Source organism: Oratosquilla oratoria, chromosome 9 (assembly GCF_046742065.1).
Source record: "Oratosquilla oratoria isolate Oo_2021 chromosome 9, ASM4674206v1, whole genome shotgun sequence".
In the NCBI taxonomy this organism is placed as follows: Eukaryota; Metazoa; Arthropoda; class Malacostraca; order Stomatopoda; family Squillidae; genus Oratosquilla; species Oratosquilla oratoria.
This window is the reverse complement of record NC_134785.1, coordinates 59,474,252-59,536,907: the sequence shown is the minus strand read 5'-3', so window position 1 is coordinate 59,536,907 and position 62,656 is coordinate 59,474,252. Positions and strand designations below refer to the sequence as shown.

The 62,656-nt window shown below is 39.2% G+C and overlaps 4 protein-coding genes across 5 annotated transcripts; 2 read left to right on the top strand and 2 right to left on the bottom strand.

Moving 5' to 3' along the window:
• Nucleotides 1–1,943: 1,943 nt before the first annotated feature.
• LOC143028475 (integrin beta-PS-like) lies at nt 1,944–40,586 on the bottom strand. The gene is made up of 18 exons (XM_076190629.1): nt 40,220–40,586; nt 35,340–35,460; nt 34,831–34,917; nt 33,142–33,370; nt 31,407–31,491; nt 31,126–31,293; nt 29,552–29,650; nt 20,240–20,404; nt 19,589–19,753; nt 17,338–17,457; nt 16,018–16,145; nt 13,774–13,879; nt 13,446–13,614; nt 6,176–6,282; nt 5,904–6,033; nt 4,929–5,081; nt 4,561–4,700; nt 1,944–2,374 (listed from the first exon to the last, which is right to left on the bottom strand). The coding sequence occupies exons 1-18, from the start codon at nt 40,451–40,453 to the stop codon at nt 2,312–2,314; spliced, it is 2,469 nt and encodes an 822-aa protein (XP_076046744.1). The 5' UTR covers nt 40,454–40,586; the 3' UTR covers nt 1,944–2,311.
• On the top strand, nt 20,975–25,503 carry LOC143028474 (uncharacterized). 2 transcript variants are annotated; one of them, XM_076190627.1, is made up of 2 exons: nt 20,975–21,319; nt 21,431–25,503. In XM_076190627.1, the coding sequence occupies exon 2, from the start codon at nt 22,200–22,202 to the stop codon at nt 25,350–25,352; it is 3,153 nt and encodes a 1,050-aa protein (XP_076046742.1). In that variant the 5' UTR covers nt 20,975–21,319; nt 21,431–22,199; the 3' UTR covers nt 25,353–25,503. The 2 variants fall into 2 exon arrangements, with proteins under 2 accessions (XP_076046742.1, XP_076046743.1); XM_076190628.1 differs by having other exon boundaries at nt 21,419–25,503.
• A 3,140-nt stretch (nt 40,587–43,726) lies between the features above and the next one.
• Nucleotides 43,727–47,730, bottom strand: LOC143028473 (zinc finger MYM-type protein 1-like). The gene is made up of 3 exons (XM_076190626.1): nt 47,476–47,730; nt 46,537–46,676; nt 43,727–46,408 (listed from the first exon to the last, which is right to left on the bottom strand). The coding sequence occupies exon 3, from the start codon at nt 45,159–45,161 to the stop codon at nt 44,031–44,033; it is 1,131 nt and encodes a 376-aa protein (XP_076046741.1). The 5' UTR covers nt 45,162–46,408; nt 46,537–46,676; nt 47,476–47,730; the 3' UTR covers nt 43,727–44,030.
• A 9,889-nt stretch (nt 47,731–57,619) lies between these two features.
• Nucleotides 57,620–58,300, top strand: LOC143028082 (uncharacterized). The gene has a single exon (XM_076189722.1). The coding sequence runs from the start codon at nt 57,620–57,622 to the stop codon at nt 58,298–58,300; it is 681 nt and encodes a 226-aa protein (XP_076045837.1).
• The last annotated feature ends 4,356 nt before the right edge of the window (nt 58,301–62,656 follow it).

Here is a 62,656-nt window from a genome sequence, read left to right as displayed (position 1 = left end):
TATAATCTCCTCTTAGCATCCATTCCCAAATGTCTATTCCTCATTACACTTTTTGTACTTAAATTACTTAGAAAAAATAAAATCACAAGAACTTGCATGTTAGATCACTTCATCACAGGTGTAGTACATTACTGAAATCTTGTATGATTTGTCTTAATTTGTAGGTACCATGGAAAAAGAAAACAAAAGTGTGTTTGATAATTATATATTTTCATATATTACAAAAGAGGCAGGATATGTTTTGTATGTGGTATAAATAAAGATGCTCTTCGTTTATCTACAGACATAACTGTGAAGTAAAGTACAATGGGTAAATAAAGTGCAATTGTACAAATATTTTCAATATCCTGGTGTATTAATCTAGAGCAAAAACAATTCTCAAAGAATCTTTAAAATAAATTCTATAATCTTTGACTATATTCAGTGGAGTCTTACTCCTCAGTCTTGGGTAAAAATTAATCTAATTTTAAAGTATAATTCAACACAACAATCTAGGGGTTAGGATGAAGGTATTTCTATTAATTGTGAGATAATTTTTACAAGGAATATAATCATTACATGAGGCCAGGAATTTAATGTAGTATGCCCATTCTGTGAACTCAAGACACCAGCAGACTTGAACTACCTCCACTCCTGACCCTGTATCCAAATAGTGATGCTCTAAACTGCTTGGTCAGCAAGCATTCCAAAATGGTGCTCTGTAACAAGGCACTGCCCTAGCCCTTTCTGAGAGGTGGTGGTTGTGACATTACATTAAAGCATAACCATTGCATGAAATAATAGCTGGGGACACAGGACTGAGTTTTCATATTCACATTTTCTCTTGTGATAAAACTTTCATTTTATTTACCCATTTCTTGCATTGTGAAATTGCTCATCATGGGAGAGAATTCCTTATTCTTCTCACACATCTTACTCATCAATTTCGTTTCTCCCTGCTTTAAATGATGAGAAAAATACCACCATATTACCTCCTCTGCAGTCCTGCCATTTCTTTTTTGGTGTACTATTTTAGCATGAAGCCAGGAATGGGAAATGAAGTTTTATACCACATAATGCAAAGTACTGGAAATGGGTAATAGTGGCAAAAGGCCATCCTTAAACTATTCCTTGTGAAGCAAACACATTACAAAAGAAAAAAAAAAAACATGAAATTTCTGTCTTGTATTCATCACCCTGGCCTCAATCCTGTCCATAACAGCAGGCAAATGTAATGCTTTGAACACTGATTCCAGAATAGTTTCTTCCTCCCTTGAAGAGCCTTAGATACCTTATGTCCCCAACTAACACCACTTTTGTGTTTGCATTTAGCTACATTCAGTGTCATTGCTTCTAACCTGGGCAGTGGGCAGGAGACAGCCTTTCATCCATGAGGAGATATGATGAGAAGGAAACAAAGGTGGTAGATGGGAGTGGAATGGATGTGAGCAGGTGGATGCATGCCTTCTGCCTTGGCTACCCCCCTTTACGAGGGGAAAGAAGCCCTTGGTATATGGATAGAAAGACTGTGCCATTTAATTTCTAAACTTATTATATTCCTTTCTGTTCTCTTCTCTCTCACTCCTTTGTTCCTCACTCCACCAGTTTGTTCCTCTCCTTCCATCCCAACCTTTCTCATAGTACATAAATTTTTAGCTATCTCTCGTTGCCACTTTTAATTTCTCCCATTTCTTCTTCTCCATCTCCAATTTTTCTGCCTCTCCCTTCTTTCCATTTCTCCCTCATTTGCCCTTTTGTATTCCCTAGGCAGTTCATTCTTCCTCCCTTTTCCAACACTTATTTGTTTCTCTTCTCTGCATTTATTTGCCACTTTCAGTCCAAAGTTAATGAGTTGATAAAATCTAACCCCTCTCACCATTCTCATATCCAAAATCATTCTCATTGGCTTTTGGTCAATGACATGATTAATGATATATTATACACCTTTGTTGTGCTTCCATGTATATTTGTGTATTATTTTTTTTTACCCAAGTGCTGCCAACAACCATATTTCTTGTGGTAGTCAATACAATTCAATTTAACACTCCATTCTCAAGCAGCCAAGGCACCCCAAAACAGCCAGTCACTCCCTTGATGTGCTCATTACCTGTTCTTTGTTTATATTCCCTAATTCTATGACTTTCTCTTCCATCTTAAAAGTAATGTAAAAAAAAAAAAAACCCAGCAGGAACTCTATTTCAGAAGTTAAAAATAAATGGCTTTCCCTTTCTTGAAGTCATTTCATGACAACTTAACAGTATTATAACTAATTCTTTGTAAAGATAATGAAAATTAACACAAAAATTTACCTCATCACTTAGAAAAAAGCTTCCTAATTTCTGAATGAAGGGTTGGGGAAAGTGCTGGTTGCTGGCTGATAAAGTGGGTTGCTTTGCTGAAATTTAATATTGTAGAAAATTAGTTTTAGTGTAAGTATTCCTAAAAACTTAGGGAAATGGTAAAATTAATATGACTCATCCATCATAAGAATATATATATATATATATATATATATATATATATATATATATATATATATATATATATATATATATATATATATATATATATATGTATTTATATATGCATTTCCCTAGTTGTATTTTACGGGAAGGGGAGCTATGCTTGTGGTGTCCTGTCTTCATATCTCATTTTATCTATACTGTTTTTAAATTCATGTATTGTTTTTGCACACACCACTTTCTCATCTAACTTGCTCCAAATGTCTAATACTCTGTGGAGAAAGCTGTTCTTTTTCAGATCTTTTTATAACTGTCTTTCATGATTTTCTTTCTGTGTCCTCTTGTATTTCTGCTATCCCATTTTATTAGATCCTCTCTATCAATAGTTTCTATGCCTTTCATGATTCTATAAATAGTTATCAAGTCTCCTCTCTCTCTTCTTTGCTCTAATCTCTGTAGCTCAAGTTTTGCTAGTCTCTCTTCATATGCATATGCAAGTCCTTCTTGGACTTGCAGAAGGCTTTTGACAAAGTACCACATAAAAAGTTAATAAAAAAAATTAAATAGTAGGAGGAATACAAGGGAAGCTACTGGAATGGATGAAAGATTTCTTGAGGGGGAGAAAAATGAGAGTGGTACTTAGAGACTAGAACTCAAATCGGGAAGATATGATAAGTGGCATCCCACAGGGCTCTGTATTGGCTCCTTTAATGTTTGCCATATATATAAATGATATGGATGAAGGAGTGAAATGTTATATGAAGTTCTTTGCTGATAATACCAAACTATTTAAGAGAGTAAGCACAGAAGAAGACTGCAGATCGCTACAAGAAGATCTAGACAAAATATGGAAATGGAGTAAGAAGTGTGATGTGAACTTTAACATTAAGAAATGCAGTATAATGGAATTTGGAAAAAGCAAAAATAGATTGTCGGGTCGATATAAAATTGGTACCAAGGAAGTAAAAAAAGTCAACTCAGAAAGGGACCTTGGAGTAATTATCTCAAGTGACTTGACACCTGATAAACATGTCAACAAACTAGCTGGAGAGACCTTTAACTTATTAAGATCAATGAAAGTGGCCTTTGACCACATGGATGAAGAAATGGTAAAGAAAATATTAATTACACTGATAAGACCCAAATTGGAGTATGCTGTGACACTGAGCACCTAGTAAAAAAAACATAAAAGAAATTAGAACGAATTCAAAGAGCAGAGACAAAAATGGCACCTACGCTCTCAAATCTGACATACGAACAAATATTGGATCAATTACATCTATCAATGCTGGAACAGAGAGGAGAAAGAGGTGATTTGCTGACTATTTACAGAATTATGAAAGGGATAGAAGTTCTTCATAGAGATGACTTATTAAAATGGGACAGAAGAGAAATATGAGGGCATGAGAAGAAGATAAAGAAGGACAGTTACAGAAGAGATTTGAAAAAGAAAAGCTTCCCACACAGAGTGATTGATGTCTGGAACAAACTAAATGGGGAAACAGTGAATGCCAAAACTATACAGGATTTTAAAAACAAACTGGATGCGGAGAGATACAAAAGCGGGTCACTATGAGCATAGCTATCGTCCCATAAAATACAACTAGGTAAATACACCAGCCCCCCCCCCCCCAAAAAAAAAAAGAAGAAGAAAGAATTCAACGAGCAGCAACAGAGATGGCACCAACAATCTACAATTTGACATACGAACAAAGATTGGACAAATTAAATTGACCAACCCTAGCACATGTACAAAGAAGAGAAAGGGGTGATTTGATAACCATTTACAGAATTATGAAAGAGATGGAAATTCTTGATAGGGATAACCTAAAATGGGACAAAAGAAATACAAGAGGACACAAGAAGAAACTTAAGAAGGACAGTTACAGGAGAGATCTGAAAAAGAATAGCTTCCCACACAGATTGATAGATATTTGGAACAAATTGAATGAGGAAACAGTGAGTGCTAAAACTATACATGACTTTATGAAAAAACTGGATGCCGAAAGATACAATAGCAGTCCACAATGAGCATAGCTCTCTTCCTGCAAAATACAACTAGGTAAATACACACACATTCAAAGTCTTATGAAGGCTTGCACACTCATTACTGCCTTACCTGATCCCATTTGGCTTTCTTCCTTTCTTCCTCAAACTTGGCATATTCTTTGCGATCTTGAATGCTAGTTACAATTTTCCATATAATCAAGGTCAAAAGTCCAACAGCCACAACAGCTCCGATAATACCAAATACAAGGCCTAGAAAATGTATCAACAAGTGACTCATTAGATTCATTAAAGATATTTTGTTTACAAAAGGCCACCCCTCCTTTGTCACTTGAATATAAAATTGGTTTAAATCTGTATACTAATAAAGAGCATTTTTACTCATTGTCCAAAGATCTCATCAATTAACAATAATGATGATATATGATACCATGATAATAACTGATGGATGTTAATGTGCTTATGTAATGATATACTAACCTAAGACAGCAAATCCTGGTGGACATTCCATGAGGCTTTGAGCTTTGATGCTGTATGTCTCACTGGCTGGCATGTACAAGTACGTGAATTTGAATTCACAGTTGTTTGACTCATCCACAAATGAGCACAACTGAGCACCTTTATCCACTTCACCTGTTTTTATTGAAATAAAAAAAAAATGTATATTACCAGCATTTATTGGCAATGAAATCCAATAACATTGCTCATTACTCTGAAACTTCTGATTCTAAATATGTACATCATCGTGTTCAGAGATAGTGCCCCAAGATTGGAAGAAGGCTTATGTTCATACAGAAAGAAGAAATGTGAAACACCAGAACTACGTCTTCCAATCAGTCTTGCACAGTATTTCCCTTTTCTGCTGCTCCATGATCTTGCTAAAGTTAACCATGTCCTTCTCTTGGCTAAAAAATCAACTTTCTTAAACATCAATCAATTCACCCATCTTTTTCTCATTTGATTTGTTTCTAGCACTGTTTTCCTTTATTATAATAAGAAGTTAATCCTTCTCATCTGCCAGAATGTTGTTTTTACTTTTAAGGTGGAGTGTTTCTTATTTTTCATGTTCAAGCTTGTGCTCAAAATCACAAAGCTCATATGCATTACATGGGTTCTGTCCCATGAAGGCAGATGAACAGATTAATTTCAGTCTGATGACACTTGCCTGCTCACTACCAAGCTGTGTGTTTAGCAATTGTGAGTTTGTTACTGTCACTGGCTATTAGGAGAAGGAGTAGGGTAGGGGTTCCTGGTTGTTTCCTTTCTCTAAACAAATATAACTGATAACCTAAATGTGCATTTAACTAATTGTAGCATACAAGGAAAGAGATATACTCATGAGGCCCTATCTCTAATTCTCTATCATAATTAGCTTTAAATACATGTATGGTTCCAGTTTGGGTTATTTCACTGTTGTTGTTCCCATGGTAACCTTGTGAATATACAAAGGCTTACCTTGAAGAGATTCAATACCCTCAGGAATGATGGTGCACTTGTCACATGCTGATCCTTTCAATTTCCCCATGCCAAAGAGCCTACACTGCACACAGTCCCGATACTTCACACATCTCCCTGTTTGGCATGTCTGTATGGATACCCAAATCATAATGGAGAAGCTGAATTTACTCATTAAAGCGAGTCACAGAAATGTTGGAATGTTTACAATAGAAAAAAATAAATAAATAAATAAATAAAAAATTATACTCAAGTGAATCAGTAATACTTACACGGCACTCTTCACAATATTTGCCAGAATATGAAATGCCATTTTTCTTTTCACAGGTGCATTTTCCACAGTTACATGTGCCATGTCCAGAACAAGCTTCCACCCCTCCTGTTGAAATAATGGGAGAGTTAGAATGAGGAAGAGAGAGAGAGAGAAAAAGAGAGAAAGATGGAAAGAGAAAGACAAAGAGAGTGAAAGAAAAAGGGAAAAAATTTACTGGAGCTTCATGATGTGTATCTATGAACCAATGGCATTACATAATAGAAATATTACTAACACAAGAATGAAATTATAATGCAATCTAAATCATGTAAGGATCTTTGGTGTTCCTCAATTTCATAACTCGTCAATGGTTGAAGAATACATATGTGTCAAATACTGATGATTTTATTTGTTTTCCATCTTCAATCTTTAATATATACAATATAAATCTCAAGTATTGTTGTCATGTAATGTAAGGGGAAGTTCTCATATAACACCGAAGAGAAAAATCAACACTTCCAAGCTTCTGGAGTCCTACGCCCTCCTTCTCTGTGGTGATATACATCCCTGTCCTAGCCCAGCTGCAACGAGAGTCCCAAAACACCCATGTGTAAGCTGTCTAAAAGGAGTCTGTCGCAACAGTAGAGCCATCAGCTGCAAGTCATGTGGGGAATGGACTCATATCAAGTGTTGCGGAATTTCTCTTGAAACCTACAATGCTGCCTTGGTGAATGAGGACATTCTCCACTTCACTTGCAATGGGTGTACACTTAAAGAACTACCAGTACCCCCCATGTCCAATGGTGAGGATGACCCTACACATGTTAACCCCGATCGCTGTGCCTCGCCCCAGTCAACACCTGGGGATGATTTCAACTGCTTCAACAAATGGGGCCTCCACTTCGTGCACTTGAATGCCAGAAGCCTTCTACCTAAGATAGACAAGTTCCGTCTACTAGCGCAGCAGACCAGGGCAGCAGTCATTGGTGTCACTGAAACTTGGCTAGACAGTACCATCTCCGACTCAGAAATTGCAATTTCAGGTTATAGTGTTGTGCGTATTGATAGAAAGAGGACCAGAGGAGGGGTATGTACTTTCATTTGCAATAATTTAGCATTCAACCCCCATACAGACCTTATGAGTAACAAGGGGCTCAAAGCTGTTTGGGTAGAAATATTGTTACCTAAATCGCATCCCATCTTATGCGGGGTCTGTTACACACCACTGAAACAGATGTCCTTCTATAGCGTATTAGAATCTACCTGTTTCAATCGGGTCAATATGCATGACCAAGAAATTATTATCCTAGGTGATTTTAATATGAATCTGGCAAGTACAAATAATAACCTTGTTAAGGCAATGAGAGACTTGCTAAAATCTCATGGCCTGACACAACTGATTGACGAGCCTACTTGAATAGCAGGCACATCCAGGTCCATCATAGATCTTATCCTGGTCTCCAATTGTAATAAGATAACTCAGGCTGGTGCTTGTGATTTTGGTCTTAGTGACCACAAGCTCATATATTGTACTAGCAAAGCTAGGAAGACAATTTTCAACAAGCACAACACAGTGAAGCTTCGTACCATGAAGCATTACTCACAGGAACATTTTGTAGATGAACTGGGTAGGACAGGCTGGTCGCCAATACTAAATTGTACTGATGTTTATGAGGCCTGGTCTAATTTTAAGTACACATTTCTTACTATTATTGACAGAGTAGTGCCTCTCAAAGAGATACGAATAAAACAGAGGATGGAATCATGGATGACAAATGAAGTACTGGGTTTAATTTGTGATAGAGACAGATTTATTGCTAGATTTAGGAAAAGTAGAAAACAGAAGGACTATAATGGCTTTCTGTACTAAAGGAATCAGGTGAAATATTGGAAGGAAAAATCCAAAGCTGATTATTGTACTAACATGGTGAACCAGAACAAACACGATCCAAGGAAGCTTTGGCAAACTCTGAAGACCCTAGAAATTCACACAAAGCCTAGCAACAAAGTAGACAGGATAGGACTCATGATACCATATATACTCGTCTATAGGTCGATCTTGTGTAAAGGTCGACCCACATTTTTGGCCAAAAAATCTGGAATTTTCCATATATCTCATGTACAGGTCGAGTGGCTTGTTTTTGTTTTGGTGCTGTGAGCATTCCAATGTCTTAATGCTTTGAAGTGGCATGGCTTGCCTGGTATAGCAATTGATTATTATGGTTTTTTCACTTCATTAATTCTGATGTATTTTGGTTTATGCTTTTTCAAGTTCACAGATTTTAATATTTAATAAGTATCACTGAAATTGCCATTTCAGCAGAGTGAAAAACTTAAACAGATTACCAAGTAATGTATGGTATACAGAATAAACTGGCTAGGTGTGTTTCATTAAAAACAATTTTAACCAACAATGTCTCAGAGTAGTCTTGTAATCTCAACTGTGCGGACGATCAGGCTAATGATAATGTGGAGGAGGAAGATGATGTTGATGTTCCTGTGGCTGATGAAGTTGATCCGTATGACGATACTCTACACAAAAATGAGTGGGAGGAGCTGTTTGGTGGTGAAGATGACGACAGCAAGGAAAACGATTTTGGTGGATTTTAGTTAAAATATTTAGGATTATACCATGTGTCACTGTAACAGTAACAAGTTGGCAATACTGAACAGTTTGTTTTCGTGATGGTGAGATCCATGCATTGTTTTGGTAATGGTAACAATAATATATACCATATAGAAAGCTAAATTTGGGTAAATTTTTAGTTTCGACCATGGGCGCAATATAGCAATAAAAAATTAATTATTAATTTTGTAAATTATAATGTATCAACGTAATATGCAATTTTGTGAGCGGAAATAAAAAACAAAAAAGGTGCTAAAACAGATTTCGTAAGTAACGAAGTCGTGTCGGACGAATGGTACGCCATGTTTGTTATGATAGATGCCGACGTCGAAGAAATGAAAGGATGATAAATTTGTCTAACCTAAACTAACCTAACCTAACCTGTGTTTAATAAATCATTTGTCATCCGGCTCGTCCTCGTTGTCGTCGTCATGAGAGACGTTGACAGGCTTTTCAACCACTCAGCTTGTTGGGTATACAAAGTTCTTGCAGCTTGAAGGAATGCATGTATCTCCGCTCCATAACATTCCTTCAATAAGTGGTAGCCTATTAGGTTGGACTAGTAATTGGTTGAATGGTCGAAAACAGAGAGTTGTTTTAAATGGAAAAACTTCTGGATGGAAAAGTGTTGCAAGTGGAGTTCCTCAGGGTTCCGTTCTTGGGCCACTTCTATTCATAGTATATATAAATGATATAGACCATGGACTAAAATCTACTGTTTCCAAATTTGCTGATGATACAAAACTGTGCGGAGTGGCAGATGATCACTCAAACCAATTAGATATTCAAGAAGATTTAGATCAATTACAGCAATGGTCTGAAAAGTGGCTAATGAAATATAACACAAGTAAATGCAAGGTAATGCACATAGGTAAAAATAACAGTAAGTACGATTACAAGTTATTTGGAAATTCGTTAACAAAAGTGGATAGTGAAAAAGATCTCAGCGTAATTATCAGTAACGACCTCAAATCATCCAAGCAATGCATTTCAGCCTCTGAGAAAGCAAATAAGATTCTGGGACTGATTGCGCGATCTTTTGATTTCAAAAGTCCATCACTCATTAACAAGCTATATAAATCGTTAGTTCGTCCACATTTGGAATATGCTGTTTCCGTATGGTCACCGAATCTCATTAAAGACATTGACAGAATGGAAAAAGTACAACGGCGAGCCACAAAACTGATTCCAAATATAAAAAATAAATCATACGAAAATCGACTAAAGCACATGAATCTGTTTTCCCTAAAAAAGCATAGACTCAGAGGTGACTTGATACAGGTCTTTAAGATTTTAAAGGGAATTGACATCAAAAGTGACAAAATTTTCACATTGAATGAGAATCAGACAAGAAACAATGGTCTCAAACTGTCCGGAAATAGATTAAATTTGGAAGTAGGTAGAAACAACTTTGCCAACCGTGTAGTTAATGAATGGAATAAACTTCCTGCACAGGTAGTACAATGTAGTTCAGTTCAAAGCTTTAAGAATCATTTAGATAAATACTTAAGTAAGATGCTGTAATGATTATAATTTATCTTATATTATTTGTTTTTGTTTTATCATTTGTCTGTCTGATTTTAATTTATTATTAGTTATATGTTAATTTATTATTTACTATTTACCTGTTTGTTTATCATTTTAACTATACCTATGCATTTATTTATGTATTTTATTTGTTATTTACATTATTATAGTTTTTATTTATTATTTTATTACTAATATGATTTTTTATTTATTTATTTATTTATTTATTTATTTTTTTTTGGCATCCGACCTAGATATGGATCAAAAGGTCTCCTTTCGGCATGCTCCGCCTTTGTAATCCTTTGTAATCCTTTGTAAGAAAATGTACCTGACGAGGTACTGTCGGAAGTACCGAGGCCATCAATTGAAAGACAAGATGGCGTCCCGATCCTATGCTACCGACTTCGTTCATTTGCATATTTGCTTGTAGCAAGGTATTTTTTATTTTCACTTCGCCCACAAAATTGCATATTACGTTGATACATTGTAATTTACAAAATTAATCATTAATTTTCTATTGCTATATTGCTCCCATGGTCGAAACTAAAAAAATACCTAAATTTGAGAATATCACAGCATTTTATTATTTTTTAAACAACTATGGGTCCTATAATAGTATACATGATATAATAAGCTTGCCTGTGCTAAGAATTTTAACAAACAGGTAACACCACAGTGTGGGGTTACCGTATCTAGAAGGAATTTCACATGTTTTGGTATGTACCGTGTACTTTATGTCCTCATTGTTTACTGGTGGTAGTAACTAGTAGGTAAATATTTTGATTTTTGAACCCAAAGAAAAGGTAAGAGTTCTTCCTAGACTTTTTTGTCATGACATGACAAAAAAGGCTAGGTCGACCCCTAGGTTTTGGCCTAAAAAAAATTCCTGAAGATTTTGACCTATAGATGAGTATATACAGTAAACGACAAGGTTAACTCTGATAGGAACACCATAGCCAACCACTTCAACTCCTTTTTCACAACCATAGCCACTAAACTAGTAAAATCCCTTCCAACGGGTTCTGGGAAGTTTGGGCTGGGGTACGTTCAAGAATACTATAAAGATAAGTCCACAAAGAGTTTCCAACTACATAAGACCATTCAAAAAGAAGTGTTTAAATTACTGGCTAGCATAAGTGCCAATAAGGCCACAGGATTAGAAAACATTCCTGCAAGGTTTGTTAAGGATGGAGCCACAATTATAACTCCTCCAATAACCCACATGATAAATTAGTCTATCAGTTCAGGATTTATCCCAAGCGACATGAAAAGGGCTTGGGTAACACCTCTTTATAAGAAAAACGCAAAAACGGAGGCATTCAACGAAAATCGACTAAAACATATGAATTTGTTTTCCCTAAAAAAGCGTAGACTCAGAGGTGACTTGATACAGGTCTTTAAGATTTTAAAGGGAATTAACATCAAAAGTGACAAAATTTTCACATTGAATGAGAATCAGACAAGAAACAATGGTCTCAAACTGTCCGGAAATAGATTCAATTTGGAAGTAGGTAGAAACAACGTTGCCAACCGCATAGTTAATGAATGGAATAAACTTCCTGCACAGGTAGTGCAATGTAGTTCAGTTCGAAGCTTTAAGAATCATTTAGATAAACACCTAAGCAAGATGCTGTAATGATTATAATTCATTTTATATTATTTGTTTTTGTTTTGTTATCATTTGTCTGTCTGATTTTAATTTATTATTAGTTATATGTCAATTTATTATTATTTACTATTTACCTGTTTGTTTATTATTTAACTATACCTATGCATTTATTTATGTATTTTATTTGTTATTTACATTATTATAGTTTTTATTTATTATTTTATTATTATTATGATTTTTTTTCGCATCCGACCTAGATATGTAGCAAAAGGTCTCCTGTCGGCATGCTCCGCCTTTGTAATCCTTTGTAATCCTTTGTAACTACAGGCCTGTTTCAATTCTAGGTATTATTTCCAAGGTTTTGGAATGTATCATATACAATCAGTTAGATACCTACCTCAGGGAACGTAATCTACTATACGCCATGCAATCTCGTTTTAGAACAAATTATTCAACAGACAGACGCTTAATATACCTTTACAATCTGATAAAACAGGAGGAGTGGGGGTGGAGGTAGAATGTAGATTGAGAGAAGCGAGTAAATGCCTTGGTGGATTGATAAGTGTAATGAGAAATAGACATCTGGAAATGGATGCTAAGAGGAGGTTATATGAAGCAGTGATTGTGCCAACAGCATTGTACGGGGCAGAAACATGGAACATGAGAGAAGAAGAGAGAAGGATTTTGAATGTTTTTGAGATGAAATATCTGAGAAGTATGATAGGGGTTACTAGGCTGGATAGAGTGAGAAATGAGGAGGTGAGAAAGAGAACAGGGGTGGAAAGGGAACTGAGAGATATGGTTGATGAAAGAGTATTAGGATGATTTGGACACATGGAAAGAATGAGTGAAGAATGATTAGTAAAAGAAGTGTGGAAGGCAGAGGTGGAAGGAGTGAATATGAGGGGGCATCCTAGGATGAGATGGATGGATGGGGTGAAAGGGGCATTACAAAAGAGAGGAATGTCTGTGGAGGAAGGACGGGAGAGGACAGAAGATAGGGGTGAATGGAGAGGGGTTGTGTATAGATGATGCTGTGATGCATGAGGAGGAGTGGGTGGGGGGTGGGGGGTGAGGAAGTATGTATGAGAAAAAATTTGATGCAGCACAAAGGGATTTCTCCCCATCTTCTCCTTTTCTGCATGAGGGGACGGAGAGGGGGGGTCGCCGAATTTATGAAGCGGCCTTGCTGTGGATGTGCTGTGTCTTGCGACACTGCTTCTGACCCAGGGCAGTGGACAGGATGCAGGGATCACCCGTCATCCAGGAGGTGCCAAGATAAGAGGGAGGGAGGAGGGTGGAGGGGAGTGGAGTATATAGGAAATGGAATTGGTGGGAGTGGTTTCTATGCCTTTTTCTTTTTGGTTACCCCGTGTGTAGGGGAAAAAAGCCTTTTGGTATATGTATGTATTATATTAAGGAGTGCAAAAAGAAAATCATAAAAATAATCATAAAAAATATAGCTTACAAACACATGAATATACCTATACTTGTTCACAAATATCAAGGTTATTTTGAGTTATTTACCTGGTGCTACACAGACCTCATCTGTCTGACATTCACAGAAGGTACCTTGCCAACCTTGGTGACACCTGCATTTGTCACAGTCACATTCACCATTACCTGAACACAAAATTTTATTCTTTGGGTCACGGCAGCCTCCATGGTTACACTCACAGTAAACGCCATTTATATCCTGCATAATCCATATAAGAAAAATCAATATTATGAAATATTTAAAGTAAAATATCTCAAGATTTCTATTATGAATATATGTAGGTATTGATTAAGAATAATGGAGAAAAACAGGAATGCAGTATATGAATACCATACATTTCATGGAAACGTAACTTACATCAAATTTAGAAGGCTGATTGCAAATGCACTGTCCACATTGACATATACCCTGGCCTGAACAAACTTGAGTCTCGTTTCCATATTGACACAAATAATCTTCATTGCTGGTGAGAGAAAAACAATTATAGTTAAAAAAAAAAAAAAATGGATATATTTGTCAATAAATGTGAAAAAAAAATTATGACATGTCTTGAATAGTAAGGAATAAATGCCACACCTCCTCGATACAGAAATATGGCTCTTATAGCTCTTGATGTTAAGAGGCAAAATAGCTTATGCATGATGCCACTATTTTCCCCTTTCTATTCTAGACATCTCATATACAATATAATTTTTTACAGATATTTAATCTTTCCCTTTGAATGGGAGCTATATAACCACCTTCTACTGGTGAATTATCTAGCCCTACATTTGTACGGAGAGTGGGAGATTGGCCAATTGCTGTTTGCTAACAATACTGTGCTTGTGGCAGAGTCAGAGGAAGGATCAAGTGAGATAGTGACAGAGTTTGAGAAGGTATGCAATACAAGAAAGATGAAGGTAAATGTGGGTAAAAGCAAGGTGATGAGATGTACAAGGGTGGAGGATGGCAGTGAGTTGGAAGTAAGCATAAGTATAGAGAGGCTGGAGGAAGTTAATAGTTTTAGTTATTTAGGGTAGCATGTGGCAGGAAAAGGAGGAGTCGAGGTGGAGGTAAATTGTAGATTGAGAGAAGCAAGTAAATGCCTTGAGGGATTAAAAAGTGTTATGAGAAATAGGCGACTGAGAATGGGTGCAATGAGATTGTATGAAAGGGTGATTGTGCTGATGGCATTGTATAGGGCAGAGACTTGGAATTTAAAAGAGACATGTAGGAAAAGTTTAAATGTGTTTGAGATGAAATGTCTGAGAAGTATGATATGGGTTACTAGGTTGGACAGAGTGAGAAACAAAGAGGTGAGGAGGAGAGCAAGAGTGGAAAAGATGACAGATAGGGCTGATGAAAAATTAGTGGGATGGTTTGGACACATGGAAAGAATGAGTGATGACAGATTAGTAAAAGATGTGTGAAAGGCAGAGGTGAAGGGAGTGAAATTGAGAGGACAAGTGAGGATGAGATGGATGGATGGGGTGAAGGGGGTGTTGAGCAAGTGGGGAATGTCTATTGAGCAAGGGAGACAGAAAATAGGGATGAGTGGAAAGTGACTATGTGTTGCCGTGGTCGCCAGAAGAAATGTTGGTTTCATCTTCGGTGGATTACAACATTCTTTAGAAGGAGAGATTTGGTAGCATAGTCTTTCCTTGAGAAGCAAGATTAGATGGGCAGAAGCCGGTTGAGAAAAAGCGGAGATATTTCTTTGCTTTATTGATGTGATTTGTCCAGGCTGTGTACAGTTTTCAAGTCCTTCTACAGGCCTGATGACTGGGTCTTATAAGGGGGAACTCTGCTCAAATATTTTCTATTAAGTACATAATTTTAATCCTAAATATATGTACAATCTATGTCCAAGTGGACATAGAACCATTTGACAAAATAAATTATTAATACTGCTATCTGTGGTATCATGCTTCGACCGTTGGGGTGAAGTGGGCAGTGTGGGCTGGCACGCAATCTGGAGATAATTGTTCTTTGACCCTGCTTGACCTGAGAGATGAGGTCTTGAGCGAGTTTAGAACACCAACTCTCTTCATGCATGTGTGCATCTTTGTGCACTGGTGTTGGCTGGACGATTGCAGATCGTCAATATGCAAATGTGTGCAACATATGTATTGATGATACTGTTATACAAAGAAGGGAGGGGCGGGGGATGGGTGGTTAATGGGTGCTTATGTATGAATGATATTTTGATGCAGCCCAAAGGGATTTCCATCTGTCTTCTCTTTTTCTGCATGAGGGGACACAGGGGCGGGTCATTGATTAAGTAAAGTGGCCTTGCTGTGGATATGCTGTGTCTTACTGCATTGCTTCTGACCCAGGGCAGTGGACAGGATACAGGGATGACCTGTCATCCATGAGGAGCTAAGATGAAAAGGAGGAAAGGGTGGTGGATGGGAATGGGTATATGCCTTTGACTCGGCTACCTCCCTTGTAAGGGAGAAAAAGCTCTTGGTATATAGTTAGATAGACATTAATAGAGAAAGAAACTTTCAGATGACTGTAAACATCATTTATGATATTCGTAAAAAAAAATTGTATGCAAATGTATGAGAATTCAACATGTATGTCAAAAATTGTACAAAATCCCTGGCAAGTGACACCTACACAATATCAGTATCCAGGCTATCTGTGTTGCACTGACACTTTTTACCATATGATCGATCAAGGCAATCACACACTCCACACTGATAGGTTCCAGACTTAGAACACTTCTCTGAGTATGTCATTCTACCCTGCAAGATAAAAATTTATTTTCAGTATTGTTGTTGATAGTCATAATAGACACCAAATAAGGACACTTTATTAAATGTACAAAGTTTTGTTTGTTGAATCTTTTTCAAGTACTTGAAAAATCTTCAACAAGCAAAATATTGTACATTTAATAAAGGTTTCATCCTCACGTGGTGTCTACTCTGACCATTCTGTTGACAATTGCCATTTTAAATCATTGTTGTCGATGTTGAATAGCAACATATGCCCAAACCATCTCGGCACTCTTTGATCTAACCTATGTGCCAGCTGCCATCATTGTCCTCTGCTTCACCTCCACATTTGTCATTCTACCCATCCTCATAATACCTACCATACTTCTCAAACCCTTCATCTCAAGCATGTTTATGGTCTTCCTTTCTGCCTCTTTCAAATTCCAAGTCTCTGCTCCATACAGTACCTTGGGCACAATCACTTCCTTTCACAATCTTCTTTATGTGACCATCCCTAGATACCTATTTCTCATGACACTTTCCTTTTCCCCCCAGACCTTTACTTGCCTCCCTTACTCTACAATTCACCTCCACCTCCATTCCTCCATTCATTGCTTTATGTGACCTAAAAGACTTAAAGTTCTCCACTTTTTTCCAGTCTTTCACCCCTTGAATTAATGATCTTAATGATCTTTCATGTCTTTTAATGGTAGCATGCTTTGTTATTGACTCTATTGAAGATGGGGATAAATTCCTTTTGATGCAGCCCAAAGGGATTTCTCACCACCTTCAATATTTCTGCACAAGGGGATGGAGAATGGGGGTCACTGAGTAAATAAAGCAGCCTTGTTGTGGATGTACTGTGTCTTGCTGCATTGCTCTTGACCCAAGGCAATGGGTGAGATGCAAGGATGACCAGTCATCCATGAGGGGTCAAGATGAGAGGGAGGGAGGGGTGGTGGATGGGAGTGGAATGGGTGGGGATGAAATAGGTGATAGTGGAATTATGCTTTTGACTCTGGCTACCTCTCTGGTATGGAGGAAACAGCCCTTGGTATATTTATGTAAGCTTTGTTATTGTTAAATGCTATTCTCCACTAATGTAAATTATTGAGGCAATTTTGCATCCAACTGTAACAAATCAAAGTTGGAATGATTGTATACTGTGAGTACATCAACTTCCTATAAGAATGAAAAGAATTATAATGATACCACCACTTACTGGAGCGCCTGGCTTTTCACAATCACACTCACAGTGTACATCAATATCAATGTGAACATTTTCTAAATTGGTTGTGATATCAATCCACATTTTTTCCTCATTTTCTGGACATCCTGCAGCCTGAAATAAAAAGCACTGATGAAACTTCTAAACAGTGGATAGGAGACAGGGATGACCTTTCATCCTAAAGGAGCTAAAATGAGAGGGAAACAAAGGGTGGTGGATGGGAGTGGGGTGTGTGCCTTGACTGTATACTTCCTTTACAAGGAGGATGAAGCCATTGGCATATAGATACATAGGTACAATAATTTGTACTTTTCACCTAGCACCATTCCACTTCTGTGATGGGAACTGACATTTATCCTTTATGAGAAAAAGGAGTATGGAATAAATGTCTTTATCAGCAATACTATTTTTTTAATGAAAAACTAAGCAGGCAGAGTCCATGAATGACAAGGTATAATTATATAACTTCATCACAACTGTAAACATCTGGCACAAATAGTTTTAATAATAATAATAATATTTTGGTGTTTTATATTACTGAGCACCAGTTCTTCAGTTGAATTCAGGAGCGCTCACATTGCAATAAGAATGAATATTGGATCATGCTAAAAAATATCATATTCTATATACCTCATTTAAAACCTTTCATGTGGTATCATATGCTTGAGAAAATAAAAAACTTTTAAGGTGGGCCTTAAAACTAGCAAGTGTTGACTGCTGCCTTACTCTAACTGACAGCTTGTTGTAAAGGCAAGGAGCAGCATAGGCAAAAGATCTATCTACAAAAGCTCCTATTTACTGCCCTTGGTTCATAAACTCTGTAAGTGTCTTCACTGCTCCACAGAGGCATCTGTGTTTCAGTCTCAGGTCTGGATATTATCTCAACAATATACTTAGGTTGCCTGAACACTATGGCCTTATAAACTAACAAGCAGACTTTAAACTCTATGTGAGCCATTTCAGGGAGCCAGTGCAACTTGATCAGGTAATGTTTGGTTGGAGTTCTTGGAGGAAGTGAAAAATCAGTCTGGCATACTTATTTGGAATGGTCTGGATTTTCTTCAGTGAATAGTTGGGCAGTCTCAAAAATAAAGAATAGTCAGCATGGGACATAATAAGAGAATGCACAAGTCCAATGAGAGTATCTTTATTTAGACACCTCACAGCATAAAGATTCCTTATATGGTAATTACAAGTTTTAACTAGATTATTTATGTGATGTTTAAAATTCAGGCTGGAACCAAATGTTATCCCCAGGATTTTACTGATGGACTGGGATACAATCGTAGGTCTCCAGGATCCAGGACACCAAACTCAGTCTCAATGTCAACTCTTAAGACCACCTTTGACAAGAAGAATGTCTGTCTTGCTCTCCTTTAGCTTGAGGTTTCACACAAGAATCCAGGCTTTTATATCATGCAGAAGGGCTACTATTTTTTCCTTAATGTTAGCTACATCAGTGATCTCAATGTATATCTGTATGTCACCTGCATAGAAGTGACACTGCACACTATGAGCATCTAACAGGTCTGCCAAACTGCTTGTATATAAGATTAAAAGTAATGGACTGAGAATAGACCCCTGGGGTGCATATATTTATAGAGGAACAATGCAGAAATACTGCAATATATCTATGAATGCATAAAGACAATAGGAATTATGGATTATTCTGCAAACTGCCTCACATCTTTGCTCTGGTTCACAGAGATGAAAAACGTTCCTTTCAACCAAGTTGCTTATTATTCATATTTTAGTTTGGTTAGTGCAAGATGATTTTATTTATATGAAAGGCAGTTTCCCTTATTGAGAGTCACGATATTGATATCTTTTACATACCACTTCTCACTATTCGGCAATAACACAACCAGTGTCTTCCACTTACTTTGAAAACTGAAAGACAATACATTGCTGCATGCCAGACCCCATGATATCCATCCCTCTGAATCCTCTCTCCTGTAAAAGGACAGAGTCCACCTGGCCAGACTGCAGTGCAGTCACCATCCAGCCCTTCTAAACCACCAGAAGAGCCTTGATGACCACATTGCAGATAACTGTCCAGGATGTAACACTTCACCCCATACTATACAACACATTATGGAGCACTACATAGTACACAATCATACATGCCAACAACACAATATACACTCTATAAGGGATATGTGGGAAAACTCTGTTCCAGTCATGGCATTCCTCAGGGAGGCAGGACTGCTTGGCCAAACAGTCAAGGGAAACAACAACAACTTACTGTGATTTCCACCAGAAACTCCACTTCATCTCCTTCTTTGATTCCAGTACATGAACTAGTTTGCTCAACAGGCATGTCCTTATTCTTGCAGGAGGTGAAATAACGAACAGAGAGATGTTCTGGACCATGTATCAGATGCGTGAGGTTGAGGGAGGAGCTGATTGTCTGGTGTATGGGAACACAAAATAATAAACATATATATATACATATAATAAGTAATATACCATATCCTGTACATTTCAACTTTGCTTAATTTCTACTTGCAATATAATAACTGTTGTCTCAATTTTCATCAAATGGAAACCTAGAAAGAGCATAAGACAAAAAAAGTATACTGGTGTCAATTCATTGATTCATATATCCCACACTCTACTCTGGGTGGAAGTGCAGATCATCCAAGCCCATAACAGACAGAAATTTACTAACTTGAGGTGCAAAAAGAAACAATGTCTTGTACATGCAAAATGTGCTATATGACCAACTGGACTGTGAAAAAAAAAACTACACAATAAGAGCTGGGTGCAACAATTATTATGAAAATCTCAGATGATTGCTCTTGTGTGGGTTCTTCTTACAACTTACAGATCAATTCTGAACCCAAAAAGGAAAAGAAAAAAGTTATATACACTTACTACAACACTTCAAACTCACCTCGTATTGTTCTTTGACCATTTCCACAACATTCAAAGAGTTTTTATCCAGCACACCACATGAAGAATAGTCAACCATCTTTGACAATTCTTGATAGAGACGCTCTACCTCATCTTTCACAGCAAATATGATATTGACTTGATATTTCTTGGCCATTGCATTGATCTTGACACACAAGGAGGATACATACATTAATGCATTTGAAAATATTTAATAACTGACATATTTGAGTTTTATGAATATGATTTAAAAATATAGGCAATTCACTCAAAGAATCTCAGTTTATCCTGCATTTTCGGTTGGCAACCCTGCTCACCCTTCACTACAATGCAGCTCACGAACTTTTTCATATCTACATATTTCAATTTTCGATCTGAGTGTCACTCTTCCAACCATATATATTCATACAACTGTATTCAAAGACTCAAGAAGATAATGAATATGAGATGCAAAACACAATGAACAGTATGTACTAAAGTCATGTTCAATTTTGACTCATGAGATTGATTGGAGTGGAGGGAGGGAGTGAGAGAGGGAATTTGCAAGACGCTGTGCTTCCTGCCACCTGTCCATAATCAAAAGATAATCATATAAACTTTTCATTTTCTCTTTTGTGTCACTTTATGGAATATGTGAAAGCACATTCATATTCATGACTATCTTATATCACAGATGACATATTAAAATTTACAACCAGCCTCATAATAACTGGACACAGAGATAATAAGTAATGTGCCGTTACGAGAGGTAACGGGGCTTTTTTATATGTCCGTGTATCCCCATGTTTACATATCTTTTTGTCGTAAGGCTCGTTTCCCCTCGGAAGAGGTTTCCAAGTTTGTTTTTCGTCATGTTTAATTTAAGTATGCTGCGAGCAGAAGCTTCGTCTGCTTAAGAATACTATCATTGTAAGTTGTCTGCAAGCTGTGCTGCAAGATAGCATCTCATTATTTGTACGATGTTCACTTAAAGAATTAGACTTAAGAAGGTGTGTAAGAACCGGTTACTGTGGGTCACCTCTAGGCGCCAGTCTTGGTCCGATCTAGAAAGATGTACACACCCCACGCCTAGCCAAACCATGTAAGTCTTAAAACTCTTTGTATTTGAGGTTTAGAGTATTCTAGTGCATAGTTTGTAATACCCTCTTCTAGTGTAGCCTTTAGCCTATAGTAATTATAGTACTTTTTACAGTTTTTCATCAAAACCAACGTATTATCGAACGATGGATCAGATCTGCATTAAATACGCATCAAATATCCCCGTGATTCTATAACCTTCAGTCCCAAGTCTGTCTACGTCACGGACGCTATGATGTTGAATACCTATTTCATCTCCGGAGTCCCAGTCGATTCCGGCATAATGAAAAAATGGTTCGATAGAAACGAACAGATGAAGAAAGCATAGGAATGAGGTGTCGGCCAGACCACGCCCTGCACGCCGTTGCCACGTCTAGATTCCCCTCGTCGTCACCACATGAACTTGATGTGTCGCCTTCCTGGCATAAGTGCATGTGTGTGCTTGGGTGTAGTGTAGCGCAAGCCAAAGTGTAGTGATCGTATCGGCGCGCGAGTGTGATGTGGCAGTCTTAGTGATCGTATCGGCGCGCGAGTGTGATGTGGCAGTCTTAGTGATCGTATCGGCGCGCGAGTGTGATGTGGCAACAACGTATGGTTGCCAAGCCCCAACAGTGTTTACATAACACCTCGTCGCAGAGCATGTGTTTTTCCTTTGAAGGCAAGCTACCTTGCCTAAATCCTGTCATATGTTAATATAAGCATGCGACTAATGTGCATTTTTAGATTGAACCAAATGTAGGGTTTAATCTGTTGTTGTCTACCTCAATAGTCGTATAGTTAGGAGTGTGGTAACGTACTCCGTGGTTTTCGATTAAGTTCGAGTTTTCCTTGTCTTCTTTATCATATTACTGTCTTGTCTCTCACTGTTTCTCTCACTTGGCAATATGTCTTCCAACCACAGTATAGATGAAGGACCCGTCTCTGGTAGGGTCAGAGTCCTCACGGCTGAAGGGCAAGAGGCCTTTCAGAGAGCGTCTGATCAGCATGAAGAGAGGGTAAAGGCGAGTAGAGAAGGAGTACAAGCCTTATTGGAAGAACCGAATCATGGTCCTTGGTTGTATGAGGCCCACGCTGTGTACCAGGATACTGTAAAAAGGTACCTGGAATTCTTAATGCGTGAACGTACTCCAGAAAGTCTGGCTCGTGCTGAATCAGTGAAGCACGAAGACAGGGATTTTCAGGCATCTTTTCGTCAGGTAATCAGTAACTATGCTTCCTCTTCCTCAGTTGAAGTCACGGAAGAGGAACACCACACTGAACCGTTTTTACAAGATGACCCGAAGTCCAGTCAAGTTCCTTTATCCCTCGTCGACCACTCTGAGCGTTGTGTGCCCCCTTCCATGAAGGGCAGTTCAAGAAGGTCGGTTAGGTCAGGTCGTTCCAGTAGCACCAGTGTTAGTGTTGCAAGGAAGCAACGAGCCAAGGTGGAGACCGCTCGTATCAGAGTTAAGTTTGCCGAACAGGAGGGTCAGCTTATGAAAGAGCAGGCTGAAATGCAGGCCAAGTTCAAACTTATGACACAGCAAAAGGAGTTGGAAGAAGCCGAAGCCGAACTTAGGCACTTAGGACCCGACGATGATTGGGAAACATGCAGTGACTGGGACCAATTAAAAGGTACAGTCGCTACCCGCACCCAACTATATGTGGAGCAACAGGGTGGTATAGTCGATGTTTCCGCTAGTCAGAAGGATCTGGTAGGCTTGAATCCTGAAAGCCCTGTTTTCAAGCCCTGTTCTGATTTCAGAGTTAACTCACAGCCTGCTAACAATGTTCCATTCAGTTTTGAACCTCGTATCGAAAAGGTAAAGGTGAGGTCTCTGCAACCTGCGCAGCAACCTGTTGCTAACCATGTTTCTTATGTGTCACCACCTGTAGTAAAACCTCCTCGTAGTGCATCTCCTAGATTGGGGACAACCTCCAATTCTGCCGATTTGAGCAAGTTCTTCTTGCGGAAGGATTTACTTCTTAGCAGGCTGTCTACGTTTGATGATACTGCGGAAGACTATGCTGTTTGGAAAGAGAGTTTCAAGGAAGTCGTGCAAGAGTTAGGCACCTCATGTAAGGAGGAAATAGACCTGTTAGTTAAGTACCTAGGTCCTGAGTCTAAAGAATGGGCCCGTACAACCAGAAACTCAAATGCCAAGAATCCAAACCTGGCGTGCAGTAGAATTTGGGAGCGCTTGGATGACAGGTTTGCTGCCCCTTCGATCATTGAGACTTCAATTAAAAAGAAGCTCGCCAACTTCTCTAGGATTTCACCTAGAGACACCTTAAGGTTATACGACCTGTGTGACATTCTGTATCAGATAGAAGCCTTGAAGGCTAACCCTGTATACAGTACACTGTTTGCATATTATGACGCCTCGTCAGGCATCAATCCCATTGTCGCAAAACTTCCACCCTGTATACAGAAAGCGTGGACTGGCAGAGCCATGAACTACAAGACTGCTCACGGTGTGCCGTACCCACCTTTCTCCTTCTTCATTGAGTTTGTGAAGGAGATGGCAAGGGTCGAGAATGATCCATGTTTCTCTTATCAAAGCCTTGGAGCCGATGGTTTTGTGAAACCAGAGAAGCCACCTCCCTCTAAGTTTCCTCAAGTACGTGTGAAGAAGACTGACACCATGTTGTCCAGTGGCAGTAAGTCGACCATGGGCGCTGACAGGTCTGTTGGCGCCGCTAGTCCTACCGAGCAAAGAAAGGCAGAAAAGGGAGATTTTTGCGTCTACCATGATGCCTACGTACACCATTTGGATTTCTGCAGGGCTTTTCGCACCATGTCAGTGAGCGAGAGGAAGGTTTTCTTAAACGATAAAGGAGTGTGCAACAGATGTTGCAAAGGTAACCATCCTCCTTCCAGCTGCAAAGAGAGAACTTTCTGCAAACTCTGTAAGGCCCATACTCATGTGACTGCCTTACATCACGATGAACCCAGGTCGAAGAGGAGTTCGACTCAAGCGGTTACACAGCATGGAAGGGAGGTTGCTCAAGATAAAACACCTCGCTCCCCTGTAGTCAATCAAGTGCCGCTTCCAAATGTTCTTACCCCCATAGTAAAGACTCAGGGAGGGGAGGATGCTGCGGTCAATTCCAAATGTACCTTGATATGCAGTAACCCCACCTCCATGAGTAAGTCCTGCGCCAAGACCTTCTTGGTAAAGGTCTATCCTGAAAGTAAGCCAGAGCTCGGAGTGTGGTGTTATGCCATCCTAGACGATCAGTGCAATTGCTCTTTAGCAAGGTCTGAGTTTTTCGATTTGTTTGACAAGCTGAGCAAACGGGTTTCATATCGTCTAGCTACCTGTGCAGGTGTAACGGGCGCTTCTGGGCGCACCACCAAAAATTACACCATCGTGTCTTGGCATAACTCACAAGAGGTGCATATCCCTCAGTTAGTGGAATGCGACAGCATTCCCAGTGTAAGAGAAGAGATACCCACCCCCGCCATAGCTCGTGGTTATCCCCATCTGTCCGATCTGGCCGAATGTATTCCACCTCTGGTTCCTGAAGCTGAGATTCTACTCATCATTGGTCGAGATGTGCCTTCAGCTCATTACATTTTTGACCAGAGAATTGGACCTGTCAATGCCCCTCTAGCTCAACAGACCAGTCTGGGTTGGGCAATCATTGGGGAAGTGTGTCTCCATGGCACTTGTAGGCCTCCTGTCATTAGCAGTTTCAAAACATCCTTTGTACATGATAGACGTCCCTCTATAGTCGCACCATGTGGTAACCAGATTCATGTTTCTGAAGTAAAGGATGATTTGTTCAAGGTAACCAAAGATGATGACAAGGCCGCCCTGTCGATTGAAGACAGGAAGTTCTTGGATGTTATGAACTCAGAGTTCCGCAAGGATCAAAGTGGTCATTGGGTCGCGCCACTGCCTTTCCGTCCCAATGTTGTAGCCACCAGTAATAATAGAGACTTTGTGTGGCACCGCACACTGTCTCTCCATCGTAGCCTCAGCACAAAGCCGGAAAAAACGTCAGCATATGATGGCCTTCATGCAAAAGATGTTAGATCGTGGGCATGCTGAGGTTGCACCACCATTGAAGTCTGATCAGAAGTGCTGGTATCTTCCATTGTTTGGGGTGTACCACCCTAAGAAACCTGACAAGATCAGGGTTGTGTTCGACTCTTCTGCCAAATCCAGAGAGTTCTCCCTAAATGATATGCTGATGTCAGGTCCTGATATGACAAACAGTATTCTCGGGATTCTTCTACGTTTCCGTCAGGAAGCTGTAGCAGTGGCAGCTGATGTAGAACAGATGTTCTATAATTTCAAAGTGAAGACTGAGCAAAGAGATTATCTCAGATTCTTCTGGTACAAGAATAATGACCCTGATGAAAGGTTGATTGAGTATAGGATGACTGTTCACGTTTTTGGGAACACGCCATCTCCCGCCATTGCCACCTATGGCTTACGTAAGTCTGTAGAAGATGCCTCTCCTGAAGTTCGCTATTTCATAGAGAACAATTTCTACGTGGATGATGGGTTAGCATCTCTGCCAGATGCGGAGACTGCTTACAAGTTAATCCAAGACTCTAAGTCAGCACTTCAAGAAGGAGGACGCCTGCGCTTGCACAAGATCACTTCCAACAGTAAGGAAGTGCTGGAAAAGTTTGCCACCAGTGAGCTGGCTGATAACCTTCAGGAGCTGAACCTAACTTCTGACTCTATGCCTATGCAGTCTAGCCTGGGCCTCTTATGGGACATCCAAAGAGACGTTTTCGTCTATAAGTTCATGGATTCAGACAAGCCTTCGACAAAAAGAGGGATACTGTCTGTTGTAAATAGTCTGTTTGACCCCATGGGATTCTTAGCCCCAGTAATAATAGTGGGAAAACTACTCCTAAGAGAGATAACCAATCTAAAGTGTGGTTGGGATGAACCCATACCAGCTAAGATCCATACCAAATGGTCCAGATGGCTAACGTCCTTAAGGGACCTCAAGGATATAAGCATCAATCGTCAGTTTGCTAGTATTTCTTTGTCTCAAGCTCACAGGATAGAGCTTCATACCTTTTCAGATGCTTCCAGAGTAGCAGTAGGAGCTGTATCATATCTTAAGGTTTTCAGTGATACCAAAAGCTACCAGGTGTGTTTTGTGAGGGGACAAGCTAAAGTAGCTCCCAACCATGGTCATACTATTCCCAGGTTAGAGTTGTGTGCTGCAGTGATGGCAGTTAATCTCAGCAATTCCATCTCGGATTGCTTGGACAAACCCTTAGACGCAAGGCATTTCTATTCTGACAGCATGATTGTCTTGGGCTATATTCATAATGAAAGGCGTAGATTTCAGGTCTACGTGAGTAACAGAGTAGACCACATTAGGTCGTCCACCGAACCTAACCAATGGCATTATGTACCTACAGATTGTAATCCAGCAGACCTGGCTACCCGTGGTCTTGAAATAACCAACCTAAATCAGAGTGATTGGTTGTCAGGTCCCTCAAGCTTATTTGAGGATGTTGTATCCACCAGTGGAAGTTTTCCTCTTGTAAGCCCTGAGACAGATAAAGAAGTAAAGGTATCAGACTACACAATTGAGTCTGAACCCCTTGTTAGTGCAAACAAAAGCAATGTAGAGCCTGCAATTGCGTCATTAGCTCAGAGGTTCTCTAATTTCTCCTGTTGGAGGAGACTTGTAAGAGCGGTAGCTCTCCTTAAGCATATAGCCCGTTCTTTCAAACAAGGTAACAAGTGTTGTTCAGGTTGGCATATATGCAACAAACATAAGTCACCCGATCAACTAGAAGATGCAGCTGATTTCATTGTTCAGACATACCAAAAGGATTATTTCTCGTCTGCCATGACTAAATTGCAAGGTGAAGTTTGTTTACCTCCTTCCAGTCCCATTGCATCTCTGTCTCCTTATTTAGACCAGAAGGGCCTACTTCGTGTAGGAGGCAGGTTGAGTCAAGGCAGTGATGTACTTGGTATGCTTGCAAGGCCTATTATTATTCCAAAGGAATCCCACTTAGGCTTGTTGTTGATCCGTCACTACCATGAGACAGTGCACCACCAAGGGAGAGTGATTACAGAAGGAGCCGTCCGTACAGGTGGTTTCTGGATTTTGGGAGGGAAACGTACCATTTCTAAGGTCATTTCCAAATGCGTCACCTGTAAAAGGGTAAGAGGTAAGGTGTGTGTTCAGAAGATGGGAGACTTACCCGTCGATAGACTTACTCCCAATCCGCCATTTTCCTATGTAGGAGTTGACCTTTTTGGCCCCTGGCATATAAAAACTCGGCGCACTAGAAGTTCCTTCCTCGAAAGTAAAAGATGGGGCGTTCTGTTCACCTGTCTTGTTTCCAGAGCTATCCACATAGAGACTGTAGAAGAATTGAGTACTTCTTCCTTCATTAATGCCTTAAAGAGATTCATTTGTATTCGTGGCCCAGTTAAGATGATGCGTTCTGACAGAGGCACGAACTTTGTAGGTGCTGTCAAAGCACTGAACTTGCTTGCCATTACCGATGAAGGTGGTGATGTCAATAGTTTCTTGTCAAGTCAAGGTTGCACTTGGTTGTTTAACCCTCCTCATGCTTCTCACATGGGTGGAGCATGGGAGCGTATGGTGGGGATAGTCCGCAACATCATGAATGTGATACTGACTAACCATCACCCCAAGGCATTAACACATGAGGTGTTAGTAACCTTCTTTGCAGAAGTATGTAAGATCGTGAATTCCAGACCTTTAGTTCCTGTTTCCTCGGACCCTAGTAGTCCTTTCATTTTGTCTCCGTCCATCCTTCTCACTCAGAAAACTGATATTCCTGTAACTCTTCCTGAAGAGATAGATATTAAGGCAGTATACAAATCTCAATGGAAGCATGTCCATCACCTTGCTGAGGAATTCTGGAAGAGATGGAAGAAAGAGTATCTTTCCTCTTTACAACCCAGAAGAAAGTGGGTCAATTCCTCTCCAAATGTAAAGGTGGATGATGTAGTGTTGGTAAAAAATCAAGAGTGTCCCCAAGGACAGTGGCCCTTGGGTATTGTAAACAAAGTATTCCCTGGCAAGGATGATTTAGTCAGGAAGGTCCAAGTAAGAGTTGTGGTAAACAACAAAGCCCATGAATATGTAAGACCCATTTCTGAGCTTGTGTTGCTAGGTCAATAGTTTTGGTAATTTTTCCCCCTAGAAAATTAGGAAGGGAGTGTGCCGTTACGAGAGGTAACGGGGCTTTTTTATATGTCCGTGTATCCCCATGTTTACATATCTTTTTGTCGTAAGGCTCGTTTCCCCTCGGAAGAGGTTTCCAAGTTTGTTTTTCGTCATGTTTAATTTAAGTATGCTGCGAGCAGAAGCTTCGTCTGCTTAAGAATACTATCATTGTAAGTTGTCTGCAAGCTGTGCTGCAAGATAGCATCTCATTATTTGTACGATGTTCACTTAAAGAATTAGACTTAAGAAGGTGTGTAAGAACCGGTTACTGTGGGTCACCTCTAGGCGCCAGTCTTGGTCCGATCTAGAAAGATGTACACACCCCACGCCTAGCCAAACCATGTAAGTCTTAAAACTCTTTGTATTTGAGGTTTAGAGTATTCTAGTGCATAGTTTGTAATACCCTCTTCTAGTGTAGCCTTTAGCCTATAGTAATTATAGTACTTTTTACAGTTTTTCATCAAAACCAACGTATTATCGAACGATGGATCAGATCTGCATTAAATACGCATCAAATATCCCCGTGATTCTATAACCTTCAGTCCCAAGTCTGTCTACGTCACGGACGCTATGATGTTGAATACCTATTTCATCTCCGGAGTCCCAGTCGATTCCGGCATAAGTAAAATGCTGTATAAACATTAAAATTATATTCCTTATCTTATACTCGCTATAGTTACTTTCTTTGTACTATAGAGATGAAAAGCTTAGAAATAGGTGAACAAGGACTGTTTCATCCCTAGATGTACATGAAATTCATGTAACTCGTATAGTCACTGAGCTAAGTCAAGAAATATTAAAATATTTTAAGGAGGCTTGAAGTTTCACCCAGCTCAGCAAGGGAAGGGTGAGCAGGGCTGCCAACCAAAAATGCAGGATCAACTGAGATTCTTTGAGTGAATTGCCTATAATTACTTTCATTGATAAACAAAAACACAGATAACCGTGATGCTTGAATCAAACACAGAAAAAATGCAAGGGAAATTTAGTGTAAAAGTAACCTAGATGAAGGTATAGAATTGACTATAAGCCTTATGTATTAATGTCAAGATCTGAACTATACCTGTGCAACAGAAGGGTAGTCAAGGAGTGTGCCACTTGTGTATAAGCCATTCTTGTCTAAATGGCATTTCATGTCATGTGGCTCAATAATACCTGCAATCTGGAAAAGACACAGAGAAAGTCAGTACAGCCTGTCTTCTCCACAACTTGTTGTTTGGTGTCTATGGTCACTTATTATGTTTGTTCTGGCTGCTGCGGTGCAGTTATATTTAGTTGATTGACATGAAAGACATCAAAGGAGAACTACCAAACATCTTGGGGTCCACAAGGACTTTTTTGGTGATCCACAGAATGTTCACTATATTTGATAAATTGGAAATTAGTGTACAGTGAGTCCTCCTTATATGGTAATTCTTTATCCGGTAAATTCACAGTTATGGTACAGACGCTCCTCAACTTACGTTTTAGTTACGTTCCGAACGGCCGAACGTAAGTTGAAAATGAACGTAAGTTGTTACTGTACCATACATCCGTAAATTCTATTACCGTATCTTATAAAACACCCCTAAATCATTAATTATACACATAACATTGTAAAATGATAACATTAATTTCAAATAAATTAAATTCAAGCAACATAAATTGAGATGGTGGAGGAGGGGGAGGAGGAGGAGGAGGCAAGGCACGTTTGTGTCATGTAAACAATGGACACAGCGTCATGCGTAAGTATCGTTTGAACTACGGAGAGCGTGCTAAACTAAAAAATTCACTCAAAATAAAAAAAATTATATTTTTTTTTACAGTCAGTTCAAACGTAAAATCGAAAAAACGTAAAATGAATGAACGTAAGTAGAGGAGCGTCTGTATTTGGTAATTACTACCCTCGATTCTATCTATGGTAAGAAAAATTCATAGATACGATATCCACTCATGTTTTGAAGAGGAAAGAGCAGGGAGAAGGTACATCTGCCATATCCTATTATTACATGTTATAATGGGTTCGGTATACGGTAATTTTAATTTGCGGTAAGTTTTCCAGGAATGCAGATGTACCAAATAACAAGGATTTACTGTATATATTTTTCAAATTTACTGAAAATCCAGTATTCATTTCCAGAACTTTACATTTTTTCTTCCTAAACTCTATTTCCTATTTCTGGTTCCAGTCTTATATAGATTATATAGATATATAGATACAGATGTATATATATAGATAGATTATATAGATACTTATACAGATGTTCCTGTAGTAATTTGTATTAATACTGAACTGTTTTGATATCACTAGATAGTAAGAGGGTATTATTCCCTAACTGTCAGCTCTCCTCAAGTAAAAAAATTTATGCAAAAATCTTGGAAGTTGACAGAAGTAGTTAAGGCATACATTACATATTTTTGCTAATGTAGTGTTTTGTAACCACACTGCAACTGGGTAAGCTTGCTGCTGTGTTCATCTGAGACCATGAGCTTTGTTATTAGTTTGTTGCCCCATCACACAGTCCTATTAAAGATAAGCAATGGACCTAGTGACTAATTTATATACTCATTCAACCCTAGACTTTATCAGCTAACCTTTCTCTCACTCTTTTAATCTCCTTTTGAATAAATTATTAGCCAACATCATTATTTACTCACCTTTCCAATTCCTGCATAATTATACTTGGCATCCGTAGACAGTATTATTATTTTTCTGGACACATTCCTCCAGCCAATATCAGGGCATACAATAACCTGCATAAGGGCATCAAATCCACCTTCCGGAGAATCCAAGTTACCAGACACACCTACATTCTTTACCATATCCTGAACAAAAGAGGAAGTTTATGTGGACTGGGTAATAGTATCTTTTTCCTCTAATGTCTATGTTTGATGTAACTATTTAAATATGTCAATACTTTACAATTTGGTGGGCTTACTGTAAAAATACTATCATCATCAGTGAGGGGAAGACTGTTTCTAAATGTATATGGAGGTTCACAATCTTTACACGGAAGCTTCAGTCTGTGAAAAATATATAATTACCTTTATTGAAAATCACATTCAGATATTGTACCTAAAAAAGAAATTGAGGGAGGGGGCAGTAGGCCCATATAGATTAATGTATTTACATAACTGTATTTACCTACTTGTAATATACAGAAAAAGAACAATGCTCATTGGGTCCCATCTCCTATCTATCCATATAATCAAGGGTTTTTCCTCCCTTATAAGGGAGATAGCCAAGCCAAAAGGCATGCACCTACTCCCACCCATTCCACTCCCATCCACTACCTTTTCCTCCCTTTCATCTTAGTTCCTCGTGGAAGATGGGTCATCCCTGTATCCTATCTACTGCCCTGGGTCAGAGGCAATGTAGCAAAACACAGTACATCAACAACAAGGCTCCTTTTTCATCCCCTCATGCAGAAAATAGAGAAGAAAGGAAGAAATTCCTTCAGGCTGAGTCGAAAGATCTCTCACACATAACTGCTCATTACTCCCAACTATCCCCTTCCCCCTCCCTTCTTTGCATCATAGTATCATCTATACACAGCCATTTTCCACTTACCCCTATCTTCTGCCTTCTTCCTCTCTTGCTCAACAAACATTCCTCTCTTGCTTAAAGAGCCTCTCACCCTATCTATCCATCTTATCCTTGGTCATCCCCTCAAGCTTCCTTCACCTCTGTCCTCCACACCTCTTTTACTAATCTTTCTTCACTCATTTTTTCCATGTGTCCAAACCACCCCAATACTCTTTCATCAACCCTGTCTGCCATCTCCTTTTCCACCCCTGTTCTCTTCACTTCCTCATTTCTTACTCTATCCAACCTTGTAACCCCTACCATACGGTACTTCTCAGACATTTCATCTCAAACACATTTAAACTTTTCCTCTCTTAAATTCCAAGTCCTTCCACCATACAGTGCCACTGGTACAATCACCCCTTTATATAATCTCCTCTCTGTATCCATTCCCAGATGCCTATTTCTCATGACATATTTTAATACCTCACTACCTAAGGTATTGTCCTAGCCCTGAACAAGGAAGTTAATGAAGTAAAACTGGTCAACAAATGTGGATAACATTAAAAAGGCAAGGAAAACCATGATTATCTTTAATGATAAGATTTTGCTGAAGGAGTATTGATAATGAACTTGGTAGGTCAATTAAATGTAGTAAATAGATTATATGAGAATAGTTGGATACACAGAAACAGGACCTCATGAGCATGGTTCCTGTCCTATATACTACAATTAGCTAAATACACACATATACATGTATAGATATATAAATACTTGGAATAGCTTGGAAGATGATATAGCCCAAGCTGAAACAATATATGAATTCAAATCTCAATACGATAATTAGAAATTAAGGAACCTGGTTGAAGCCTGGTTGGAACCATACATGAACTTGAGGCTAGATATAATAAATTGGAGACTAGGAGATAGGACCCAAAGAGCATCGTTCCTTTTCTGTATACTGTACTCCAATTAAGTAAATACATGGATACATAAAAGAGATTCAAGGTCCCTTTGAACAACAGATACTTTGAAATGTGAGGAGTGCAAGGGCTGACATCATTTGAACATAAAAAGTGATGACACTGTGTTTTGTCCATATCCTATAAAGACAGTGACAAGCAAACATTACATAGATAAATACTCACTTTTCCGTGGCCATTTTCACGAAGGGAAGAGCAATCTTGTCAACAAACGACCCAAAACCCAAGCGGAACTGTGATGTTAGTGTTCTCATAGTTTGAGCAAGCTTAGATCCCAATTCTGCAACGCTGTCCTTGTCATTCTTCATTGATTTGGATAAGTCCATAAGATAATACAAGTCCACTGGGTAGTCTTTGATTTGGCGATACTTCAAAGAAATGTTGAATGGTTTGCCTGCAAAGAGGTTGTCACTCAAGCATGATGATATAAACCCTTTTGCAGGTGTATTTGACTCTCATGGTTATTCTGACTGCTGTTAGATTATTCTAGTCAGCAACAGGAACCTGTATATGTATATAAATGGGTAAAATTAATAACCTTTATCTATTTATTTATTTATTTATTTCTATTTATCCACCTCTTTTTCTAATCCTCTTTAGTTGGTGTCTGAGCTCAGTAACTCCATCATATGTTAAACATCCCCCTCCCCTCCTCCTCCACCCCAAAAAAAAGGGACTAACTTTCTAGAGGCAGAAATTTCTCTCATGTTATTAAAATTGTTTCAAATTGACAAAAATAAAAATCTTAAGAGGTGACTGTTCAGCAGTTGTCCAATGCCTCACCACAGCAACCACTGTGGGCATGCACCTGCATCCACCCGGCTGTGCTGGGATAGACAGCACTTCTTTGAGGAATGCACATGCAGTACTCAGCTCCATACATTCCATTCTGGCTGGATCAGTGGCCTGAGAATGTATTGCATCTGGCTTCCCAGGCATCGACACTTTTCTCTAGCATCCCATTAGAGTGCGGGTCATGACCTGACCTGGTGTATAGCTGGACGAAATTGCCAAAGATGGAAATCACCTCAGACCATCATGCTGCGACCCTAGTTCGGCATCTCTGTCGGCATCTCCCCTTCCCACTTCCCCTGCTGACAGACTGCCTTGGGACAAGACTTGAAATCCATTGTCGTCACCTCCCTCGCCATCTATCTACCCCTCCCTTCTTGCTGCTAGCAGAGTGAAATATTATTATTCTTTTGGCATCTTTCTAATAAAACTGTCTCCCATCAGTGTTTGCCTTCCAGCCAACATCATGACAATGATTTATTTATTTATTTAATAGAAGGATCAAAACAGAACTGGAAGGGGACCTGCTCCCCTTTGAGATCCTGTACCACTAGAACTCAGTAAGAGAGAAAAAATGCTCCCTCTCCCTTTGGGTAGTGGAGGATTATGGATTATTTCAGTTGGATAAAATCATCTGGTGTTTATCAGAATAAGACATTTCATGCAAAGACGACACTCGTGATTATGTAGTTTGTCCACACCTACATTGGAGAGGATGGGATTCCATGCTAAATGAAATTTCATGGCATCAGACGACACTCTCCAGTGGGTTAACCCATTGTGACGTCCTCTCAGCTAAATAAAATTGTCTGATGTCAACTAGAATAAACTTTGTAAAGTGTGGTTCTGCAGCATATCTTGGTCATTTTTTGATGATAGACACTATTTTTTTTCTAATGATCTTCACCAATCTGGACAAACATTAGGAAATGGGAGGAGCATGGAAAACCATCTCCACTAATCAGGAGTCAGTGTTTATGGAAAGGGGCGGCATTTCAGTGCAAGATAGTCATGAATGGAAAAAGAAAGTTGAACAGAAAATGAAATGTTTGCCACCCTCACCTTTCCTTAGCTGAAGATGAACATGCTGAGGTCTCAGTTGAACAAACTCAGCGTCCCCCGCCTCTGGCGACTTATCAATGTTCACATCTGTTCAAAAATGAATAAATAGATAAATATATAATTAAGTAAATTAATCAATATATAAAATACATTAAAAGTAGATAAACAAACAAGTAAATGAATTAATAAATAAACATAACTAAATAAATAAATATATAAAATAAATAAGCGAAGACTATTGCAGAACCATAATATTTCATTTGATATAGTTAAGATAAACATTAAACTTCTATGGTTTAATTAAGACTTTCAATCTAATCAGGCTTCTCTTACCTGGATATGATCGTATGGCATTAGCCAGAAGAAAACAATTACCGGTACATAATGACTTATGCTCTTTAGCCAATCTCAAGATTAGAAAAAGTATATAAAAGGAAAAGGAAAATAGTCTACACTAAAATAATAAGAAAATGAAAAAAAAAAAAAAAAAATTGCTATAATGGATCTACCTGACAGTGGCTCATCCTTGATCTTCTTCATGGAGTTGCAAGGGTTCATGACCTGACCTTCCTGGCAAAGGGAGGTCAAGTTCAAAGAGGACGGGAAGCAGTGCTGGTTACCAACTACTTTCTGCCAGGTTAAAAAGTATATAATAATGATAATAATAATAATAACCTAAGTCTAAATAAAACATTCTTCTAAAAAACGCTGTGGAAGTCGGGGACAGGTGGTATTACGGTGACACTTTGTCCTAAAAATATTCTTGAAAAAGCGCTTGGGTAAGTCAGGGTCAGGTGGTATTCTTCTTCGTGTTCCTCTTCGCGTTCTTCTTCTTCTTCTTCGCGTTCTTCTTCTTTTTCTTCGCGTTCTTCGCGTTTTTCTTCGCGTTCTTCGCATATTTCTTCGCGTTCTTCTTCCTCGCGTTATTCTTCGCGTTCTTCTTCGCATTCTACTTCGTGTTCTTCTTCCTCGCGTTCTTCTTCGTGCTGGGGATCCCGTGTTGGGGTTCCGCCCCGAGGCCGAAGGGGAAAACGAGGGATTGGAGCGCGGAAAGCTGCGGCCATAGGCCGCTGTTTGCGCAGCCAAGCCCCCGGCGAAGCCCGCGGCTTGTAATGATAATAATAATGATGACAACAATGATAATAATAATAATAATAATAACTAGCAGGACCCGTGGAAATTCCACGGGTTTAACGAAGGAGTCTTCAAAATCTCCCGAAGGAGTCTTCAGTCTCCAAAAGGAGTCGTCAAAGTCCCCCGACGTTATAGTCAAATTCTCCCGTTGCCTCTCTCTCTTGTTAGGTCAATCATAGCAGGACCCGTAGAAATTCCACAGCGACAGAAATGATTCAAGGGGACATGTCCCCTCCGGGTCCCGAGGAACCCAATCGTGGGGTCCCAGGCTCCCAGCGCGGAGCGCGTGACGTCACAACTGAAGACCAGCCAATCAGAAGAAGAGACATGACGTCACGACTGAAGACAAGCCAATCAGAAGAAGAGATATGACGTCACGACTGAGAACCAGCCAATCAGAAGAAAGAAGAGATGACGTCACAACTGAAGATCAGCCAATTAGAAGAGATGTGACGTCACGACTGATGACGTAAGCGTGACACACGTATTAATATATAGATAATAATAATAATAATAATAAAAATAATAAAGAAGATTAAATAAAAATATAAAATAAATGTGTGGGCAGAATATATTATAAGATTACCATCCTATGAATGAAATATACGGAAATGGCTTCCAATCTGGGGATCCAGAGCCCCTCTCCCTAAGTGTCCCCTATATCTTTCAAGAGAGCCAACACTCCGGTAACCAGTATCGGGGTGGGCCTCTTAAGAGAAATATTTCTAGACAGAACAAAACCCATTTGGAGCCCCTAACACTTGTAACATTATTTTGAAATAAAAAGAATGAGGCTAATTAATATGCATCAAACTTCAACAAGAAGTGCTCATTTATTGATCATATGAAACACTATGTTAAAACATACTAGTACTCAAGTAATGTGACAATATTACAAATTTTTAACATGACTTTTAAATGTTCATACTAAAATTCTACCAAGGAAGAAATTAGAAAAAGAATTAACTGTTATATTAGCTTTTCTGGCTTTCTTATTTGCAAAATTTCTAATAACACTATCAAAATCAACTTGTCGGGCAATGCTAGATTCAATGCTTAATCTTGCTAATCAGGACAGCTCAAGCCCAACCTGGGGTTAATCAGGACCGTGCTACTTATAGTTTGGGTTAATCAGCAACGCCACACGCGGGAAGTGAGCTCCACTCACTTTCCATAAGATACATACACACACCTCTCACGAACATAGCCACGCCCCATGCACAAACATCTACATGTACTTTTTCTTCGACTAAAATTAGCTTCCTTTCTAACTTTTTCTTATACTACATCTTCTCATTTCAGTTTACCTCCCACCAAAGATTTTTCCGTTTTTCAACCTTTCTCTACTACTACGCGTCCTAACATTTTCTCAGCTTTTAGTGATTTTAATCCCAGGCGTCGGCGTCGCCGTCCAAGATTCCAGCCCATTTCTCCCGAGCCAGGACCATCAACCGCCCCTAATCGCTCATGAAAAAGCGCATTTTGGCAAAAAGCCCTCTTTTATACACTACTACCTTTCATTTTCTTAAAGACATTCTTCCCCTCCCACAAAAACCGATCCTACGCGAGCGGGTTGTCTTACCTAGCTAGTCCACTCCACAAATCTTGCTAAGTCAACAAGTCGAGTTTGTGAGTCACAAACTCGACTTATCGATCTAGCAAGATTCCTTCAGTCTCGGGCCCCGGAACAATGTACCCGCTGGACCCCCCCCCCCCTCTCATAGGCCCTGGAATCGGGTACTGGATAACGGGCAAATACGGCTTTAAAATGGTTACCATGAGGCCAGGATATAGTATCTCATAACCAGAGAGGGTGAATATCCTGTGTGCAAAGAGGATGGGTTCTACTGATCTGGGCGTAAAAGGGCTGGGAACTATGTAGTAGACTTAGATATCTACCAATTTATTTTAATTTATCTATTCATCTACTTCTTATTATTCTCATTTTGCATTCGACCTCGTTAATGACCAAAAGGGTCTCTTGTCGACAACGTTTGCCTTTGTAATTCACTGCAAACGCTTCTGATTTCTCCCATCAGGTGGTTGTCTCACTCACACACAGGGTTCCCATTACAGATAAGAAGATCTATCAACCTATATACCAATAGCTTTTCCCCCTTACAAGGAAGATAGCTAAGTCAAAGGAACGTACCTTCTCTCACCCATTCCACTGCCATCCACCACCCTTCTTCGTTCTTCCCATCCTCAGCTTAATCTCGTGGATGACGGGTCATCCATACGAAAATATCATTTGGATACCTCTTGATACTAATGTTCGCTTTAACGACGCTGAGCAATTAAATTGAATGAAGAGGCGAAAAGTGGTCTAAAGAATGAGAAAAATCCAATAATGCAACTTATTATATTCGATAATTGACGTACATTTAAACTATTTTATGAATAAAATATTAGGATACTGTGGTGACGCGCCGCTGGTCAGCCAATCAGGAACTTGGAAAGCTCCCCACGTTCCCGCCAGCCTCCTTTAAAAGGTCGGCGTTTCGCCGAAATGAGCAGATCTCTCCGTCCCACGTCCGGTGTACACGATAAGACGTGTATAACCGTACCTATTAATAATACACCCCTTCACCAGCTTTGACTGGTGATAGCAATAATAATGAAATAATAATAATAATAATATTGCATGTAGCCCATTAACTGACAGGCTGCAAGCATACACATACAACTCCAACCCAACCTGGGGAAAAGCAGGAGAGCTCATGTCTTACCTGGGGGTAATCAGGAACGCGCTCTACACGCGGGAAGTGAACTCTACTCACTTCCCGTAAGATACACACACACACACCTCTCACGAACATAGCCACGACCCACGCACAAACATCTACACTTACTTTTTCTTCAACTAAAATTCGCTTCCTTTCGAACTTTCTCTTATACTACATCTTCTCATTTCAGTTTACCTCCCACTAAAGATTTTTCCGTTTTTCCACCTTTCTCTCCTACTACGCCTCCTACCATTTTCTGAATTTTGGTGATTGTAATCTGTTTTTAATCCCGGCGTCGGCGCCGCCGTCCAAGCTCCCAGTCCATTTCTCCCGTGCCACGACCACCAACAGCCCCTAATTGCTCGCTAAATCGCCCGGTGGCAATAGCCCTCTTTTATACACTACTATTTTTTCATTTTCTTACAGACATTCTTTCCCTCCCACAAAAACCGATCCCGCGCAAACGGGTGGTCTTTCCTAGGAATTCAGAATTCAGAAATCAGAGATCTCTCCCTACTTCTCTACTGAGTTCTCTACCGACTTCTCTCCCGGGCTCAACTCCAAGCAGCAGTTCTCTCCAGCAAGAGGCCTCGGGACCAGTCCACTCCAGCAAACTGCCTCGGGACCAGTTCGCTCCAGCAAGCCGCCAGCAAGTCGTCTCATTCCCTCCTGTGGCTCTTCGCCCACAGCCACGACGCTTGATGAGGCCTTCACTCCGGACCTTCTCCCAATGAGACTACGTCCGTTCCCTCCGAGCGTATTAACCATTAAACCTTAGTTCTAGTGTTATTGTGAGTCTCATTTTCCCTGGCTTGTCCATACCGAACCAAACCACCACAATACTCTTTGAATAATTTTTAGAACTACATGGAAGCACTTATTTACAATTTGGGTACTTTTCTTATATATATATATATATATATATATATATATATATATATATATATATATATATATATACATGTGTGTGTGTGTGTGTATGTATACATACACTTTTTCTACTGCGAACACTGCCCGCACACGAGTGGAGCCCCCAGACATAAAGAAGCATTTCAGAATACACAGAACTGACTTCGTTAATAAAGTAGATTTTAATGTCAACACTTCAATGTCAACATGGCCTGTGTGGTGTTAATGTCAATCTAGCATCTCTTAACCCACTTGAGGGGGGGGGGTTTCTCACCGGAGTTAAATCTCCTGCATCCTGTTGACAACACTTACACCCGAGGGGAGGGGGTAGATAATACAGTTTCAGCCCTATACACTAGCTAAAATCCCTTGATGGCAGCTAGAATAAGCTTTTGGGTTGTAACATGATAGACTAGAAGGCTAAATAAGTTTAACTAGATAACTAAGTAAAACTATTTACTTATAAAATTCCCCCGGTATATAAGCCAGAGGCGAGAGCTAAATAAAATTGGCTAGATTGATAAGACAACTAAGATACCTGGAGATAAATGATACTTTCTAGTGGTAGAAAGTGTTCGTCAGGACTAGCAAAACGTTTGATAAGTCTTAGAAGTACTCACGGCTTGGATAGGATAGGAACACCACTGACAGCCTAAAGTCTGAATACAGGAGGAGCATTTGGTGTCGTGACGCCCACAGCGACTCGTGTCTGCCTCAGTAGGGTTCCCAAGAGGCACGTCGCACTCCTGCAGGAGCTCCTGGTCAACAGCAGCGTTAATAAGGACCTTCTGCAGGAGGAGGAAGACCATGGGAAAATGGGCAGTGATGCTCGGCGTCTTCCACAGGAAGAGCATTATGGCGTCGCTTGGGTCTCCAGGAGCGTTCGAGTTTGGGTGAAAAAAGAATCAGAAAAAAAAATAAAAACAAAGAGCTCTTCACTAGCTTTAGATACCCTTCCCCTTGGGTGTAGGGTGTCTGACTGGGGAACCGTTCGCTTCATCCGTCATGGAGTAGAGGGAAAGTCCAGGTTTAGGTGACAAGGGTGTCACATCCGGTGTGGTTTTGATAACATGATTAGGCTGACCGTAGAATTCACACTTGACACGTGCGCTCTCACGCACACGCATGAACTGGTCCAAGTACTTGTTCGACCTTTCCCTCCCCCACTCCCATTCCCCGACTTTCCCCTCGGCCGAATAGAAACGTCTAGCAACATGAGAACCAACGAGGTAAGGGGCTACAGTTCCAAGTTGGGGTAAATTATTCCGCATAGAAATATGAACATATGTGCACACACGCACGCACACACACACACACACACACACCACCTGTGAAACATATAAATAAGATTTTTGGAAAAACCTATAATTAAATAAGAACAATCAAAGTTGCATTTACATACCTGGATGAAGAAATGGTGAAGAAAATTCTAATCACCCTGATAAGACCAAGATTGGAATATGTAGCAACGATATGGTCACCAAGTACAACAAAAAATGTAGAAAAAAACTTGAAAGAATACAAAGAGCAATTACAAAATTGGCACCAACACTCTCAAAACTATCATATGAAGAGAGACTAGCAAAACTTGAACTACAGACACTAGAGCAAAGAAGAGAGAGAGGAGATTTGATAGCTATTTACAGAATCATGAAAGGCATAGAAATTACTGATAGAGAGAATCTGATAAAATGGGATGACAGAAATACAAGAGGACATGGAAAGAAAATAAAAAAAAGACAGCTATAGAAGAGACCTGAAAAAGAACATCTTTCCTCACAGAGTAATAGACAGTTGGAACAAGTTAGATGAGAAAGTGGTGTGTGCAAAAACAATACATGAATTTAAAAATAGTTTAGATAAAATGAGATACGAAAACGGGACCCCACGAACATAGCTCCCCTTCCCGTAAAATACAACTAGGTAAATACAACTAGGTAAATACAACGGTTGTGTTTTGATTACCGTAAGCACATATAAAGAAACTATAATTACTACAGTATACAAAACAAGATAAAAATTGTAATGTGGCATTAATATATGGCGATTGAATTCTGGCTGAGCGGGGGATAGGATGAGAGGTTCATCCCATTGAATAAAATCGCCGGACGCCAGTCAGAACAAATGTTTAGGAGCAGTGAAGTGGTTACCATCCCCAACCCTTCACTGACGAGAGGGAAATGAAATAATCTGGTGGCATTTAAATCAAAATAGATAACAGCCACTCGCTACGGATGGGGTAATACACACTTTCACGCACACAGTTTCGTCGGATGGACGGCGAAGATTGGAGTTCCAAAGAAAAATCAAAATTTACGTGGATCTCAACGTCAAAGAAGTACCTTATTGTATTCACAGGGAAGGGGAAAGCTCGTGGTGTAGTGGGAAGGTGAGGAAAAAGGAGAAGGGGAGGGATTACGGAGGGAAATGGAAGGAAATGAGGAAGGAGGGGACTTGGTCCAGGCAGGCAGACGCCACATAAACAAACGTCAATTTAGTGACGGTGAAGGGATTAACAAAAATGTAAAGATTAGAAATATAGATAAGAGCAGCACAATGGAAGGTGAGGATAATAATTTCCTGGGATTTAATGAGGGGGGGGATACCAACCTCCCCCGATCAGCAAGACTAGAGGAAAAACTTGAAAAAATGACCGAACATTGGGAGAGTAGGTTCGGTAAAATGGCAGAGATTGCGTAGAGAGTTGACAAATTGGAAGAATTAGAGAAGGTGAACAAAAAACCTAACTAAAGAAATAGAAGAATTAAAAAGACAGTTAAAAGAAATAAAAGATGAGAATGATGAATTAAAGAAGAAGAACAAAGAGAATAAAGAGTCCATAGCAAAAGAAGCACAGGGTTGGAAAAAAATCCAAGAGAACAGTAAAGTTGTATTTACTGACATAATTAAACAGCAAATGAAAGAACAAACTGAAGACTCAGTTATTAAAGTGATGACACAGAGGGAGAATATAGAAAGAGATTTAGCAGATAAAAAGAAATGTATAATTATATTAGGAATGGAAGAGAAGTGTGATCTTAATAGAACCACAAGAATCAAAGACGAAAAAGAAAAAGTAAGCAGTTTTACTAGAATTAGTTCAGGAAGATGAACCTGATATCATGAAACAAATTGAAGCGATGTATAGACTCGGAAAATATAGTACAGATAAGACCAGACCAATTAAGATTAAGTTCAGGTCACAAACGACAGCAGAGAATATCTTAGCAAAAACAGGGAAACTAGCAGCAAGTGAACAATATAAAAAGGTATGGATAAAAAGATAAATGAATAAAGAGGAAAGAGAGGAGGAAAAAATGAAAAGACAAGAAGCTAAGGAAAATAACGAGAACAGAACAGAGTCAGAAATAGAGAAATTCTATTGGAGAGTAGTGAATATGAAAGTAAGGAAATGGGACATACTAGAGAAAAACAAAAGGGAAACAGAAAATACAATGGAAGTAGCAGAAAATTAAAAGTGTCTTACACAAATATAGATGGATTAATAACAGGATTGAATGAGCTGAATGATTATCTGAAGGAAAAAGAACCGGACATAATGGGAATTGTAGAAACAAAATTAAAAGGTCCACTACCACCCAACAGTGTAGGACATAATGCATATAATTATTGGATTAGAAACAGAGAGACAAAACAAGGGGGTGGAGTTATGTTCCTGACTAAGAAGGATATGAACGTGAGGTGTGTCACATATGGATAGAATACAGTAGAGATGATTATGATCGAAGTGGAAGACAGAGATAAGAAGAGCAGAAAGTTTGTAATAAACTATGTGCCTCCAAAAACAGACTCGTGGGAAGAGAGTGAACATAAAAGTATGTTAGAAGACACAAGGATAACATAAGATAAGATAATGGAAGATGGAGGAAGAATAGTTATAATGGGCGACTTTAATTGCAAAGAAGTTTGCTGGAAAGAGATGACAGTAAAGGGTGGAGACGACTCATGGGGAAATGTTCTACTCGAGATGATTATTTACCATACAATGACACAATGGATACAAGAGAACACTAGGTATAGAAATGAAGAAGAACCATCGAGACTAGACCTAATAATCAGGGCTGTTTCTAGCTTGGTGGGGGCCCTAGGCAAGAGGCAGTTAGGGGCCCTCAAAAGTTAGAGAGATAGACAGATTGGTATTTCATTTATACCTGTGAAGTTTGCCAAACAGTAATTAAACGACTTCTATATCTTTTGATGGTGTCAAAGGATGCAAGTAACTATTACACCATATTTATTTATTTATACATTTATTTTAACTTAACATCACAGTCTCTGAATACAAACCACACTTCAAAATATTGGTAACTTAACATCACAGTCTCTGAATACAAACCACACTCCAAAATAGTAGTAACTTAACATCACAGTCTCTGAATACAAACCACCACCAACTGCATTGTATTGGGCTCAAAATCTCTGCTTTCTGGCTTTTTTACTAGCAAAATCATCAATGATGTCTTCATACAACACGTCTTTCCCCACTTCATGGTTGATGCTGATTATTGCAAGACCACTGAGTCGCTCCTGCCCCATAGATGATCTTATATAGGTCTTGATGAGTTTCAGCTTCGAAAAGCTCCTCTCTGCTGAGGCCACAGTCACAGGCAGAGTACAGGCAATTCTCAGTGCAACCCACAGATTGGGATACAATTCCTCAAAATGTTTTTTGTGGATAAAGGTGAGGAGCTCAAGAGCAGTCATTTCGTCTGAGGGCAAACTTGGTAAGTGTTTAACTTCCATAGCCAGTTCCTTTCCAGCAATGTCACTTTCATTTCCAGAGGTTAATGTCTTGCATAGTTTGTCACACCGGTTGTTCAATGACTGATCATCCAGTTTCTGGAAATTGACCAGCACTCCAAATTGGTCTCTTACTTCACTCAGAGTTTTAAATCTATCAGTTAAGGATTGAATGGTAGTGTCAACAACAACATTAAAGAATATTATTTCTAGCCTCTTCATTGCATCTGCAATGGGCTCATCTGCGGCCCCATAAGCAAAGTGTCTTTTTGTACTTCTTAATCTCTTTTCTTTGAGTACAGCCTCTACATTCATTTTCTCACACATATCTTTAGCAGAGACTTGAGCTGAAGTGAATCCAATTCTGTAATTAGTCAGAGATGTTTTCGCTTTAGTAAGGAGGTCAACTGCCACATCAAGCTGCATTTTAGTAGACTGCAGGAGCTTACTGACATGGTTCACAATGTGTAGAATGTCATACCATATGACTGTGCAAATGATAAATCGGTATGACCCCACCTCTTCTGCCAGACTTTGGGTTTCAACCTTGGTCAGAGGATCAGACACTTCCCTGACCTTCAACAAAGCTTCCCTTATATTAGAGGCCTGATACCGCACAGCTTCTATGCTATTAATACGGCTCTCCCATCTTGTGTCACTCCAGGTCTTGAGTGCAACAGTGACATAATCTTTTAGGATTGCCCATCTTTGTGGTGAGGCTGAAAATAGGTTGTACAGTTTCTGAACAGTGCCGAAATAGCTAGTGGCATCTATTGAAGCTGTTGCTGCATCAGATATCATCAAGTTTAGGGAATGTGCTCCACATGGAACATAGAGTGCACGAGGGTTCTTCTCAAGAAGTCTGGCTTGAACTCTTTGTTTCTCCCTTTCATGTTGGCACCATTATCATATGATTGTCCTCTGCAATCTTCAAGGAGAATATTCAGTTACTTCAGTTTCTTTATAATTAGAGATGACAAACCAAGACCTGTTGTTTCAGAAGCTACAAGGAACCCCATAAAATGTTCCTTAATTTCTGGTTTCTTATCCATTTTGACAGTCCTTATGACGACTGACATCTGTTCTTGATGGCTTACATCGGGAGTACAGTCCAAAATAATTGAATAATATTTGGACTGTTTAACTTCAGTCACCATTGTGTCCATTATTTTAGTACTGACTGAAGCAATAAGTTCATTTTGGATGATATTTCCAAGGTAGCTGGAATGACTGAACTGGCCACTCTCAACACGCTCAATGTGCTGCTTCATGACAGGATCAAATTTAGCAAGCAGCTCCACCTCTTTTAGAAAATTCCCATTATTCTGCTGGTGTAACGTGTTTGATGAACCTCTAAATGCAAGATTTCTCTCGGCTAAGGATTGGATAATGGCGATTAAGCGAGTCAGGACATCTCTCCAGCGCCTCTTTTCAGCCTACAATAGTGTTCTTTCAGCTTGGTCTATTGTCTTTCCAGTTTGCAAACGGAGTTGTAAATCTTTCCAGGTTGCCATGTGCGCTATGTGTGCTGGACTGCTTTCATGACTTTTCAAAAGTGTGCCTATGTTTTTCCAGTCTGTCAGTCCTTCTGTCACTAACTTTTGTTCTTTGGTTGAAAATAATTTACAACAAAAGCAATAGAGAGCATTTTTTGTTTTTGAGTAGATAAGCCAAGTCCGCTTCATCTTTTCTCCATTAACCAATGTTCTAAAAAAATAATGATAATGAAAACTTCTTCCGTCTTCTTTTTTGGGAAATGTGAAATCAGAACTAATCTGAAATGGCCCTCTACCTACTGCATCCGTTCTAAATGCATCAGACAGAATGGTTGGCCAGTTAGCAGGATCTAGTGGTTTAGAATAAATGGGAGGCTGCTCAGAAGTAGATGATGCCTTCTGTGGTTCTGGGGAATGTGGTGGTCTTGGTGGCAGTACAGCTTCCTGGACAGATCCTGATGAATGTGATGGCACTGGAGCATCCTGTTCAGGAAGTTTCAGAATATTCCTCTGGCTTGCTGTCTGGAGCTCCAATATATTTTAGAATTGATCCTGCAAAATTACAAATTTCCTTAGATGATTAGGCGTTAGTCTAAAATAATACTCACCATTCAGAAAACATAATAAAACCAAACTTTAATATGTTTCTTTAAATTATTAAATAAACGATAATGAATTACCTTTTTCTTTTGACCATTTTTCTTCGTCAAATTTATTTTTCTTTCGTTTCTCTGCTCCGCTGAGATAAATTCGTTTTGATGCCATTACGGGAATGATGATTGGCGAGTCTTAGAGTCTAATGTAGGCCTAGCACAGAAATCTGTTAAGTGAAAACCTTATAAATACATGGAATCAATTTTACATACACGATATTCGAGTAGAATAAATATGATTATTTTTATCAGTATAGGCCTAAAACAGATATCTGTAAAGTGTAAACCTTTTAAATACCCTTAAATAAAAATAATTCTACATACACGAAATTCGGGTAGACCTGAAAGGTGAACAGATGGGTGATTGTTGAGCCTGTGGTTATCTTAATATTATATACAAACTAGAGAAACGGACCACACGACAAACGGAATAGAATTCATGTATTTCTGTCACTTCCTTTTGAGCTAACCTCGGTCCTGCCATCTAGTGTTTTTTTCATTAGGTAGGTGAAGTGAGAAAATAAATAATCATAATTTTTATAATAAAGAAATAAGCGAATAAATGAATAAGGGATTGGATAAAATATCGATACAAAATAAACAAAATTGAACATATGAACATATATGAACATTAAATATTGAAAAAGGTGGAAGAGGTAAACATTCCATAGAATACAAACATTTCCTATTGTGCATACAAATATGATAAAAGGAATTCCAACTTACAGTTACAGAACACACAAACTTACAAATTTACACTATTAGAAGCTAAGCATGAAGCGACCAAAGAGTAAACAAGAACGCTGGTGATGCCAATTCCAGTGACAAATAAAGCCAAACAATTGGACAAAGAATAGTAAGCTAATGGCCAAAAAGAGTTTGTAATCAACAATTAATAAAATCTGTAGCCATAAGCCCTAGCTTAGTGAACACATAAATGAATAAATAAAGCCAATTAATGCTTACCATATTATATCTTTAGATTAAATAAGATGTAGGTGATTTTTAACAAGATAGTATTATTATCAGACGATCAAAACATTTCAAACAATAACAAACACTGCAAGAGGCGTGTTGTTGTTTTGCGTCGGCGAGCGGGAGAGGCACAGGCTCATATTTGACCTTCGGTAGCGTTACCTAGCTATTGGGCCGGCCGGGGGCCCCCTGGTAGGTTGGGGGCCCTAGGCAATCGCCTATACCGCCTATAGCTAGAAACGGCCCTGCTAATAATCACATCTAAACCTAAAGTAGTGGAAAAGATTGGATATAAGACACCAATAAGTAAAAGTGACCACATATTGATTGAACTGGAACTAAATGAGGAAAAATACATGAAAAGAAATTAACAATATAGAAAAGGAAGAATAATGTATGAAAAAAACAAATTTGGATAAAATAAGAGAATTCTTTCAAAAAGAAAACTGGGAAAGAATATACAAAGAAGAAATAACAGTGGAAATTAAATGGAATATTTTGAAGAAAAAAAAATCAAAAAGGAGTGGAAAAGTATGTCCCAAGACAAAAACAAGAAAAAGAATATGTAAAGTGCTGGTACAACAAAAGTTGTAGGGAGTTAAAAGATATAAGAGATAAAGCTTGAACCAAATGGAAGAAAGACAAAAGACCTGAAAAATGGAAAATATATACTTGTTATAAAAATGAATATTTACAAGTGTGCAGAGAGGAAAAGAGAAAATATGAAAAAGATGTCATAGAAAAATGTAAAGATCAACCAAAACTATTTTACATATTTGTGAACAACAAACTGAAAAACGAACAAGATTTAGAGAAATTAAGACAAGGAGGAGTTGAATACACAGAGGAAATAGAAATGGCAAAAGTCATGAACAAGCATTTTAAATCAGTGTTTACAAGGGAGAACATACAACCTGGGGAGATCGAATGGAAAGAGAAAGTCCCCCTTATGAAAGAAATAGAAGCAACAAAGAATGAAATAATGAAACACTTGAGTAATCTTGATGTCAGAAAATTGCATGGACCAGATGAAATAGCAAACTGGATTTTGAAAGAATGCAGGAATGAACTGGCAGACAAAATACACAGCAAAATAAACAGTTCCTTGAAAGAAGGAAAAGTTCCAGAAGATTGGAAAAAAGCAAATATAGTACCTATATATAAAGGGGAAAATAAAGAAGACCCTACCAACTATACACCAGTCTCTCTAACAAGTACAATAGCAACAATTTGTGAAAGAATTGTCAAAAGTAGATGGGTAAAATATTTAGAAGAAAAACAACAACGTGCTAAATCCAAGGCAGTTTGGATTCAGACAAGGACGATCATGCGTCACCAATTTAATATGTTTCTATTCAAGGCTAATAGATATAATACAAGAAAGAGATGGATGGGCTGATTGTGCATTTCTAGACCTAAAAAAAGCCTTTGACAAAGTACCACATAAGAAGTTGCTTAAGAAATTAGAAACTGAAGGAGGAATACAGGGCAAACTGCTTAAATGGATGGAAGACTTTTTGCAAGAAAGAAAAATGAGAGTAGTTATAAGAGACAAACACTCAAATTGGGATGAAGTAATAAGTGGTGTTCCACAAGGAACAGTTCTGGCCCCAATAATGTTTGCTATATATATTAATGATATGGATGAATAAATTGAAAGTTATATGAGCTTCTTTGCAGATGATGCAAAACTATTAAAAAAAAAAGTGAACACGGAAGAAGATTGTGAGTCACTACAGAGAGATCTAAATAAAGTATGGGAATGGAGTAGGAAGTGGGAGATGGAGTTCAACACTAAAAAGTGTAGTATAATGGTATTTGGAAAAAGCAAAAACAGAATAACAGGATCATATAAATTGGGAGAAGGAATAAAAAAAGTAGAAAATGAGAAGGACCTGGGAGTCATTGTTATGAATAATATGTCACCTGAGAAACATATAAATAAGATTTTTGGAGAAACTTATAATTTAATAAGAACAATCAAAGTGGCATTTACATATCTGGATGAAGAAATGGTGAAGAAAATACTGGTCACTCTGATAAGACCAAGATTGGAATATGCAACAACGATATGGTCATCAAGTACAAAAAAAAAAAATGTATAAAGAAAACTTGAAAGAATACAAAGAGCAATTACAAAATTGGCACTAACACTCTCAAAACTATCGTATGAAGAGAGACTAGAAAAACTTGAACTACAGACACTAGAGCAAAGAGAGAGAGGAGATATATAGCTATTTACAGAATCATGAAAGGCATAGAAATTACTGAAAGAGAGGATCTAATAAAATGGGATGATAGAAATACAAGAGGACACAGAAAGAAAATCAAGAAAGACAGCTATAGAAGAGATCTGAAAAAGAACAGATTGCCTCACAGAGTAATAGACAGTTGGAACAAGTTAGATGAGAAAGTAGTGTGTGCAAAAACAATACATGAATTTAAAAATAGTTTAGATAAAATGAGATATGAAGACGGGACACCACGAGCATAGTTCCCCTTCCCGTAAAATACAACTAGGTAAATACAACTAGGTAAATACACACACGTACGTCGGATACTCGGCGAAGATTCGAACTCCGGAAAAGAAGTGCAATTTTCGTGGATCTCAACGACGAGGGAGTACCTTATTGTGTTAGTAGGGAAGGGGAAAAGCTCGTGGTGTAGTGAGAAGGTGAAGAAATAGGAGAAAGAGAGGGATTACTGAGGAAAATGGAAGAAAATGAGGAAGGGAACGAACGGGCCCCGGATCTTAGGAGGTGTAAACAAACGGGGGGGACAGAATACATAAACGGGGAACGACAAGGAAGCAGAGGTGTCAAGAGCAGAAATATAGATAATAGCAGCTCAATGGAAAGAGAAGATAACTGCTTTTGTGGATTTAATGAGGGAGGAGGTGACAACTTCCTCCGACTAGTAAATCTACAGGTGAAACTAAAAAAAAAAAAAAAAAAAAAAGATAACGAAGAATGGGAGGTAAGGTTTGACCAATTATCACAGGTTACCGAAAGAGTTGATAAACTGGAAGAACTAAGGGAAGAAAATCAAAATCTAACTAAAGAAATTGAAGAATTAAAAAGACAGTTAAGAGAAGTAAAGGAAGAGAATGAGGAATTAAAGAAGATTAATAAAGAAAATAAAGAGTCCATAACAAAAGAGGTAAGTGGTTGGAAAAAGTTCAAGAGAACAATAAAATGGAATTTAGAGGTATAATGGAACAGCAGATGAAAGAACAAACTAAAGGCACAGTTATTAAAGTGATAAGGGAGAAGGAGAATATAGTAAGAGACAGTGGATAAAAAGAAATGTATAGTTATATTAGGGATGGAAGAGAAGTATAATCTAAATAGGACTACAAGAATAAAGGAAGAAAAGGAAAAAGTAAATAAGATATTAGAAGTTGTTCAAGAAGATGAACCAGAAATAGGAAACAAATAGAAGAAAGTATAGCCTAGGTAAATGCAATACAGATAAGACCAGACCAATTAAGGTTAGATTCAGGTCACAAACGACAGTAGAGAATATCTTAGCAAAAATAGGGAAACTAGCAGAGAGTGAGCAATATAAAAAAGTATGGATAAAAAGAGAAATGAATAAAGAGGAAAGAGAGGATGAGAAAACAAAAAGAACAGAAGCTAAGGAAAAAAAACAAGAAAAGGACAGAGTCAGAAAAAGATAAATTCTATTGAAGAGTAGTGAATATGAAAGTGAGGAAATGGTTCATAGCAGAGGAAAACAGAAGGGAAACGGAAAACACAATGGAAGTAGCAGAAAATTAAAAGTGTCTTATACAAATATAGATGGATTAATAACAGAATTGAATGAACTGAATGATTACCTGAAGGAAAAAGAACCGGACATAATGGGAATTGTAGAGACAAAATTGAAAGGTCCACTACCACCCAACAGTGTAGGACATGGTGAATATAATTATTGGATTAGAAACAGAGAGGTAAAACAAGGGGGTGGAGTTATGTTCCTGACTAAGAAGGATATAAATGTGAGGAATGTCACATATGGAAAGAATAGAGTAGAGATGATTATGATGTAAGTGGAGGACAAGGATGGGAAGAGCAGGAAGTTTGTGGTAATCTATGTGCCTCCTAAAACGGCTTCATGGGAAGAGAAAGAACACAAAAATATGTTGGAAGAAACAAGGATAACACTAAATAAGATCATGGAAGATGGAGGAAGAATAGTTATAACGGGTGACTTTAATTGTAAAGAAATCTGCTTGGAAGAGATGACACTGAAGGGTGCAGACGACCTATGGGAAAACGCACTACTTGATATGATTATAGAACATACAATAACGCAATGGATACAAGAGAATACTAGGTATAGAAATGAGGAAGAACTATCGAGACTGGACCTAATATTCACATCAGAACCCGAAATAGTGGACAAGATTGAATAAAAGATGCCAATAAGTAAAAGTGACCACATATTGGTTGAACTGGAACTAAATGAGGAAAAATACATAGAAAAAATCGAAAAATATAGAGAGGGAAGATGTATGGATTTTTTTTTTCTTTTTTATAAAATAAGAGAATAATAAAAAAAAAAGCAGACTGGGAAAGGATACACAAGGAGGACACAACAATAGAAGAGAAATGGAATATTTTGACAAAAAATTATAAAGAAGGAGTGGAAAAGTATGTTCCAAGACAAAAACAAGAAAAAGAATATGTAAAGTGTTGGTACAACAAAAGATGCAGGGAGTTATGAGACAAAAGGGACAAAGCTTGGATAAAATGAAAAAAAACAACTGAAAAATGGAAAATATATACTAAATATTGAAATGAATATGTACAAGTGTGCAGAGCAGAAAAGAGAAAGTATGAAAAAGATGTCATAGAAAAATGTAAAGATCAACCAAAACTATTGTACAGATTTGTAAACAACAAACTGAAAAACAAACAAGAATTAGAGGAACTACAACAAGGAGAAATTGAATACACAGAGGAAATAGAAATGGCAGAAATTATGAACAAGCCTTTTTAATCGGTGTTTACAAGGGAGAGCATACAACCCAGAGATATTGAATGGGAGGAGAAAGTCCCCCCTATGAAAGAGATAGAAGTGACAAGGAATGAAATAATGAATCACTTAAGTAAACTCGATGTCAGAAAATCGCATGGACCAGATGAAATGGCAAATTGGATTTTGAGAGAATGCAGGAATGAACTAACAGACAAAATACATAGCCTAATAAGCAGTTTATTGAAAGAAGGAAAAGTTCCAGAAGATTGGAAAAGAGCAAATATAGTACCAATATATAAGGGGGGAAACAAGGAAGACCATACTAACTATAGACCGGTCTCTCTTACAAGTACGATAGCTATAATTTGTGAAAGAATCATCAAAACTAGATGGGTAAGGCATCTGGAAAAAAACAATTACTAAAACCAAGGTAATTTGGATTTAGACAAGGACGATCATACGTCACAAACTTAATGTGTTTCTATTCAAGACTAATAGATGTATTACAAGAAAGAGATGGATAGGCTCATTGTGCATTTCTAGACCTAAAAAAAGCTGTTGATAAGGTGCCACATAAAAAAGTACTAAAGAAATTAGAAACTGCAGGAGGAATACAGGGCAAATTGATGAATTGGATGGAAGACTTCTTGCATGAAAGAAAAATGAGAGTGGTGAGAAGAGACAAACACTCTAATTGGGATGAAGTGATTAGTGGAGTTCCACAAGGAACGGTTCTGGTAGACTGGCCCCAATAATGTTTGATATATATATTAATGATATGGATAATGGAATTGAAAGTTATATGAGCTTCTTTGCGGATGATGCAAAATTGTTGAAAAAAGTGAACGCTGTAGAAGATAGTGAGTCGCTACATAGTGATCTCAATAGAGTATGGGAATGGAGTAGGAAGTGGGAAATGGAATTCAATATTAAGAAGTGTAGTATAATGGAATTTGGAAAAAGCAAAAAAAGAATAGCAGGATCATATAAATTGGGAGAAGAGGAAATTAAAAAAGTAGAAAATGAGAAGGACCTGGGAGTCATTATTATGAATAATATGCCCCCTGAGAAACATATAAACAAAATTTTTAAAGAAACTTATAATTTAACAAGAACAATCAAAGTGGCATTTAGATACCTGGATGAAGAAATGATGAAGAAAATACTGGTCACTTTGATAAGACCAAGATTGGGGTATGCAGCGACGATGTGGTCACCAAGTACAAAAAAAAATGTATAACAAAACTTGAAAGAATACAAAGAGCAATTACAAAATTGGCACCAACACTCTCAGAATTATCATATGAGGAGAGATTAGCAAAACTTGAGCTACAGGCATTAGAGCAAAGAAGAGAGAGAGGAGACTTGATAACTATTTATAGAATCATGAAAGGCTTAGAAACTATTGATAGAGAGGATCTAATAAAATGGGATAGTAGAGATACAAGAGGACATGGAAAGAAAATCAAGAAAGACAGTTATAGAAGAGACCTAAAAAAGAACAGCTTTCCCCACAGGGTAATATATATTTGGAACAAGTTAGATGAGAAAGTGGTGTGTGCAAAAACAATACATGAATCTAAGAACAGGCTAGATAAAACGAGATATGAAGACGGGACACCACGAGCATAGCTCCCCTTCCCGTAAAATACAACTAGGTAAATACACGGGCGCGCGCGCGCGTGGTCTCATACACATACAAACAATTACGACTACACGCACACACAAATACAACCACACGCACACACACACACACACACACACACACACACACACACACACACACACACACACACAATCACATGCACACACCATATGCACACCAGACACACACGCACACGCACCATACTCATACGACACACACACAGGGTCACAACTTTGCCCAGAGATCCGGAAGAGTAATAACTGTCGATCACGGGTCCAGCACGTGATTCACGACCATAGTTGAAACACCCACCCACGGCTTAACGGTGCAGTGGTACCGTAGCAACCTCTAATCCAACGGTCCGAGTTCGATCCCCACCCAGGGGTGAAATAATTTCAGTATCGCTGCGTTGCGGGCCGGGATTGCAACTAGTGGGCAAGGATTTGTGTGTGCGTGCGTGTGTGTAAGGTCACAGCATTACTTATATATCGGGTAACATATGAGCTATGAGCTCTCATTCGGGAGGGTAATAGCTATCGATCACGAGTGCTGCACGTGACCCAAGATCGTAGAGAGTCACACAAACTTTTTTTTTTTTTCTAATGTACAGTGAAGAAACAGGACATTAAAAAACAACGATATGATCACGGAGAACCTCCACCGCTATGTGATTGGCTCAATGACGAATGTTGGAAAACGAAAATGGAGAAATATCTGATTTAGAAGGAGTAAACAGATTCATGTAAATATACCAAGGTATGAAGTAGCAAGGAATACACTAAGATGAAACGGAAGGAACCAGGGTATATTTAAACAGGGAATACCTGAAAAGGTTAAAAAAGAACTATATATTCTTAGCTCACACTAATTACAAATTTAGATAAATAATAAACTATAAAGACTAAAGGTAGATAGTAAATTAAGTGTCAAGTATTTTATTATACAACCTTGTTAGGACGTAAACGCCTTATGTCAACATACTATATGACTTACCATATTATTACCCATTACAACAATACATAAAAACTCTCTAAGATAAGGAATAATCTTTTCAAGTGAGAAATATGAAATAGAGAAATTCACTAGTTCAACTACAAGCCAGTGACTTGATGGATTTTCTTATGCCTGAGATAGAGTATGGATGTTGTAGATGGGTGGTGTAGTATACTACGTAACTATGTTTATCAGTTCATTTGTACATTTTTTAAATAAAATGTAAGGTTAAACTGGTTGTAGGGAGAAATGACAGCAAAAAAAAAAAAAAAAAAAAGTTGTGAACTACTGGTATAGTGACTTGCATCAGAATGTAACCAGCGCAAGTGACGTCACAGCCGATAGAGCCTTACGAAAACAGCCAAAGATCGGCGAAGGAAAATTTCGTCTGCTACCGATATTTTTATAGGCCTTTTTATGGCATTGTGTAATAACGAGGATCTATTCCTGCATTATTTTATTAAAAAGTGACTAAGCCATGCATCTAGCAAATATTCACCACCTCTTTGAAAACCTTCTCAGTTGAAATTTAAGACTCGTGTCGCAACAACGACCGCGCGTTTCGACACAATCGAATCGCGCCTGGATAATTTGGTTCAAAAGCAGGCCACATGCAAGATAACACTAAAATCGTTGGTTGAATCGCAACAGATCGTTATCAACACAAAATAAAACATTTGACTTTACATACCCTGATGTATCAGAGAAATATAGGAACAATCTCTGAATGGAACGTAAATGTTCACCATCCACTATGAAAGTATCACGAAATTGTTGACATAAGATTTTCATCGAATAATGAGTGTACATTCTTTAGCGCCTTCGCAATTTCCAAAATACAAGAAGAATTAATAGTGGATAAGATAATCTACATAGCAAATTGATATCAATTTCTTATGCATTTGATTGTAAACTACTGAGAAATTTGTAACCAAACCCAACCTGCCTTGGATAATTTAAAATTATTATGTTTGCATTAATTGCTTAGAGGCTATGTATCGTATGTAAATCGGATTCGAAACGGATTAGTTACGTAAGTCCACACCACCGTCCAGCATTGTTCTCTTTAAAATTCTGCGGATACCGACACAGCTTATCAGCTTCTAGAGACAACAGTTGGCTCCGGTACCATGCGGTTACGCAATGTGTATGCTGCGTGTGGCGGTTTGAATCCAGCTACACTCCGCCTCTCACAACCCGTGGTATGATTTATTTAGGAATTTTTGATAGTTGACACCCTACTCTAGGAGATCTCACAGACAATATAAATCGCAACGGGGCTCGACTTCTTGAATATATCCAACGGAACAGAGTAACTTGCTGGGACACTGTTGGTGCCGCGCATGCTCGGGGTGGTACCTTGGAACACATCCTTACATCTCGTGTCGTGGCCTCCCAAGTCTCTTTATCGGCTCCGACACTGTTTTCCGACCACGTAGCACTCAACGTCCATTACACCCTCCCTACCACACTATCCGCAGTGCACGCCCTCACACGCATCGTAAACCCACTCTAGTACTGTCCCACATGTATTGCATACATGATTAATCTCCTTCCCGCATTTGACCACTACTGTGCTGAGCAGTTATATTACTCACCCGTAAACGCCACACACGCTTTCTACACCCAAAACGTCAAAAAACACATAGTGTGTCGTCCTGATACGCATACTTGGACACTAGACAATCGCAACGTTCAGATGGAGAGGAAGCTGTGGAGGATGGCCTTGTCTTTCAGAGAAGACCAATTCCTGAAATTCTACACCAGTACCAACTATCAAGAGTTGAGTTGATTGCTCTGCAGGGTTGTGTTCAAACGGATTCCTGGAACAGATCAACAGACAGCATTAGCCATGAGACAAGCGTTGGCATTATGTGGAACCTCATCAACAAGATGGTGAAGAAAAAAAAAATCACAGTGCCCTCCATCATAGTCCTTAACAGTTTGCACAGGACCTTGTTGATGGCTGTTCAGCACAGTCGCGAACTAGCATACACAACGCTCTCTCCACCCACAAAAACTATCGTGTGCTCCGACTAGCCTCTGCCTTGAGTAAAAGCAGCAACGACTGCAACAACGCTGTAGGAGAGAAGCCAAACGCAGAGTTTGGGATCCAATGTATTTAACGTTTCGCCCAGCAGGGCTTCTTCAGAAATAACATTAAATACATTGGACCCCATACTCTGCGTTTGGGTTCTTTCCTATAGCTTCTGCCTTATTGAATACTCATGAAGAGGACGAGGAGACTATAACCGAACAAGAACCGCGACGAGCCCTCGCTAAGGTTAGGCGACAGCTCCTGACGATGATGGCATCACCTATGCCGTCCTCCGAGTACTCCTGGACATACCTGGAAACCCTCTCCTCCAACTGTACAACTGCCTGGAATAACCACGGGCCTGGACGCACAGCACAATAGTACCGATTCCTAAACTTGGCACTGACTAATTCCGACCTGTATCTCTCACCTTTTGCATTTGCAAGGTAATGGAACGCATTCTCCTATCACGCCTGATGTTCCAAATAAGAGACAAGCTCTCTCCTAGACTGTATGGCTTCCTGCCCCAACGAGGAACGCACCACTGCCTCATGGAACTCTACACTCGCCTCTGTCCCACCAGTGTAGTGGCTTTCATTGATTTGGAGAGCGCATTCAACATCGCCAACAGGGACATTATCCTCAACCAACTTGTTGACTTTGGCATCAAAGGAAATTTACTGAGGAGGATAAGAGGATACCTGCGGAGCAGAAACTCGCGTGTATTGTTTAAGGGAGCATACAGCAATGACAGGGAGTTTGAACTCGGTACTCCACAAGGAGGTGTACTCAGTCATTTTTTGTTCAATATCCTTATGCATCGCCTTCTCTCTGCTTTCAGACACCGACAGAACAACACTTACTATGCAGACGACATATACATTCATTCAAGATCTCCGCAAGAAATGCAACATTTTCTTCACTTATTCCTCTTGTCCTCCTCCTCATGTGAGATTGTTATTTCGCCAGAAAAGAGCAGAAATTTATCTTTTCGCCCATCAAGCACTCTACCAGATTTCACCATAGGTAACACCATCGTGCCATTATATACACAGTACCTCGACCTGGGGGCGCCAATTCGCATTACACCTGCCATCCCAGCAAGACAACGCGTGCATCTTATTGTCCAAGACCTGCTAACTCGGCATGAAACTTGATTCAATTCTTCCTTCTCTTAGGACGATTACAGTTTACCATGATGTGATATCTGATCATATCAATTGGTGACTTCCCGGAATGCTAGACAACAACTCCTACAGGAGTAGACTCCCAGCGCCGCCAGCCTCTGCCGAAGTGGACTCCCAGTGCCGCCAACCTCTGCCGAAGTGGACTCCCAGCGCCGCCAGCCTCCCCCTGCCGCCTCTGCCGGAGTGGACTCTTAGCACCGCCCCAGCCATCATGGACAGCCGCTGCCGACGTGGACCACTCCTGCCGCCGTCTGCCGACGTGGACCTCTCCGTCGCGGCCTGCTGACGTGGACCACCCATGATGCCGCCGCCCCAGCCGCAGCCGACGTGGACCGCCCCAGCTACAGTCGTCGTGAACCTTCCCTACCGCAGTCGACGTGGACCACCCCTGCCGCATCAACCCCAGCCGTCGCCGCTGCCGACGTGGACCACCCCAGCCGCAGCCGCCTGCCGACGTGGACCATCGCTGCCGCCGCAGCCCCATCCGTCACCGCTGCCGCCGCAGCCCCATCCGTCACCGCTGCCGACGTGGACCACCCCTGCCGCCGCAGCCCCATCCGTCGCCGCTGCCGCCGCAGCCCCATCCGTCGCCGCTGCCGACGTAGCCCCAACCGTCGCCGCTGCCGACGTGGAGCACTCCTGCCGCCGCTGCCGCAGTCGATGTGAACCACCCATGCCGTCCCAGCCGCCGCTGCCAGCTGACGTGGACCACCCCAGACGCCCCAACCATGATGGACCAGCCTGTTCCTCCCTCAGCGGACGTGGTTCCTAGGCAAGTAACACCCATGGACACTCCCGTCAACGGCACACCCATTCCTCGGACCTCCAAGACTTTCGTTTCACCAGTCACTCGGGAGGTACTGTGGCAACACGCCACTTCTGCAGGAAATAGGCAAGAATTGGTTCACTAATAGGGTGGTCGACGACTGGAATAAACTTAGTAACCATGTAGTAAGCGCTGAAACTATCAGTTATTTTAAGAAACGATTAGACAACTTTATGGATGGGGATGATAGGTGGTGATGGATACAGAGCTGCCTTACGGTCTCTTGCAGTCTCCTTCATTCTTATGTTCTTATGTCCCCTTAACGCACAAACATCTATGTAATATAAAATTACTAATCATGGTCAATCTATTATATGTGTCCGTGGTAATGAAATTTTATTTTGTAAATACTGTTGTCATATGTAGGGATGGCCATTATTGTAAATAGTGTCTATATGTAACATATTTGCATACTTGTACAACCCATTGAAATATTCATTGTATATAATTTGTGATGGCGGACGAGAAAAAAAGACAATCAAATACTAACCGAGCAAGTGAGTCTGCCCCACACCTATCATAACTCTAATTTCCTTCCATTTCATTCTTTCCTTACGCTAACCTTCCATCCCCCCTCTCCCCATCTTACCTATCCTGCCCTGTACTACTAAAGTCTTAAAGGCATATAAAATTTAATTCAAAATTTCCTCATCTTTGGACAATACCCGTTAACCACATTAGAACTGTAGCGTACCTCATTGGTCTCATGCTCGATTCTCTACCGGTGAGGGGAAAGGCGGGGAATGGGAGTCGGGAGAGGGTCGAACAAGTAGTTGGACTAATTCATACGTGTTCGTACATATTCTCCACTCAGCTTAACTAGATATCAAATCGACACCGGATAAGACGTTTTTATCACTCAAACTTCATACTATTCCATGACGGGACGAAGCCAGTTTTTCTCCAGTCGGACACCCCTCAGCCAAGGGCAAGGATCAGCTAGTGAAGAACTCTTTGTTTTTATTGTTATTATTTTTTTTCTAATATTTCTTTTTTCATCCAAACTCGAACGCTCCTGGGGACCCAATCGACGCCATAATGCAACTCCCGTGGAAGACGCCGAGCATTAGTGCCTATCTTCCTATGGTCTTCCTCCTCCTGCAGAAGGTCCCCATTAGCGCTGCTGTTGACCAGGAGCTACTGCAGGAGTGCAACGTGCCCATCAGGAACCCTACTGATGCAGACAGAAGTCGCTGTGGGCGTCACGACACCAAATGTTCCTCCTGCATTCAGACTTTAGGTTGCCAGTGGTGTTCCTATCCTATCCAGGCTGTGAGTACTTCTAAAACTTTTCAAACGTTTTGCTAGTCCTGACGAACACTTTCTACCACCAGAAAGTATCATTTATCTCCAGGTATCTTAGTTGTCTTATCTATCTAGCTAATTTTATTTAGTTCTCGTCTGGCTTATATACCGGGGGATTTTTATAGGTAAATAATTTTACTTAGTTATCTAGTTAAACTTATTTAGCCTTTAGTTTATCATGTTACAACCCAAAAGCTTATTCTAGCTGTCATCAAGGGATTTTATTCAGCTAGGGTACAGGGTTGAAACCGTATTATCTACCCCCCCCCCCCACCCTCGGGTGTAAGTGTTGTCAACAGGATGCAGGCGATCCTGTGAGAGAACGTTCAGGTCTAGATTCATATAAATCAGTGTCTAGATTCCATACTCGCTAGTAGATGACGTCACGTTTTTGTGTTGTTAACACTTCGGGCAATGTCGGGTATTTTCGGAAGTTTCCGAAGTCCGATGTGACGGAAGACATTCAGAGGCCCAAATAAAACGCAATATTAGACTTCAAGCTTCTTTTATGGAAGAAAATTAAAATATCAAAACTTTTTAACATTTTTTCACGTGGAATGATGAATTATATAATATATAAATATAATACTATTACTGGGTGGACGATTTTTACATTAAAAAAGTTTGAACTGCTAGGAAAAGACAAGAGACGATTTTTTTTTTTTATAAAAATGGTCTTATTTTTATTTACAGCAGAACAATATTAAAATACATGTGTGTGGAAAATCTCAATATTAAAATACATGTATGTGGAAAATCACTTATTCTTATTTACAGCAGCACAATTAAAATACATGTAGGCCTATACATGTAGGTGGATGACGTATGAACTGATGACGTATACATTCTTGCATATGATCCCGTGACGTCATCTACTAGCGAGTATGGAATCTAGACCTGACCCTGTGAGAACTCCCACCCTCAAGGGGATAAGAGATGCTAGATTAATATTAACACCACACAGGTCATGTTAACACTGAAATGTTGACATTAAATTCTACTTTATTTACGAAGTCAGTGCTGTGTATTTTTAAATGTTTCATTGTGTCTGGGGCCTCCACTCGTGTGTAAGCAGTAGAAAAAATATGTATATATGTATACATACACATAAACTGTGTATATATATATATATATATTTATATATTATAAAAGTACCCCAAATGTAAAAAAGTGCATCCATATGGTTCTTAAAATTATCCAGAGAGTATCCTAATATTTTATTCATAAAATAGTTTACATGGACGTTAAATTTATCGAAAATATTATGTTGCATTATTGGATTTTTCTCATTCTATAACCCACTTTTCGCTTCTTCATTTAATTTGCTCAGCGTCGTAAAAGGGTAACAGTATTATTGAAAAGTACCCAAATGATATTTTTGTATGGATGACACATCATCCACGAGAAGCTGAGAATGGGAAGAAGGGTGGTGGATGACAGTGGAATGGGTGAGAGAAGGTACGTGTCTTTGACTTGGCTATCTTCCTTGTAAGGGGGAAAAAACTCTTTTTATATTGATAGATCTTCTTATCTATAATGGGAACCCTGTGTGCGAGTGAGACAACCACCTGATGGGAGAAATCAGAAGCGTTTGCAGTGAATTACAAAGGCAAAGGTTGTCGACAAGAGACCCTTTTGGTCAACGAGGCCGAATGCAAAATAAGAATAATAATTGGATGAATAGATAAATTAGAATGAATTGGTATATATATATATATATATATATATATATATATATATATATATATATATATATATATATATATATATATATATATATATATATATATATATATATATAAGTATACTACATAGTTCCCAGCCCTTTTACGCCCGGGTCAGTAGAACAACACAGGATATATTCACCCCCTCTGGTTATGAGATACTATATCCTGGCCTCCTTGTAACGAATTTAAAGCCGCATTTGCCCGTAATCCAGTACCCGATACTGGTTACCGGAATGTTGGCTCTCTTGCAAGTGCAGGGGATACTTAGGGAGTGCGGCTCTGGACCCCCAAAGTGGAAACCATTTCCATATAAAGTATTGTAGTGGTTTGGTTCGAACAAGCCAGGGAAAATGAAATTCACTTTGGTCTCTTATTCTAATCTCTTTGGTAAAACCACAAGTAATAGCCACTGGTTAGTGGATCTGATCAGTCGTAGCTGGACGGTGAGCCTAACGTCAGAGGCGGTGG

Coding starts and splice junctions, on each gene's coding strand:
- LOC143028474 (XM_076190627.1), top strand. CDS start 22,200: ATGTCTTCCAACCACAGTATAGATGAAGGACCCGTCTCTGGTAGGGTC.
- LOC143028475 (XM_076190629.1), bottom strand. CDS start 40,453: ATGCTCTTCCTGTGGAAGACGCCGAGCATCACTGCCCATTTTCCCATG. Junction 33,371..34,830: donor TCATCTTCAGCTAAGGAAAG/GTGAGGGTGGCA, acceptor ACCTCTTTGCAG/GCAAACCATTCAACATTTCT. Junction 4,701..4,928: donor ACCAGGATTTGCTGTCTTAG/GTTAGTATATCA, acceptor TACATTTTCTAG/GCCTTGTATTTGGTATTATC.
- LOC143028473 (XM_076190626.1), bottom strand. CDS start 45,161: ATGATATCTGATGCAGCAACAGCTTCAATAGATGCCACTAGCTATTTC.
- LOC143028082 (XM_076189722.1), top strand. CDS start 57,620: ATGTTCCAAATAAGAGACAAGCTCTCTCCTAGACTGTATGGCTTCCTG.